The 72,089-nt window shown below is 43.9% G+C and overlaps 1 protein-coding gene and 1 long non-coding RNA gene across 2 annotated transcripts; one reads left to right on the forward strand and one right to left on the reverse strand.

Annotated features, from left to right (window-relative positions):
• Positions 1-25,748: 25,748 nt before the first annotated feature.
• LOC126994683 (uncharacterized) lies at positions 25,749-48,786 on the forward strand. Its single transcript, XM_050853984.1, has 2 exons — positions 25,749-29,202; positions 48,244-48,786. Exon 1 carries the CDS (start codon positions 27,292-27,294, stop codon positions 28,474-28,476), a length of 1,185 nt encoding a protein of 394 aa, XP_050709941.1. The 5' UTR covers positions 25,749-27,291; the 3' UTR covers positions 28,477-29,202; positions 48,244-48,786.
• Positions 39,105-43,170, reverse strand: LOC126994684 (uncharacterized). The gene is made up of 2 exons (XR_007749466.1): positions 42,915-43,170; positions 39,105-39,516 (listed from the first exon to the last, which is right to left on the reverse strand). It is a non-coding gene; the product is annotated as an uncharacterized LOC126994684 (long non-coding RNA).
• Positions 48,787-72,089: the final 23,303 nt, after the last annotated feature.

Raw genomic sequence — 72,089 nt, forward strand, 5'->3', positions numbered from 1 at the left:
ATTTTGGGTTTGATCAATTCACGCAGATCTGAATCTTGAATCCTTCTGATAGGCAGATCATCATCATCTGAAGAATTGTAACTCCTGTCATGCTGTGATTGGGATTCGATCGTTCCGATTACTATGTCTTTATCAAAGACATCATCATCATCATTCAGTACACACAGAATGGGTTTTTCGGGACGTGTGACTACTTTAATCACTGTAGGAACATCCTTGTTTTATCATCATTATCATCACTAGTGTTATCATGAACATCAGCGGCTTTTTTCTTCTTTTTTCTGCGTTCAGATTTGACAACGTTTTTTGGAATGCTGTTGATAGTCATTTGGCTTGCATCGACTCCGTAGAGGTGTTTGTTGACATCTAATTCAAAGATGGGTGGAAGCTCACGAGAAGGCGACAAAATCCGAGACGGTAGAGGCCCCATTCTAAGCACCGTTCTGCGGCATCGTCCTTGTTCAGCAAGAAGAACTCTTGCAGAAACTCACTCCTATCGAGACCGATTTCGCGCACGAACACATACATTTGTTCGTAGCAGATGTAGGAAGTGCAGATTCATGGTGTGATGTCACCATGTTACTGATGCACAGGTGAATGTAAATGAATCGGGAGAGCAAATAGGTGATGTCGATACCCATGAGAACGAAGTCGTCTAGATGTAGTTTATGGTTTCCATTTCTGATCATTTGGTTGAGATGATGCAACTTGATCTTGTAATCGTTGTGGGTGAAGTGACTGTTGAGAAACGTAAAGACGTTGTTCCAAAATATCCTGTCATTTCTTGTAATAAAGAGAAAGCAAGGGGATTTCTTTGTTGAGATCTTTTAACGCTGTTTCGTGCTTGCCCAATATGTTTTTCTTGTTGTTGCTACTCACTACCTCATGTGATGGTTGAGTCGCTTCAGCGCACTTGTTTTCACAGCAATGCGTAGTAAACATGAGGGAACCACTAGTATTATGTTGTTCATGATGGTGTTCAGGACAAACATTTCAAAAGGTGTAGCATTGGTAAACAGGTTGGACTGGGTTTTACCACTGTCATCCAGCGCCTTGGTGATTATACCACCGGTCATGGTTTTCGAGTCGACATCAATGATATCTTTATCAAACTGATGATTGATGAAGAGCTGATCCACTGACATGATGGAACCATACAGGTGATTCGCAAGGGAGTAGATGTTACCGACATCCATGAACGATATTGGGCTATGATCGCGTGCCGTAGCGCGTTCAACTGGGCGTCTGTGTTCTCATACATTTTGGTGAAGTTGGGATAGGTGTTACTCTTTCGGTCACCCTTTTGGTGAATGTGTTTGATCCGTGAGTATCTTCGAATTGCTTGCGAAGTGTTTCACCTAAGGCTGTTGCTCCATCTTTAGATATCAAATTTTGGCAGGTACTGTGATCACCATAGGGAGGACCGAATTTCTGACATCGAAAATTTGGAGCGTTTTCTAGAAGTGGTCTGTACTGGAATTGATATTTCCACTACTTCGATCTTTCTTTGGGGTGGTTTTGAATCATTGACGGGCATGTCCAGATTGTACGAGTGTAACAACGCTTCATGTAACACTTTGGAGAATAATTGTTGTTGTTGGTTTCCTCTTACTGTCTGACATGGCTTTTCAGGAGCATGGAGGAAGACTCGCTTATCATGGACATGTATTTCATGAAATTGATGATGGAACAAAAAACTTCTTGAATGACAACATTGACTCCTTTCTGCATAGCCGCATGGATAGTCTCTTGATTTAGGTTCCAATTTTCAGTAAAGGCATGTTGGATGAAGAGCGATCGTAATTTAGGATTGGGGACGTCCATGTTTCGGGTCAGCCACTCCTTGGCGCGGATAACACTCAATGACATTTGACATTTGCTGCAGGTGTTCGATCTTTCGATGTCTGCCATTTGGCGTTTGTTCTTTACGTTGTCTGGGATGTCGTGCAGTTGACAAAATTGTAAATCGATATTAATAGACTTCAGAGTTTCAAAGGTCATCTCACAAATCGTCTGATTAAACCGGTGAACTGGGATGAAATCTTCGCGTATGAACGTATTCAGGATCAGATTTCGAAAATCACAATTTTGCAAATCAAAACTTTTAAGTAAGTTATTCACATTATGACAGAAGTTCATGATACTATCACCTTGGTTGACAGTTGCGGACTTGCATTTTTGCCATTCTATATTCAGTGCTGATTTCATATATGTTTTAAGACCTTCTTTGGAACCTGCATCGACTGCATGTCTGTGCAATTCAGCAATGTGTAGTAGCATTCTCCCATGGAGTAGAGGCGATCATTGGGTGTATCAGCGTATGCCTTGTTATGGATAGCCTTTGTCAACAATTTCTTCATCTCTGCATTTTTTTTCTCTTTGCAAATCGGTGTGACATTCAACAGATATTTGAACAGGGCTCTGTCACATATGGGTTTTTTTTTGAAAAACATAAATATTTTTGGCACTTGATAATAAGATTTGCTGCTGGTATTCCTCCAGTTGTTTTTCGAGTATGTTTCGCAGAGGTTTCTTCTTCGGTTTTTTAGAAGCAAATGCGGTTCCAAGACTGGAAACAATTTTCGCTGCGTCACACATTTTGAAGTCTGAAAAATTAAAAAGAAAAATAATAATCACAATCACTGATCAACAATAAGTGCATGCACTCTTGCTAATGCATATGCGAGAATGTAATGTAAGCTTAAATATTTGTAATCACGCACGCACAACTTTGGGAGAGACCAACAGACGCTATAATTGGGTCATGTACACACAATAATATCTGGTACGAGTTGGGAGCCTACTAAATTAAACATTAGCTTGCACGCTTCTTTTAAACGGATGGTAAACAAAAGGCGGCATCTGTCAGTTTGTTCATCATCTTCGAGGAGGCGCGCGCCGCGCGCCGCCGAACGCCGCCGAACACCCCACCCCCATGCCCTCTCTTCTCGTACACCACCCCGCACACACACACACACTTACACAACACAAATGTAGGTAAAGTTGGGTCCGGATTTGGACGGGATTATGACAGATGAATAAATTGTGTAAATTTCAACTGGGATCTGAATTTGGATGTGGGTGGTATATATGGGTTGCATATATTTGAAGTTGATTATCAAGACTGATAAGTTAGTTTTGTCAACAAATGGAATCTATTGAGGAGAAGGAGTCTGAATTTGGACGTGGGTCACGACATATACATGTGACGAGTCAGATTTAGAGTGGGGTCCGGATTTGTACGTGCTGATGTATTACGACTCTGAACCGTTATGAAATGAAGATTGATGTGGACGTGGTTCACGACATATACATGTGACGAGTCAGAGTTAGAGTGGGGTCCGGATTTGTACGTGCTGATGTAATACGACTCTGAACCGTTATGAAATGAAGATTGATGTCAACAAACGGAGTTTTGGGAATAGGAGTCTGAATTTGGATGTGGTTTGATTTGATATGATAATTTTTTGTGGGTCACGACATATGCATGTGACGAATCAGAATTAGAGTGGGGTCCGGATCTGTACAGGGTCAAGGATGCACATTAACTATTCTTGATTTTGAGTTCGCGGTCTTGCTGCCGAAATAAATGGAACACATTGTCACTAACTAGGATTACTTAAAGCGATTCTGTATAAGATAAGAAATTAATATTAAGTTTTGAAGAAAGTTTGCGTGATATTGTTTCTATTACCTTCCATACGTCGTCGTACTTAATAATCAGATTGTATACTGAGAATTATAAAAAATAGACTAAATGATAACAGCGAACGATATCGTCATTTGTCATGGGGGGACGGGGGGAAAATCAGGTGCTGCCATGCTATTGTGTCACCACCAGCATGTGCCATGTGTCACCACCAGCATGTGGTAGCAACAAACGGAGCGCACGCTGCCGCGTTAGCGTTGTCAAGAAGCAGCAAGCAAGTCCCTTCCTTCCGCTCTCATTCAGCGTCGTCCCGCTCTCAGAATCGGGTTACTTGCGAGAATAAAGCACATATTCACCCTTCCGCTCTCAACCTTGCATTTACCGCGCGAGATTAAACACATGGTATGGCATTTAGCGTCTCGCTCTTCAACTCGCCTCAGAATCGGGCTACTGGGCAGTAGTGAGGTGAATGTGTCTTTGTCTTCCGAAGCTTCCGATTCTGAATTTAGTTCATACTGAATGTCATCTAACCTTATGTGAGGTGAATGTGTGTCTTTGTCTTCCGAAGCTTCCGATTCTGAATTTAGTTCATACTGAATGTCATCTAACCTTATGTGAGGTGAATGTGTGTCTTTGTCTTCCGAAGCTTCCGATTCTGAATTTAGTTCATACTGAATGAATGTCGTCTACCTTTGATTAAAGTGAATGTGTGTCTTTGTCTTCCAAAGCTTCCGATTCTGAATTTAGTTCGTACTGAATGTCATCTAACCTTATATGAGGTGAATGTGTGTCTTTGTCTTCCGAAGCTTCCGATTCTGAATTTAGTTCGTACTGAATGAATGTCGTCTACCTTTGATTGAAGTGAATGTGTGTCTTTGTCTTCCAAAGCTTCCGATTCTGAATTTAGATCGTACTGAATGTCGTCTAACCTTATATGAGGTGAATGTGTGTCTTTGTCTTCCGAAGCTTCCGATTCTGAATTTAGTTCATACTGAATGAATGTCGTCTACCTTTGATTGAAGTGAATGTGTGTCTTTGTCTTCCAAAGCTTCCGATTCTGAATTTAGTTAGTATAGTGTCAGCGTCCCGCTCTCGGGTTAATGGCCAGTCTAAACACACATTCACTCTTTCGCTCTATAATTACTGTATACCACAACTTTTGTATACTTGTTTGACGCTCACGGCGTAATAGATTAATCAAATCAAATCAAATCAACCCAGAGTTCAGCGTCCCGCTCGCCTCAGAATCGGGCTACTGGCCAGTCTAAAACACACATTCACTCTTTCGCTCTCAACCCAGCATTCAGCGTCCCGCTCGCCTCAGAATCGGGCTACTGGCGAGTCTAAAACACACATTCACCCTTCCGCTCTCAACCCAGCATTCAGCGTCCCGCTCGCCTCAGAATCGGGCTACTGGAGAGTCTAAAACACATATTCTCCCTTCCGCTCTTAACTGAGCATTCAGCGTCCCGCTCGCCTCAGAATCGGGCTACTGGCGAGTCTAAAACACACATTCACCCTTCCGCTCTCAACCCAGCATTCAGCGTCCCGCTCGCCTCAGAATCGGGCTACTGGCCAGTCTAAAACACACATTCACACTTCCGCTCTCAACCCAGTATTCAGCGTCCCGCTCGCCTCAGAATCGGGCTAGTGGCGAGTCTAAAACACATTCACCCTTCCGCTCTCAACCCAGCATTCAGCGTCCCGCTCTCGTACATTCTCAACTATAAGAGAAAAAAATTGCTTAGTGTGAATGTAGTGTTTGTTTTCATGATGTGAATGTATATTTTCAGTCTTAACGGGCACCAATTCTACTCGCTTGTGCCGTCCATCTCTCTTCACTGACGTTGCTCCGCCCCTATCCGTTATCCACGCCCAACCCCGCCCTCTGCCTCGCTTAATTCGTGTTGTTAGTTCTGGTTATTTTTTTCATTTACTCCGCCCACATGACACATGACACATCACTTGTACACCCCCCCCCTCCCTCCTCCTTGTATACACAACACCTGGTATAAATGGGAAGCACGGACGGCGTCAGTCATTGTTCGGTGTAGAAAGCTAGACACAACTTAATTCAGTTAAACTTTCAATCTGAAACACTATCATGTTTTCAACAACTACTGTCGTCGATGACGCAACTACATTAATACCTTTTGTTGACAAGAAACGAAAAAACCTATTGACGAGAAAATAGTTTCAAAATTTAAAAGATCAGATCTTGAACATCAAACAGCGACATCGGCTGCCCCTGTCCAAGAAAAAAAGATTGGTGACATACGTCAAACGGTTAACAACGGTGGTGGTAGCAGATACGACGACAGCAGTGACGTAGGCAGCAGTACTTGCAAAAAAGACATAGCTGGGTCCTCTGAGAACAACCAAATCATCACCACCATCAACAACCACCGCCCTCGTAATCGACCACCACAACATCATCATCAACGACAACACCACCACTTCTCTCCACTTCCTGTCAACCGTCAGCCTTATCACTATGAGGGTGGATACGACTCTGGATCCAGTAATAATCGTTATTCACATTACAGGTCAACAGAAGCTATCCCAAACACTTCTTACCGTGTTGGTGGTCATCATGCCCCTTATGAAGGAGAAGAATTCTACGGTGACGAGGATGTGTACGAATACGAACAACGTCACGAACCCTACATGAGATATCGCCAGCCGCATCACAACCACCCTTCTGCCTATATTCCCTCGTCAACCCCACCACCACCTGGTCCACCCGCTGCTTTCTTCCCACCTCACAGACCTGCACCGTCAATGACACATCACACACTAACGCTTGTTTTAAATAACTGCGGGAGATATACACATGTAGCAAACACGTTTGTTCCCATGCCCCGCCCACTCCTTCGTTTCCTCCAGTGGTGCATGGTATTTAACAGTGGCTACGTCACATCCTGTGTGTGTGCGTGCGTATGTGCGTGTGTGCGTGCGTGCGTGCGTGCGTGCGTTGGTTGGTTTTATACACCTTTACGTGTCTTGGTTTTCGTATTTGATGTAGTTCGCTAAGTTGGTTCTGCGGAACGTCAGATTCTACTTCATAGTTCTACAATATAGTTTATCTTTGACTTTTTCAAACATATTTGAAAAAACCAAGTACGTTTTATTTAACATAAATAGAAATAATTTTACATGAAATGTTTTCTTTTTTTAATTGTAATATGTAAATTAAAAAAAATAGAGAATGGATTAACTTTTATTGGATATCTTGATAATAATTGAAATGGATCCGGAGGATGACGCAGAACTTAAAGTTAACTTTGCTGGCCTCATCGAGGTAGTAGCTAACCTATTAACTGTTGCTACTCCTTCCTACAGAGATGACACGGCTACCGATAGTATGTGTCATGCGGCTTTGAATCATACCGTGGTTGACACTTCTCTCTCTCAACGAGTCGTTTCTGATTTAGAAATTCTTTCCAAACAAAAAGAGGAAATAGATTCGATTTTAAAAACATTTCTTAAACATGTCGGAGATCCCAAAATGATGAAGAAGCGAACGTTGTCAGAAGAAAACGATTCAACGCAAGAGAGAAAACTGTCTTAGCGACAGTAGCCGGAGAAATCGATTTTCATGATCCGTTTGAAAAATTAGATCTTTTTGTCAAGATCATTAATCAAGAAGGTTGTTCTATCGGAGTACAGAGATTATACACCTCAGGTAACAAATCACTGTCAACGATAGCTTTGGTGTGAGTCATAGGAGTAAGGTCATCGAATGCTTGCCATCTTCGTTTATAGTTTTTCCCAAATTTAGGATTGAGATCTTGAGATGATGGTTGTTGTTGGTTTGTAATTGATTCATATTCTTCTACTGATTTGTTAACCACATTGTCAATCATTCTCTGCATGACCTCACAAGTTGCTTGAACACCCAGGTTCCAGTCTGGTATTCCAGTCTTCCAAAGATTCGCCGCTAACAATCCTGCATTTTTCAAATTAGTTATTCCAAACTTGTTAATGTTAACAGAGTCCCCAAAGATGATGAGAGGTGCCGTGTCCAACATGCTGTAAGTGCCCGACCACATACAGCTTAGGATAGTGAAGACTAGAGCGCGGGCGTGCATGTTCAATCCACTAGGGGTTGATGACGGTGATGGTGGAAAACACAAGGGTAGAGCGTCCAGAGTTTTCAACAACATAGTAACTATGACTTGTCCTAAAATGACACTACTTGCATCTTTGATACCATACTCATGGCGTTGTCTTTCAGTGAGTGCATTGAACACATTTCCACGCAGAGTCATCCTCATGACGCCGTCGGCGTAACCACCTTCGCCTTCACTTGGGGACTGTCTGAAATCATAGTTCTTGTAATCCTTAAAACTATTAAAGTCACTGTAAGCGAACATCGGAGGTTGTAAGAGCATGTGAATATCATCGTTGATGAAAGTCCACATGTTAGTGATGTATCTAGGAACTGCAACCCTATCCTCTCCGTCTTCGTTGTTTCGAATTGGAAGTACACTGCTGGTGAACGGTGTCTCTAACATCAAGGTTTCAGCCAGGTCGATACTGACGGTGTCGGTCAGATTGACGTAAGGATCGGGAATGCTGTCAACGTGAGTGGAGACCAGACCATGCCCATCGTAGTACGTTAGTTGCTTATCATCATCACTTTCCTGGACGACGACATTCTTGAAATGTTTGGCTATAGTCAATGGATGGAAACCGATCATAGTTGCATTGATGTCGGTTGTATTGACTGGTATGTTTGTGTTTGATGTAATAGGAGGATTCACATGGGTAGTTGTTTGCATGACTTCCAATACTTGATAGTTCGTCATCTCTTGATTTTTCTTTACAGCTAAAGCCGTTTCGTTAATTCTCTGTTGTCTCTGCAGGTCGAGTTCTAGACAATGGAAGGTGTCTCTGCATCGCAAGGAAGAAGCGAATGCCTTGTAGATGTGTTCGTAGAACTCATTTTTCAACATTTTCATAAGGGATCTGAATACCTGACAGGATCGCATCAAGCTAAGGTTCTTCCGGGATGTCGCAATGAGGTCGTTCAGAGTCATTTGCTGTTCTTCATCCATGAAACATTTTTGCACATCGTTCTTAAATTGCAAGCGGTCATTCAGACTTAAGACTTTGAGATGAGGAAACAAACTCTTCTGTGAATAGTTTTTTTGGACGAGATCATTTTTAGTTTCAGATTCAACTTGAACGATTCGAGCGAGAATGTTCTGTATCTGCTCATTGGTGAGAAACGGAACGATCTGTTCTACTTCAACACATACTTGTTTCTGGTTATCTGTCTGAAAACTATCATAAGCTCTTTTCATTTCTATAATCATGTCATCTATGTTGATCCCCGTCTTCATGTACCACCCTGATGACACATATCTCTTTCAACAAAAGTTCATACTTGTTCTGACCGCGTTGCATACACATTGGGTGGGCTCAGGAGAGCTTGTGATGCACCCGTCGTACGTATACTTGTGGTTCATGAAATTTTGTACGTATACTCAACTGTCCACTTAAATATCTATTTTAAGCACACACGGACCCTTAAGTATGATAAGTCACTACATGAATATTATTAGTATATTTGAAAACTTTAATGTAAGAGAAGAACAGCGTGTATCACAACAAACGAACGTCGTTATGGCTATGTGTTTTGGCGAAAACTTTACCTCTTTTGCTGGCTTAAATGATCTGAAAAGAAAACACGAACCACCTATACCCATACCAAGAAAACTATCTAAACATCCACCACCCGAACCTGATGAACCGTACCCTGATTGTTATGAAAATAGTGATGACGACGACGAAGCCGATACAAATCGCGTTACTTCCAAACATAAGGGTGTTAATCACATACAGGAAATCTCAACACGAGGGTGTAAATACACACAGGAAGCAGGAAGTCCTCCTATCAACTGTGACGTAGTTTGCTATCTGTTAATCACCTTGCACAAACTGTGATGTAGTCTGTCTCCTAATAACACCTGTTCAAATACGAGGGTGTTAATCACAAGGGTGATAATTGCACACATGAATCAATAATATAAGCAATGGTAGTCTCCTAATAACGCCTGATAAAATACGAAGGTATAAATACACACAGGAAGTCCTCCTATCAATCAATACTGTGACGTAGTCTGCTATAACACGAGGGTAATAATCACCTGCTAAGGTGTTATTTGCACACATGAATCAATAGTAGTGAACCTCCTATCAATATATAGACTACGTCACAGTGTTATTACGTCACTACTATATGTGCAATTAACACCCTCGTGTTTTTGCAGGTGATTATCACCCTCGTGTTATTATTAGACTACGTCACAGTATTGTTACATCACTACTATTTTTGCTAGAGACTACGTCACAGTGTTATTATATCACTACTATATGTGTAATTAACACCCTCGTGTTTTTGCAGGTGATTATCACCCTCGTGTTATTATTAGACTACGTCACAATATTATTACGTCACTACTATATGTGTAATTAACACCCTCGTGTTTCTTGCAGGTGATTATCACCCTCGTGTTATTATTAGACTACGTCACAGTGTTATTATGTCACTACTATATGTGCAATTAACACCCTCGTGTTTTTGCAGGTGATTATCACCCTCGTGTTATTACTAGACTATGTCACAGTATTGTTACATCACTACTATTTTTGCAGATAATTTAGAGACTACGTCACAGTATACTTCATTACTATATGTGCAATTAACATCCTCGTGATTTTGCAGGTGATTATCACCTCATGATATTACTACACTCCCTCACCGTATTGTTACATCACTACTATGATGGCAGAATCTAGAGACTACGTCACAATATTGTTACGTCACTATTATATGTGCAATTAACACCCTCGTGATTTTGCAGGTGATTATCACCCTCATGATATTACTAGACTACGTCACAGTATTGTTACATCACTACTATTTTTGCAGAATCTAGAGACTACGTCACAATATTGTTACGTCATTACTATATGTGCAATTAACATCCTCGTGATTTTGCAGGTGATTATCACCCTCATGATATTACTAGACTACGTCACAGTATTGTTACATCACTACTATTTTTGCAGAATCTAGAGACTACGTCACAATATTGTTACGTCACTATTATATGTGCAATTAACACCCTCGTGATTTTGCAGGTGATTATCACCCTCATGATATTACTAGACTACGTCACAGTATTGTTACATCACTACTATTTTTGCAGAATCTAGAGACTACGTCACAATATTGTTACGTCACTATTATATGTGCAATTAACACCCTCGTGATTTTGCAGGGGATTATCACCCTCACGATATTATCGGATCTAGAAAGAGCCGAAGAGGAAGAACGGGGGCAGCGTGTTATCTTACACTCATCTGTTTCTCTCTCCATCCTCATCAGATAGTGAAGAAAAGTACGAACTTTATATTCTCGGTTCGAGGATTAAAATCGATGCAAATAATGGTCCTATAACACGTTCCAGGAATCTAATGTAATTAAAATAAATGTTAAATCAATAATTTACACTGTCATGTGTGTGTGTATATAATAAAAAAAAATTATAAGTAGCATGATTCATGTGTCTGTGTATATATAATAAAAAGTTATAGGTAGCATGATAAAATAAAATAATTGATAGCAGAAGGAGACTACGTCATCTGCACGTTGCTTCCTGTGTGTCTTTAACACCCATCTACTGTGTACCCATCTATGAAGTAATAAAAGACATTGACCTGTATTGAGTAAAAAAAATAAAAATAAAATGATTGATAGGAGAAGGAAAACAATATTTGCCTGTGTGATTTAGCATGTATTATAACATAACTAACTGTGTGTATTGATAAGAGTATTGATTTACCACCCTTGTGATTTGTGATAATAGAAGAGACTGATTGACAGGAGAAGACTACGTCACTAATAATTGCGCGCTGCTCCCTGTGATGTGTTGTTAATAAGAGACTGATTGATAGGAGAAGGAGACAACACCCTATGATTTAGCATTTGTTAAGACTGATTGATAGAAGGAGACTACGTCACCAATAATCGCGTGTAATTGATTCCTGTGTGTCTTAACACCCCTGTGATTGATAGGAGAGACAACACCAATTCGCGCGTTATTTGTTTAACACCCCTGTAATTTAGCATGTGTAGATAAGAGGGAGGAGACGGCACCAATTCGCGTGTTGCTTCCTGTGTCTTTAACTTCCTGTAATTTAGCATGTGTCGATGTAACACCCTTGTAATTTAGCATGTGTCAATAAGAGGGAGGAGAAGGAGACTACTACGTCACCAATTCGCGCGTTACTTCCTGTGTGTCTTTAACACCCCTAACACCCTTGTAATTTAGCATGTGTCAATAAGAGGGAGGAGAAGGAGACTACGTCACCAATTCGCGCGTTACTTCCTGTGTGTCTTTAACACCCCTAACACCCTTGTAATTTAGCATGTGTCAATAAGAGGGAGGAGAAGGAGACTACGTCACCAATTCGCGTTACTTCCTGTGTGTCTTTAACACCCCTGTAATTTAGCATGTGTCAATAAGAGGGAGGAGAAGGAGACTACGTCACCAATTCGCGCGTTGTTTCCTGTATGTCTTTACCACCCTTGTGATTTAGCATGTGTTAATAAGAGATACTGATTGATAGGAGGAGACTAACGTCACCAATTCGCGTTGTGATTTAGCATGTGTTAATAAGAGATGCTGATTGATAGGAGGAGACTAACGTCACGAATTCGCGCGTTGCTTCCTGTATATCTTTACCACCCACAAATTCGCGTGTTGCTTCCTGTGTCTTTAACACCCTTGTAATTTAGCATGTCTCAATAAGAGGGAGGAGAAGGAGACTACGTCACCAATTCGCGCGTTACTTCCTGTGTGTCTTTAACACCCCTGTTATTTAGCATGTGTCAATAAGAGGGAGGAGGAGGAGACTACGTCACCAATTCGCGCGTTGCTTAATGTGTGTCTTTAAAAATCGCGCGTTGCTTCCTCACCAATTCGCGTGTTACTTCCTGTGTGTCTTTAACACCCCTGTAATTTAGCATGTGTCAATAAGAGGGAGGAGAAGGAGACTACGTCACCAATTCGCGCGTTGTTTCCTGTGTGTCTTTACCACCCTTGTGATTTAGCATGTTTTAATAAAAGGAGAGAAGAAGACTACGTCACCAATTCGCGCGTTGGTGCGTTGCTTCCTCTTACCACCCTTGTAATTTAGCACGTGTCAATAAGAGGGAGGAGAAGGAGACTACGTCACCAATTCGCGCGTTACTTCCTGTGTGTCTTTAACACCCCTGTAATTTAGCATGTGTCAAAAAGAGGGAGGAGAAGGAGACTCGTCACCAATTCGCGCGTTACATCCTGTGTGTCTTTAACACCCCTGTAATTTAGCATGTGTCAATAAGAGGGAGGAGAAGGAGACTACGTCACCAATTCGCGCGTTGGCGCGTTGCTTCCTGTTACCACCCTTGTGATTTAGCATGTGTTAATAGGAGAGACTACGTCACCAATTCGCGCGTTACTTCCTGTGTGTCTTTACCACCCTTGTGATTTAGCATGTGTTAATAAGATACTACGTCACCAATTCGCGCGTTGCTTCCTGTGTGTCTTTACCACCCTGATTTAGCATGTGTTGATAAGAGATACTACGTCACCATTAGTAGTACGGTGTGGGTGTGTGCGGTGGGTGTGGGTGTGTGGCCCTGCTAAACTGGGTCCAGATTTACCTGATATATTTGCATTTTATATACATTGTTGAAATTATTGCGGAACTAAACCGGGGTGTGTGTGGGGTGGGGGGGGGGGGGGCGGGGTCGTGGCGGCGGCGGCGGCTTAGTAGTAGTAGTAGTAGGAGGCTTAAGGCGGGTGTGAGTGAGTGAGTCACCACCTAAACCACCACCACCACCTAACCTAACCTAAACCACCACCACCACCTAAACCACCACCTACACAGCTGTCACAACCACTCTCTCCCCATTCTCGTGGCAAAATTAATTTCGGACGGATTACGAATCACAATATGTCATGACCCCCCTGCAGATCTGGACCCCACTTGGAAAACAAGAGGGAGGGGTGGGTGGGTGGTAGGGTGGCTCAAACTAGGAGGAGGAGGAGGGAGGGAGGCTACAGATTAGCAGCAGTGGGGTGGGGTGTTGTGGGTGGGCTCCAGATTATTAGCAGTGGGGTGGGATGGGGTGGGTGGGGTCTTCATGACATCATATAGGGGTAGATTGGCAAAGTGGGGTCCAGATCTGCAGGGGGGTCATGACATATAGGGTAGAATGGCAGAGTGGGGTCCAGATCTACAGGGGGGTCATGACATATGGGGGTAGAATGGCAAAGTGGGGTCCAGATCTAAGACTACACCGGAAACGGAGTGAACTATGACGTACACAGGAAATGAGGTCACATAACCACAGAAAAAGGGGGTGAGGAGGGTGGTGGTCTTCTTCTAAACGACTCTGTTTTTTTCGAGGTATTTTTCAGATTTTAAGCTACTTTTACAAGGGGTAAGCGACTCTGTTTTTTTTCGAGGTGTTTGTGGACTCTGTTTTTTTCGAGGTATTTGTGGACTCTCTTTTAAAACGAATGCAAGTACTCACCCCCACCTGTTTTATTCAACAATGTAACCCTTGAAGAAGAGGATGAGGAGAATAAAGAGGAGGATCATTACATGTCCATGAATAATTACATTAGCAGTTCTGCACCCAATGCTTCATCATCATGCATTACACCACCGCCTCTTCCTCAACGCAATATGACCATGTAAAGAGTGGAGGCGATTCATGTGTAACCACAATTCAAACCCAAACCAAAACATAGTTCAAAATGAAACAAAGCCAAAGCATAGTTTAAATAATATTAAGAGATAGATATAGATTTTTTATTATTATAAATTAAATACACAATTTGTTAATGAATTTTTTTTACCCTTCAATATCAAGACTTGTTATTGTACTTTTTTTCTTTCTTCATAATCCAGGTTTAGACTTTTTTCCTCGTCTTCGTTACATCCCTCACACAAGTCTGCTAACTTATCTATAACTTCAATAATATTTTCCTCAACTGTGGGTGTGATGGTATCAGGATGTGTATGCTTGAACACACCAATGATCATAGGTACTATGCTTAACAAGACATTGGCCACTATACAGAATATTTTTTAAAATTTACTAGAACAACTCAACACTTCATCATCATCATCATCATCGTCATTATTTACCTCTTCTATATTTTTCTTCTGTATTCTCCTGGTCCTCTTCTGTATTTTCCTGGTCCTCTTCTGTCTTCTCCTCCTGTTCGTGGTCGTCGATGACTATGACATTCATCTCTTCTTCATCAGACCAAATTTTACTATCACTTGTTTTGAATGTTAAGCCGATCGCTATTGGTTCACCACCACTGATGCTGACTCTCTCATCATCGTCTTCTGGATCGCTATCGACAGTTGTCCAAGATAAATCATCAGATTTGATAACAGTATTCATTCTGCCTTGTGAACCTTCGGAGACGCATGCCTGTCACGAACCTTAAAACAAATTCATAATGACGTGGTTCTTGGTGGTGAATTTAGATGCTGTTTCCACAGGGCTGGTATGTCAATTCGGTGAAACAGTCTCTCAAATTTGCTATCTGTTCTTTGTCGTATTCTGTTGTGAATTGCACATTATCCAAGACGATATTGCACTCAGTCGCGACTTGGGGTCATGTGCTTAGAACCGAGCACACTCGTGAGGAATCGAATCAGCTCGTCCCCGCATCCGCCGTTTAAATTTGAATGGTGTTTAATGTAATCGTCACTGCCGAGTATTAGAATTGTGTTAAACCTTTTTTCGATGTTACTTAGAAAGTGCTTTGAATGTATTTTTTGCACTAGAAAGACCATTTCCGATTATTGGGATCTTCGAAATCACTTCTTCGAACTTATTAGTCGGATTCGATTTTGGAGATTGGTCAAGACGTTGAGCTTCTTTGGAAATCACGTCAAATTTAGATACAGTGCTCAGAGTCTTTCTTAAAACTTCGTTGACCTTAAATTTATCGGAGTCAGATAACGAAAGTGGACAACCCAACTGTGCCAGTATGTCCAAACCGGTGTTGATTCTAGTATCTAAAAAATTAGAGTGAATCGAAAAAATCGTTCCGGCCATCCAGACCAAGAACAATAGTAACGTTATTGCGAATATAATTGACATCTCGTTCAAACGATACCGTTTGAGTTCGAAGAGGGACTTCTCGCCAAATAGTTTTACGGGGTCGAGGGCAGGGTACGCCTTGGCTTACAACGTTAAATCCGGTACGGTACGATATGGCTTTTCATCTTTCGCAAGGATCTTCGTTGTTGGACAACAACGACCGCCGACAATACATTGATGGCGAGTTCTCAAGCAGCAGCGATGATGACGATGGATCCACATACGCTGAAGTGGATGATGATGATGTTGCGACACGTACCGAGCAATGGAGTAGCGAAGACGAGGCAGAAACGACTCACACCCCTAAAAAGACCCCAAACGTTGTTATCCGAAACGTGGAGATTAAACAATCTCTTGAAAACAACAAATCAAACGAGGGACAAGTTTTGGATAAATTAAAACCGATGGTTGGAGTTTTGTCTGATTTTTTGATCAATAAAATGGAAGATGGAGACAATGCCTTCATCAGTAACTGTAAAAATGATGATATGTCGTTAACGCATCAAGAAAAGGAAAAGGATGAAGAGTCAGCAATCATCGAAGATTCGGAAAAGATGGACGACGACGACAACGACGTTGTTGGAATTGAACAGGTCGGAGTTGAAGAGATGAAAAACGTCGTCGGAGTTGAAAAGATGATCCTCGCTGGACAAGATTACGATTCGGACAGTATCGAAGATGAAGAATTTTTAACGACATTGTTAGAAGCGGAGAGTTTTAACGACGAAGAAGAAAAGACGGCGGAGGAAGAAACATTTTTAGAAGCTGGTGAATTTAGAAGTGATCTCAATTTGGTCGATGAGACGTCGGTACCGATAGATGAACAGTTTCAACAACAACAACAACAATACGACGATGATGATGATTCTTCGGAAGAATCTGAAGATGAAGAGAACACTAACAATGTATTAGGAACCGAAGAGAATGAAAAAGTTTATGTGTCAATGGGTGGTGACGAACTGCTCGCTACCTTGGCTAAAAATTACACAGACTACGATGCAGATTCGATTAACGATGACAACGAACTTACCAATGCCAATGTCAACAAAGTTGATGAACCCATTACATTCCCAACTAGTTCATATAACATGTACATGGAAGAAGAAGACTCTTCAGAGGATGAAAATGGTTTAGAGCAATCTGAAGACGTATCAACTAACGAATGTTCTTTGAAATTAATAGACGAAGTGGAAACGGCAATCACAGACCACGGTAACGGTGAATCGTTAGACATACTGAAGCAATATGCCTACTCTATCCAAGTTAAACTTTTGTTAGAACATACTAAACATCTTCATTGCCAACATCTTGTTAAACTGGCGTTCGGTACAGGTGAGAGCTCTACCTCTGTTGTACAACCACCGATCGCCATTCGCAATCTCGTCAAGAGAGCCATCAGTACTGAATTGACAGTCCGTAAGTTCACAGAATGTGCTAGTGTAACGGACGTGAGCAGCGCGAAGTTAATCGCCGAGGATATTGAGAATCTCGAAAAGAGATACCGCCACCAAATTCTATGTAACCCCATTCTGAATTCGATAGATCCCAATTTTTCGTTATGTCCTAAAGAGGAAGACGAAGAAACAGTAACAACTAAAGAAAATCTTGTCCAATTTCCATTTTCAGATAAACTTCTAAAGCATGTGCAGTCGCTTTCACCTATGGCGTCGGCTAGCAGAGTTGATAGAGTAACTCCACTGTGATCAGACAATTGAACTTCATGGGATTGCTTCTCGTTGTCGTACACCAAACCAGTACACCGGGTGAAGACGTGTAGATTTCCCAGCAAGCATTGGGTTAGCTGAGGAGGTTGATCATCAACCCGATCCAAAAATTTGCTGATGTGAAGCGGAAGCGTGTGGAAAACGTCAACCTTCTCTCCTTCTATCATACCATTGTTGTTGAATACTTCCGTAATGATGGTATCTACTCTCGACATATTGAAAAACATGGGCCAGTGACTTTGAAACAATTTCAGTAAGGAAGCGCGTTCATCATCAGATAACTTAGCGTTAGCGTCTTCTTCGCTTTCATCTTCGCTACTGTCCAATTCATCTTCGCTAGTGTCCAATTCATCTTCGTTATCGTCAACATCATTTTCTTTGTCAACACTTTCTTCATTTTGTTCTTCAGATGTTTTAACAGTAACCTCATTGGTTGTCGTTTCTGAAGAAGCTGCTGCTGTTGAAGATGACGCCGCCGCTGCTGCTGCTGCTGCTGCTACTTGCTCTACTTTCTTATGATAACTTTTAAAATATGCCAATTCTAATACTTTTTCGCATTTACTGCATAAGTTAGATTTCTTATACTTGTTTCTTTTATTGTCTTGATCTAACGTCTCGCAATGTGTGTACAACAAATTTTTTGCCAGTTGTAAATTAACATTTTTAGTCTTGGAACCTTCGCCATGCTGATGACTTGTAAGATTGGCGTCGTCGGTCATGTTGGCTTTGAGATGTTTGGGCGGGTGAGACATCTTATTCTGTTGTACTTCTAAATGATAAGAAACATAAACAGTTGTTGATTGATAACGTCGAACTCGTCACCGATAATTATCTTTACTCCTTTAATAAATTTATGATCGTTGAAGGTGTAGGTATTCACAAAGTTGAGTAAACAACACGTCTTGGAAGTTCATGTTTCTTGAGTCTCGGACCAACATAAACGTTGACCTGAAGCGTGAGGAATGAATCTTGAGTGTTGGTAACGACCGACTTGCTCGAGAGTGCGCTCGTCACAGACAGAGGTCCAACGCTTTGCGTCTGCAATGTTAACTGGAAGATCGCATCCGTACGTCGTAGTAGCGGTTGTAGCTTGAGTGGCGGGACCACAGCGTGTGCAAGCATCTTGTCTAATAGCATCCGCAGCCTGACGACACCTGCCTACTCGCAGTTTGAAAGGAGTGTCCAACACTTCTTTACATGGATCTATTGTTTTGAAGAAACCACCCCATGTATCTTCCTGTTCTATCTTTAGAATAACACTAGCTTGTGTGATGTTGGATCTTATAGCAGAGATAAGGTTTCTGTAGTCGTCGACGACACATTTTGCAGTCTGTATTTCTTTAACACAAGTATTGCGAAATAGCGTGTAATTTATATTTCGAAGAATGGAATAGCAATCTTCCATAACTGTGTTAACTCAGAAATGGAGTGTCGTGAACAACCGTAATTGATTTGTTGTCATCTTGATGTTGCTCGTACGCTGCCTTACGCTGTATGGTGGTCAGTCCTGGCGTGCACGCTTCGAATACACCACTGACGTCATCTACAGCAAAAAAGTGTTTGCTCATAGGTGACAACTCGAACACAAAGTTGACTCCTCTCGCGTTCGATTGTTTCACATCTTCAAAATTGGGCAGTTTACCGGTTGTGTTAGTCAGTATATCCATATTCTTTTGATGCATTAAAATTCTTTCCATGTAAAATGAATTGAAATATTCAAAAGTAGGAACGCGACCATCCCATCGCCATGTCCTGATTATACCGATTTGTACATTGGTTCTCAATTTTAAGCGTTTTTGTTTCCACTTGACAAAGAAGTTAAGAATATACGGCATGATGATTCTTCGGATGTCAACGCTACTCGCCAGTCCGTCTACTAGTATGTTCATTTCTTCTGCATCCGTGTTAATGAGATCTAAAGTCATCAAAGACGGTTCGACCATGATTCGAGCGAGTAATTGATGATGAATAATTTCTGTGAAAACAAAGCTGTCATTTTTTAAGGACTTGGATCCGTATTGTATCGATAGAAAGTCTTCCAAGTTACCTAACGCCTCCTCTTCCTCATTTGGATAGAGAACAATACAATTCATGATCAACTGACGACAGAGCATATAAGCCAAGTTGAGAATACCCTGCAAGTTGTTGAGAACTCGGTACAAGACAGCTAGATATTGTACCGTCTCATGCACATACATCTGGGAGAAAGTAGCTGCACTCATACTATCAGGTGAAAGTTCGAATAAAAAATTTTCAACAGTTTCTGTCCCCGAGAATATTTTGGACAGGGTTTCTAGATTGTTGACTTTGCTATTGTCTCTGTACACGGGGTGTTCTTGTAACACACACAATTCAAAGAGGAAGTCAAAAATTCTTCGAGCGGCGCTGCACACACAGGTGTCGTAGTCGGGAAGAATCAAATCGGTGTAATGTTCGAACATTGACTTATCTATCCTAAATCGACGTCTTTTTCACGACTAGCCAATCCGCAACACTTGAAACGACATTGCAATAAAATCGCCAGTGTAGCAGCGATAATATTACCAGCGCTCGCTCCAACAAAACTTATTTTTCGATGACGGATCATACAGTTGTGTATGCTATCACACAACGTGTCAAACGTCAGAGGACCCAACCATCTACAGTCTAGTAATCTGGCTCCTCCGTAACCAAATTCGACGTGTATAGGTTCACTCTTGTTGCGTAGACTGTTATGATAAATGGATAGGCACATACTGTAAAACGCAGCATCGCGAAGTGTATAATGATCAATCATTTTCTCTATTAAGTGAGGATCTGTACTTTGCCGAAGCGTCCGCTAGTCGAACCCCACCAAGACTCTCTGTTTAAAAATAACTGCTTCAGACATTTCCGATCTGACAAAATAATAAAGGTCCTTCAAGTGTTTCAGGTGGAGGTGTTGTTGCGTCAAATGGCTTACCTCCCTATCTTTGTTTAATAGAATGTGACTAGAGCATTGTAAAAAGTGTTACGTCTAATCAAATAATTAAGTATTCCTATTAATCTGATTAATTTTATCTCTACCGCTTCTTTTTCATTTTAGTTGCAAAACCTATTAAACAAATCTTGACGCGGGAATTGTTTCTTAGGAGGTTTCAATTTCCAGAACAAACGGTGACAAACAATTAGATCATAATTGTCCATGTAAAAGATGTCCGTATTGACCACCACATAGATTAATTGAACCTCTTCGTTCTTCATTTCTCACGACTAGGAGACGTTCACGATTCGCTCTCCTTTGCAAGTCAGGGATGAAATTGGTTTACCTGATGCTAACCATGAATCCGAAACATTTTCGAGACTGAATTCTATAGCGTCTAGAGGATGTGTGTTAAACCACTTCCCAACGTCTCGGTAGAGGATCTCGTTAGGGTTTTAACGACTTCAGAGGCACTATCGCTTCGCGCTCCGACGGGATATACCCCGTCTTGACGATCGGTGCAGATACAATTCAGCGCAAGAGTGAGTGTCTCGTCGGGTAGATTGACGAGTGACTTACCATAAGCAGCCACACTCTGTACGGAATCATGAACCGCTTCAGCTTCGCCAACTCCACCACTGACAACATAGTGTTCGCTGGAATCGGGCACACGTCTCTCTATGTTCACTGGAGACGAGGCGATGGGGCCTGTACCGGGTCCGGGTAACAGGAGTCTCTTCTTCTTGATGGACAAAACAGCTTGTGTTGGATCAGATGAATAACTTTCTGGATTAGGTAGTTTTAAATTAGCCTTGTGATTTGGACACGGACACAGATGAAGTTCGGTATTCTGTTCCCTAAACGCTCTTTCATTCTCCACAGAGTTACCGTAGCCGTACAGATTGATGCGCGATGCAAGAGGAGCCTCGCTACATTCTGGTGTGTATTTCAAAGGTAAGAACGTCGCCCTGTCGGACTCGTTCATTCCTCTAGCTTTGTTAATAACATGTCCGGTGGGTAAAACCAGCGCTGTGCCGGTGCTGTCCTGTGGAAGCGTCACTAAGGAGGGAGGAACTGACAGGCTATTGTTCAGCTGTTGTAGATCCCAAGTTGATTTGGCATGAAGAGGCGAATATAATTTAGCGAATTTTGACACGATCACAGACGTAATGATATAACTGTCATTGGCTAGTTTCTCTTTCAACTGTTGGTTAAGTCCCTGCTCAAACACCGCTGTAGGTCGCTTCGCGACGACGACGGCGGTGGGCTTTGTTTGATTAACGGTGGGGTTTGTTGGATTGGTTTGGATCGAGTCTGGTCGGACGTAATCTTTCCTGAACTGACGGACGTGAACGGGCAGCACACCGACGGCATATTGTACATCCGAGTCGTGGAGACTCTTGGCCAGGCGAACATGAGATTCGTTATTAGCCTTGCGATAAATGTCATAAGTTAGATAAATAGATAAGGTTGCTATTGTAAAAATTTGAATCGTTAAAACTATAACGACGAGTATCAAAGCTACGTCCTCAATCATCTTCTCTTTTAGATCCAACAGCAACAGCAGCAGCCACCAACGCTATGGATCACGTGCATGAAGATTTTAAGAATCTCAATGTCTACAAACCGCTCGACCCTTCGTTCGCTAAGTCATATCAGTCCACAGTCAAGCGCGATCCAACTCCATACGTCAACATTTTGACTTCATATGATTCAGATGATTGTGCTATTGTAATGATGAAAAGTAAATACTGCAAAGAAATACTTTCTCCGACTATCGACGTTCAGCTCAACGGAGAGATATGGAATTTCATCATGTCGGATTAGTGTATAGTGATACACTCTAGACCAGGTTGGAACACGGAATGTAGTTTGTTAGCGAATTCCCACTTGCGATGTTTGACGACGGATGTGTTACTTAAAAAACAGTGAATGGAGAGGTTGATGTTCTCTTCTCCGAAGACGGAACTTGAGGCTATCATTTTGGCACAGGTGTGCAGACATACACCTTGAGAGGCAATGAACAAGTCGAATCGTTTCGAAATACTTTTCGATGAACATCGCGTTGAAGAAGCTTCCCTCAGGGTGCATAGTTCGCGATTGCACTCACCCTTCCGCAACATAAGCTCGTTGTCAACTATACATATCTTTCTCGCTTTTGGTTTTTCATTGGATATATTGACTGGAGAAAACAACATTTTTTGAGAGGTCGTGTTCGTGACGTTCATCTGGCGGGATGCTTCCAGTAAGGCACGTAAAGCTTTGTCAGTCATGTGCTTAGAACCGAGCACACTCGTGAGGAATCGAATCAGCTCGTCCCGCATCCGCCGTTTAAATTTGAATGGTGTTTAAAGTAATCGTCACTGCCGAGTATTAGAATTGTGTTAAACCTTTTTTCGATGTTACTTAGAAAGTGCTTTGAATGTATTTTTTTTGCACTAGAAAGACCATTTCCGATTATTGGGATCTTCGAAATCACTTCTTCGAACTTATTAGTCGGATTCGATTTTGGAGATTGGTCAAGACGTTGAGCTTGTTTGGAAATCACGTCAAATTTAGATACAGTGCTCAGGGTCTTTCTTAAAACTTCGTTGACCTTAAATTTATCGGAGTCAGATAACGAAAGCGGACAACCCAACTGTGCCAGTATGTCCAAACCGGTGTTGATTCTGGTATCTAAAAAATTAGAGTGAATCGAAAAAATCGTTCCGGCCATCCAGACCAAGAACAATAGTAACGTTATTGCGAATATAATTGACATCTCGTTCAAACGACACCGTTTGAGTTCGAAGAGGGACTTCTCGCCAAATAGTTTTACGGGGTCGAGGGCAGGGTACGCCTTGGCTTACAACGTTAAATCCGGTAATTAACTTGAACCAAAAAGACGCCTTCGCCTTGACTGTCTGCTACACTCATAAGCTCATGGATGGCTGGAAAAATGTATGTTGCATCACTGTTGTCACTACGTGTTGAAAACATGGAAACATACACTTTAAAGTTTGCAGTGTTTTTAAAACGAATTTTAAAATTAATTATATTGGCACCAGTAGATATTTTGTCGATCCAAATATACAAAAAGACATTAGGCACTATATCATTTTCTGAAAAAGTATTATCAATTAATTGGATCGGGAAGGCTCCGTGCTGTTGAGGTATGTTTGTGTTAACATAGGTAGTTTGCGTATTATCATCGAAATAAAAATTTAATAGACTTAACCGGTTTTGTTTGTGAAGTCGTTTGTTCTGCAAAGAGGATTCTTGAAGAAGAAGTGTGTTCATATTACTCTCACTGAGCAATTGATGATCATCGATTAATTGTTTAACATCGACTGTTAAATCAAATATAATATCTTCGTTGACATTCGACACGATACGTGCCAGTTGATTCCTCACAGTTTCGGTTAAGTTGACTTTAATGACTTCACTAATCTTAGTTTTTAAAGATTCTGAATTGAACACTTGATCTGAGAAAGCCAACATAGATTTATTCAAAAACAAGTTATAAAACGTATCAAGATTTTTACTAACAATGTATCTTTTCAAATAATCGTATAACAAGTACAAAGTCAATGGTTGATTCGGAATTTCTTTCTGAAGTGTAACCAACCTCTTGTCAACTAAGGCTTCAATTCTTTGCTTCACGGTGTCAGAGAGAGTAGCCATCGCTGCCTGCGGTGCTGCTGCTAAAGCAATCCGTCGTCTATTTCACTAACGTCTGCGTCCTGTTCTGCAATTAAGGGTTCGCGATGTAACAAACGATTCTGATACACAGCCACTAACGTAACGCTTATGGCTACGAAGACCATTAACAATATCAAAATCGACGAATCGTTCATCGTTATTATAATTATTCTTTTAACTAGATTGAAAAATTATTACACCGTCCTTCTGTATCTTGACAGAAGAACTGGCAAGTAATCACACGTCTGTTAAATAGCTAATTATGTTTAACACACCTAAGTCTCAGCGCTCACGACTCGGTCCGCATTCCTTACGTCATAATATCCATAACAAGGCATACGCTGATACACCCAATGATCGCCTCTACTCCATGGGAGAATGCTACTACACATTGCTGAATTGCACAGACATGCGTAAGTTTTTTAACTTTTTTTTTTTTTGTTATTGATATGATTTTTTTTTTATTTAGCTTGTTGATTTTTTTAAAGATTTTAATTTTCTTAACCTTTTTTTTTCTTTCATTTCAGTCGATGCAGGTTCCAAAGAAGGTCTTAAAACATCCATGAAATCAGCACTGAATATAGAATGGCAAAAATGCAAGTCCGCAACTGTCAACCAAGGTGATAGTATCATGAACTTCTGTCATACTGTGAATAACTTACTTAAAAGTTTTGATTTGCAAAATTGTGATTTTCGAAATCTGATCCTGAATACGTTCATACGCGAAGATTTCATCCCAGTTCACCGGTTTAATCAGACGATTTGTGAGATGACCTTTGAAACTTTGAAGTCTATTAATATCGATTTACAATTTTGTCAACTGCACGACATCCCAGACAACGTAAAGAACAAACGCCAAATGGCAGACATCGAAAGATCGAACACCTGCAGCAAATGTCAAATGTCATTGAGTGTTATCCGCGCCAAGGAGTGGCTGACCCGAAACATGGACGTCCCCAATCCTAAATTACGATCGCTCTTCATCCAACATTGTCGCGGTTTAGATTCGCGACAAGTTATTTTTTTATATTATTTGCTATAGGGAAGCTGCTGACGCGTTTTCCTAGTTCGTCACGTGACCTAGGCGCGGGGCGGGTCACGATGACTCAGCCTGTTCGTTGCCTAGGCGACGAGCGTAGTGATGCCAAGGCGTGCATTTTCGTTGCGGGTCGCCCGCTGTGTTTTACCTGCGCTTACGCACTTTCAGGAGTCGCCACTCCACTCTGAAGGTGCGTAGTAGTGTGTGCATTACTGCAGCTAGTTACGCCTCTGTTGATGAGGAAGTCTTGTATTGTCTTTGTGCTTCCCGCCATGGGGGCTGTTGCCGCCCGTGGCCTGTGTTGCTAGCCCGCGATTGTTGCTTTCCTCTACGTGTCTGTACGTAGCTTGCTCCGCTGTTTATATTGCGGTGCCATGCACTTGCAAGTTATAGCTGCGCGTCAGGAAAGTGTAACGATATCTGCCTATGGCAGTATTGCTCAGAGTGCTGTCAGCACCTCTGTTGTATTTTTACGCGCCAGCAGCGTTTTGCATCTCGGCCGGGCGAGTTGGGGACCGTCAGGTCACTCGCCGCGGCTCGGGACTTTTTTTCTCCCCCTGACCGCCGTCTGGTGAGGTCACGGGGCGACGTTCCTCGACGCTCGCCTCCTCTTGGCACCACGCGGTTTTCCTCCTGCTGGAGTGTGGGGATCCTGGGCTTCGCCACTTCGGGATACAGCCCACACCGGGTCTCAGTTTGGGTGTGTCGAGTCCGCGGCGGCCTCTTTCTGAAAGCCGCATCTACCGCCGACATCACGCGCCTGATGAGAGGACCCACGGCAGGAAGGACAAGCTGCAGCCACCTCGAGCAAGGCTGTGCAACGAGCCTCTACTCTTCTCCCTCCGCACCAAGTTAAGTAGCTAGTTGTTAGTGTAGCCAGGGCAGGTTAGTCTTGTGCGAGCACGAGTAACGCTAGGCTCAGCTGATTGTGTATGTGAGATTTGTCTGTGTTTTCTTTGTGTGTAATAAAGTTAGTGCATAGTTGTACACGAGCTTTATTAGTAAACCTTTTGCCTGTGCGTATGTGCCTTCCAGCCCCATAAGGAGAGTAAATAAGAACCCCACGGGAGATTTGAGCAGGTAAGTCGTGTTAGTACCCCTAGTCAGGGTGTGTACACCGTTGTCTCCTGGCGAGCCGTGGGAATCAACCCTTGTCGGCTAGCTACCGCCTTGTGAACACACACCTGTTATTAATCCATTATTTTACCCCGTGACAATTGGCGCCCGAAACAGAGACTCCTTCTGGCTGGTAAGTGTGTGCACTTGGCTAGGTGTGTCTGTGTTTAAGGTCACAGCTTAGTATAACTGTGTTAGTGAGACTTATTAGCTAGCAGAGTGTTAGTTTTTACCTCTGACTAGTTTTGTGTGTTGTCCTTAGGTATAGGTTCTGTTTTAGTGCCAGCTTTTGTTCTGTTCCTATTGCCCCGAGTGCCAGTGAGCATAGGGTTTGATATTAGGACAGATTATCTTCTCCCACTGCTACCGTGACTTTATCCGCAGGTATCGCGCTCCCTGAAGACAGCAGGTACCCTGTGCTTCGCCGGCAGAGTGTGGGCATAAGTCCTGTGTCTGCGAGTCGCGCCTGACGGAGGCTCGGTGGGGTTTGCTGTGCCGTTCCAGTAGCCGTGCCTGGGCTCCACTTTCTTGTCTCCTCGTCGCCGTTCCTTGTGTGGGACGACCACGTGGCTCTTGTGGTCGGCGACGTGAGAAGGGACCAGCTCGACGAGACGCCATCTGCATTTTTACCGGGTGTGTGCGTTCTCTTTTTGTTGAGATTTGTGCATAAGCTAGTTTAGCCAGATTAGTTCACCTCTGCCTGCACCTAGCTACTCAGGTTTGTGTAGGGTTCTAGAAGGCTCTAGTTTTGCCAGTTAGTCACCCCTAGCCTGGGTTTTAGTTAGCTCAGGACTGTGCAGGGTGCAGCGGTCTAGTTAGGGCCAGTTTCTCTCTCCAGCCTGTGTAGTGAGTTCAGGTTATTTAGGGGGAGTGTGTTCTAGATAATTCTAGATTTTTGGGCTGTTCAGTCACCTTATTCTGCCAGAGTTAGTGCAGGGCAAGCCAGGCAGGATGTTTGTTACTCGTGAGCCTTCTACCGAGTATTGGTTTCAGCTGGGTGAGCGCCTTGAGCTGACGGGGCAAGACCTCGTCGCGTGGGTTCGCGAGGAGCTGCTGCGGGAGGCCTACTTCGAGGAGTTGGAGAGGAAAGACCGCGAGGCTGAGCTCTCCCACGAGCGAGAGATGCAAGAGGCTCAGCGCGCCCACGAGAGGGCCATGAAGGAGTCTGGAAGGCTCCAACGCCTCGCCCTCGCACGTCTCGCCTGCCCCTGGTTCGACACCAGCGACCTGGACACGCAGGTAACCGAGCCCCAGCCCTCCCCTGAGGTTGTCAGCACTGTGCCGTGTGACCCTGCTCGGCAGGCAGTAGCTGGGGAGGACCACGACCAAGGAGAGTGCCTGCAGGAGGAGGCTTTGCCTCTCTCCCCGGCGATCCTGACGGTGCAGGAATGCACGGTGGTCCCGGTAGACGACGCAGACGCGCAGCCGCCTTGCGTCTCGAGTACGGTTGCTGGTGCCAGAGCAGAGGAAGAGGGGAATCTCGAGCCCTCTGCGCTGCTGACGGTGTCACAGGAGGAAGCGCTGGAGCTGAAGGTTAGTGACGCGGGGCAGCTGGTCACCGCCTCTCCCTCGCCCGTTTCGGTTCCTACTGCCTCGCGCAAGAAGCCTCCTGACATAGACGTCAAGGCCTCGCTAGGTTGCGCCTCAGCACCTCCTGACGCGGGGCAGCTGCCTCCTGATTCTCCCTCGCTCGCCTCGGAATCCACGGCCACGCGCAAGAAGCCTCCTGACATCAATGTCAAGGCTTCGCTGGGTTGCGCCGCAGCACCTCCCGGAAAACAAGGCCACCGCACAGCCAAGCTGTCTCGCCTTCGCCGTGGTCTAGGTAAGAGTGACTGTTCAGTGTTGTGTGAGGGTTCCGGGCGACGCCGCCGCAGAAGGAGGCGTGTCACCCGAGGGCTTAGAGGTCGCGCCCTTGCCAGGCGCCCTTGGAAAGCCCGCCCTCCGAGTTCCTTCTGGCGTGCAGCCAGACCTGCAAGTGTAGGTAGGCCGTCGTGTGTAGGTCGTCGCCGTGATTCTGTGAAACAAGTAGACACACTTCACTACACAGTGCCACACCACACTAAATATGGACATGTGTCCCTAGTCTTGTCTCGGGCCTCTCTGCAGCTTCAGGAGTTTTCTCCATGCTTGTAGTAAAAGGCTGGAGTTTTTACACTCATCAAGCTGAAGGGAGCCACCCGATGACGTACACCTTGTGCTTGTGTAACTAGGTTTAGCTAGGGGTTAGTTCAAATTGTATATGTACGCTACGAGTAGCGCCCATGATAAAATTTCATTTGCATGGGCGAATGTCGCGGTTTAGATTCGCGACAAGTTATTTTTTTATATTATTTGCTATAGGGAAGCTGCTGACGCGTTTTCCTAGTTCGTCACGTGACCTAGGCGCGGGGCGGGTCACGATGACTCAGCCTGTTCGTTGCCTAGGCGACGAGCGTAGTGATGCCAAGGCGTGCATTTTCGTTGCGGGTCGCCCGCTGTGTTTTACCTGCGCTTACGCACTTTCAGGAGTCGCCACTCCACTCTGCAGGTGCGTAGTAGTGTGTGCATTACTGCAGCTAGTTACGCCTCTGTTGATGAGGAAGTCTTGTATTGTCTTTGTGCTTCCCGCCATGGGGGCTGTTGCCGCCCGTGGCCTGTGTTGCTAGCCCGCGATTGTTGCTTTCCTCTACGTGTCTGTACGTAGCTTGCTCCGCTGTTTATATTGCGGTGCCATGCACTTGCAAGTTATAGCTGCGCGTCAGGAAAGTGTAACGATATCTGCCTATGGCAGTATTGCTCAGAGTGCTGTCAGCACCTCTGTTGTATTTTTCCGCGCCAGCAGCGTTTTGCATCTCGGCCGGGCGAGTTGGGGACCGTCAGGTCACTCGCCGCGGCTCGGGACTTTTTTTCTCCCCCTGACCGCCGTCTGGTGAGGTCACGGGGCGACGTTCCTCGACTCTCGCCTCCTCTTGGCACCACGCGGTTTTCCTCCTGCTGGAGTGTGGGGATCCTGGGCTTCGCCACTTCGGGATACAGCCCACACCGGGTCTCAGTTTGGGTGTGTCGAGCCCGCGGCGGCCTCTTTCTGAAAGCCGCATCTACCGCCGACATCACGCGCCTGATGAGAGGACCCACGGCAGGAAGGACAAGCTGCAGCCACCTCGAGCAAGGCTGTGCAACGAGCCTCTACTCTTCTCCCTCCGCACCAAGTTAAGTAGCTAGTTGTTAGTGTAGCCAGGGCAGGTTAGTCTTGTGCGAGCACGAGTAACGCTAGGCTCAGCTGATTGTGTATGTGAGATTTGTCTGTGTTTTCTTTGTGTGTAATAAAGTTAGTGCATAGTTGTACACGAGCTTTATTAGTAAACCTTTTGCCTGTGCGTATGTGCCTTCCAGCCCCATAAGGAGAGTAAATAAGAACCCCACGGGAGATTTGAGCAGGTAAGTCGTGTTAGTACCCCTAGTCAGGGTGTGTACACCGTTGTCTCCTGGCGTGCCGCGGGAATCAACCCTTGTCGGCTAGCTACCGCCTTGTGAACACACACCTGTTATTAATCCATTATTTTACCCCGTGACAAACATGCCTTTACTGAAAATTGGAACCTAAATCAAGAGACTATCCATGCGGCTATGCAGAAAGGAGTCAATGTTGTCATTCAAGAAGTTTTTTGTTCCATCATCAATTTCATGAAATACATGTCCATGATAAGCGAGTCTTCCTCCATGCTCCTGAAAAAGCCATGTCAGACAGTAAGAGGGAAAAACCAACAACAACAATTATTCTCCAAAGTGTTACATGAAGCGTTGTTACACTCGTACAATCTGGACATGCCCGTCAATGATTCAAAAAGTACGATTCCGTGATAACAATCTTCATGTAGTTCTAAATACTACAAAGACAATAGAAGTAACATAAACCAGTAAACAAATAACAATTAAAAATGCCAAGATAGAATAAACGCTGACTCCAGCCTTTAATTCTTCTTTGACATAGACAGTCCTGTTGATGGTAATAACATTCAGTTCAGATTCAATCCTTTCGGATGAAATAGGTACAATGTTAACATACATATGCCAGTTAAAAAAGAAATTAATAACAGTAGAATGATTGTAGACATTAACACAGATGAGATTGGTGATGCGGTCACGACTCAACACACGTGAAACTTGTTGAAGTGTGTTGTAATTGTGTGTGTCATACAAAGGATAAAACATTAAAGATGAATTCATGAATTTCATGTGACGTTCAGCGTTTGTAATGTACCAGTTAGAATACATCGGTGGAGCGGTCAGATTTTTAATACATCTCCTGTCAAAATTGTCAAATTCTTGAACATCGTACACGATTTTGGAATCGGCTCTTATATTTGCAGAATAATAAAAAAAAATGAAGCGTTTGTATTCAGGTCTAAAAATTGATTTTTGAAATCTTCCGATAAATGGTTCAATTCAATTCTCAAACTAAATTCATGTTCCAATAAGAGACTAAATACTCCTTTGACACAACGACAATCCTTTTCAACTTCTTTATCAACGGTGAACCATGCGAGTGTATAATCACGAACATTGTCCTCATTGGTAAGTCGAACTGTAATAGTCATTGTATTTCTGGAGCCTTTCCAAAATAAGTCATCGGGTTCGGTTAAAATGATTGTGACGAAGAGAGAGCGACCTAAGATTAGCTGTATGGTGGTATTTGGCATTTATTTAGAGTGCTGAAGCTATCTCCAGAGGGCTTTTCAGAATTAAAGACACTGGCGAGATTTGGCAACTTCCGATCACATGCACAGCAACAACAGGGGTATTTCCATTACCAAGCGAGAGAGAAAAAGAAAGCGAACCATGAATAACCCTATAGCGATATTTGGCAGCTAAAAAGAACTCTGAAGCTCTATCTCCGGATGGCTTTTCAGAATTAAAGACATCGGTGAGAATTGGCAACCATAAGGGATTTCCATCGAACCTTCTAGAAGAAGTGAACGAGCTAGAGGTATGAATAATTGTATGGCGACATTCGGCAGTCGTTTTTAACTCTGAAGCTACCTCCGGAGGGCTTTTCAGAATCAAAGTGACCGGTGCAATTCGGCACGAAACTTCTCGAATCCACGTCACATCCGTCACGAACCTCATTATCGAGAGAATAGCGACACGGCGACGTTCGGCAACTCTGAAGTTATCTCCGGAGGGCTTTTCAGAATTAAAGTGCAGATCAATTGTAAATTATGCATTACATGTAGCGTGTCCACACTGAGATCTTTCAAATCAACTGCAAGAACTAAAAGTTAACTCGAACTACAACTACAAGTCACGGACACACTGACATTTAATTTACTTAATTGGAGTGTTAACGAATCGGAAGCTTCGAAAGACAAAGACACACATTCACCTCACTTAAGGTTAGACAACATTCAGTACGAACAAAATTCAGAATTGGAAGCTTCGCAAGACAAAGACACACATTCACCTCACTTAAGGTTAGACAACATTCAGTACGAACTAAATTCAGAATTGGAAGCTTCGCAAGACAAAGACACACATTCACCTCAATCAAGGTTAGACCACATTTAGTAAGAATTAAATTCAGAATCGGAAGCATCGGAAGATAAAAACACACATTCACCTCACACAAGGTTAGATTACATTTAGTACGAACTAAATTCAGAATTGGAAGCTTCGCAAGACAAAGACACATATTCACCTCAATCAAGGTTAGACCACATTTAGTACGAACTAAATAAGATGCATCCAATTCTTAACTTGAGTGTTGACAGAATCGGAAGCTCCGGAAGACTAAAACACACATTCACCTCGGTTAAGGTTAGATGACATTTAAATGTCGTCTAAACTCTATTAAGGTGAATGTGTGTTTTTCTCTTGAGATGCATCCAATTCTTAACTTCAGTGTTAACAGAATCGGAAGCTCCGGAAGACTAAAACACATTCACCTCGGTTAAGGTTAGATGACATTGAAATGTCGTCTAAACTCTATTAAGGTGAATGTGTGTTTTTCTCTTGAGATGCATCCAATTCTTAACTTGAGTGTTAACAGAATCGGAAGCTCCGGAAGACTAAAACACATTTACCTCGGTTAAGGTTAGATGACATTGAAATGTCGAGGTCATCTAAACTCTTTCGAGGTGAATGTGTGTTCTTGTCTTTCGGATCGTCCGATTCTGATAGTACACAATACTGTTTTTGTCTTTCATAGCGTCCGATTCTGATAGTATATATATATATATATATATATATATATATATATATATATATATATATATATATATATATATATATATATATATATATATATATATATATATATATATATATAAAGTAAATGTGTGTTTGAGAACGTCCGATTCCTAAAATTAAGAGATGTGGGGGTTGGAGGGTCAGCGGGGGTGTACAGGCTATGGGGGGTTTTTGACGACGACCTCCCCAGCGTTACCAGCGACGGTTCTAAGTCACCTTAGTAGCGCATCTAGCGTGTAGCGAAGTGCTTTAAGCAATATTGGATGACGAGCGCGATCGATTTTCCCTCCCGAATGGTCCAAATCGTCGACCGTCGTGACCGAAACCCATCCGTAAAAATAGTTCAGTCACCCCTACGCTCGGCCTTTCTTCGATAGTGTTATTCTAGACGTCGGAGATAGTTTCACTTCTTTGGAAGGATTCAACAAGTGTTTGAAATGGGTAGGGAACAACTCTACAAAGAGAAGAAGAAAAACGAACTGACGAAATGAATAAAAAATGAAAAAACGACGATGATGAAGAAAACGAGAGGAAGTTAAGGGAAGTGCAGAAGATAGACAAACCCAAGATCATGATCAATGCCTGTATATTGGACAAGGCGTTAAGTAGTGATTCTTTGAAGAAGCTATTGATAGACTTGTTTTCATCCCCATACTTTGATAAAGATGTGTTAGTGCTTCATTGGTCCATGGATTTAATAAGGAACTCAGTGTTAGTAGATTGTCTGAGAAAATGCGACATATTATGTTGGTGGAACCATCAGATTGCCTCTAACGAGAGACTGAACAAGCAAAACCTACAAAGTCCCCGCTACGCTTTATTACTGCAACCCATGTGTCCTCTGACTGGTAGCTCGTATTTACAATGTGGCGGAAAACCATCTGGAGCCAATTACCTTGACCTGCTTAATCGTAGTCAAGGAGGATTGTACATCATGTCCAACATCAAAGGAATCCCAATCGATCCACTACTTGTCCTGGATGTTGTTGGTAGTAGACATATTCGTCAATATTTATCTTTGAGGAAAAAGGAAGGTCTTTGAATCCATCTAAAGCACTCACGACAGTATTTAAAAAAACAGGAGGTGTTTTTTCAACGATCTTCATGTACCTGTTGACATGATCTACTTTGACATCAACATCTAGCCTTATTAAAAACAAAAGAAACAATATCATCAAACCAAAGAGAAACACCAGACTCAAAGCTCGTCGTTCAGAAAGAACATGTGTCTCTTTAAAATCACCGTAGGTGAAGGGTGTTGTTCCGTCCCGTGTCCTGTCCATTTGATCTCAAAGAGATATTTGATCAAAGATAACGTCGGATCTTCAATACGTACATCCCATCCATCCCGTCGCAGATACTGTATTCTTCCGCCACTGCAACAACTGACTCATCTTGGCTGAACTTTTCATCGCAGTTCAGCATCATCAAACATAACAACAAACAATAAATAATCTAAACATGAAATGAATTAAATAATTTAACCTATCTCACTATAAAACTGTATGTCGTCTAAATTATATCGAGATGAATGTAAAGCAATTGCTCTTCTAATATATTATGTACAACTTCTGAATGTCGTTCATACTCTATTGAGGTGAATGTGTGTTTTTTTCATTCCGAGCGTCCGATTCTGTCTATTCGTATTATGTACAACTTCTGAATGTCGTTCATACTCTATTGAGGTGAGCGTCCGATTCTGTGTATTCGTAATACACAGTTCGAACTAAAATCGGAAGCTTTAGAAGCGACACATTCACATCAATCAAGGTTAGACTACATTTAGTTTGAACTAAATTCAGAATCGGAAGCTTCAAAGACAAAGACACATTCACCTCAATAGAGTTTAGACTACATTCAGTTCGAACTAAATTCAGAATTGGAAGCATCGGAAGACAAAAACACACATTCACCTCACATAAGGTTAGATTATATTCAGTACGAGCTAAATTCAGAATTGGAAGCTATAACTGTTCAGTAAAAAGATTCTGAACATTGCAAGATTTCAGAATTGGAAGATTTCAGAATTGGAAGCAACACACATTCACCTCAATCAAGGTTAGATTACATTTAGTCCGAACTATATTCAGATTCAGAAAGTCTAACTGTCAAAAGTTATGAAAGACACACATTCACCTCACATAAAGTTAGATTACATTCAGTACGAACTAAATTCAGAATTGGAAGCTATAACTGTTCAGTAAAAAGATTCTGAACATTGGAAGATTTCAGAATTGCAAGCAACACACATTCACCTCGATCAAGGTTAGACTACATTTAGTTCGAACTATATTCAGATTCAGAAAGTCTAACTGTTAAAGTTATGAAAGAGCAATTGCTCTTCTGATATATTATGTACAACTTTTGAATGTCGTTCATACTCTATTGAGGTGAATGTGTGTTTTTTTCTTCCCGAGCGTCTGATTCTGTCTAGTCGTAATACACAGTTCGAACTAAATTCAGAATCTAAACCATCGGAAGACAAAAACACACATTCACCTCACATAAGGTTAGACTACATTCAGTACGAACTAAATTCAGAATTGGAAGCTTCGCAAGACAAAAACACACATTCACCTCACATAAGGTTAAACTACATTCAGTACGAACTAAATTCAGAATTGGAAGCTATAACTGTTCAGTAAAAAGATTCTGAACATTGGAAGATTTCTGAATTGCAAGCAACACACATTCACCTCAATCAAGGTTAGACTACATTTAGTTCGAACTATATTCAGATTCAGAAAGTCTGTCAAAGTTATGAGAGAGCAATTGCTCTTCTGATATATTATGTACAACTTCTGATGTCGTTCATACTCTATTGAGGAACTAAATTCAGAATCTAAACCATCGGAAGACAAAAACATACATTCACCTCACATAAGGTTATACTACATTCAGTACGAACTAAATTCAGAATTGGAAGCTTCGCAAGACAAAAACACACATTCACCTCACATAAGGTTAGACTACATTCAGTACGAACAAAATTCAGAATTGGAAGCTATAACTGTTCAGTAAAAAGATTCTGAACATTGGAAGATTTCAGAATTGCAAGCAACACACATTCACCTCAATCAAGGTTAGACTACATTTGGTTCGAACTATATTCAGATTCAAAAAGTCTAACTGTCAAAGTTATGAAAGAGCAATGGCTCTTCTGAGGAAATTAGCAAAACTATGCAATATTTTCAAGATAGTGTTAATGACATTATCAATGTCATGTATAGTGGAATTGATGTTCGACAATTAATAAATAACGTATTAAGTTTAGTTGGTAATTCTGACCTTAATACAAATGAAATAATACAAACTTTGAATTCACTACTAAATGATGAATCACTACAATCTCGAATTCAAATTATCAGATTATACAACTTGCTCAAGATAAAATACGAATCTTTATTAGATAAAGATAGGTTGAGTCGATATTACAATCTGAAGATAAAATATAATACTATCCTGATTAAACAATTTCTCAACATCATTAATCCTCATCTCAATAATCCAAAAATTAAGAATCAATTGTTTGAAAAATACAAAATTTCTAATCAAAATTGGTTGCTTTATTTCTTGAATCATTTAAATATAAACCAAGAGATGTCAGATGAGAATGATAGTTCTTCTGACAGCATTAATAAATTGATTAAATTATTCGATATTGATATTTCAAAATTTAACTTGAACAAAGAACAACCCATAACCGATCAAGTGTTAAATCTGCAAGTAGTCGCGTCCGATTTGAGTTCAGTCGTTAAAATGTTTAAATTGGGTGCCGAGGTTGATTCCTTTGAAAAAGTATCAATGCAATTATTGAAGATTCTGGTGAACAAAATTTGAAGTATAAGATTGTTAGATGAGGAGTGTTTGGCGTTTTTTACTATGTTTAAAAACGATATGAATGAGCAAATATTCACTACCTACGAACAAAACGCAATTGCACCGTATTTAAAACAATTAGAGGAATACCAAACGGATTTTGACGTTCCATTAGATGTGGCATTGCAGACACTCATTGATGTTGGAGAAAAATATTTTCGATTATGCATTATGGAAAAGGAAAAAAATCATTATGAAAAATTACGGAATGAAAGTTTAGATAGAAAAAAAATAATTTTTGATCAAATGAGTGCCAATTTTGAAGATTTGAAAAATCAACTTGATCAAATAAAAAAGAATCAAGAAGATGTACAAAAAATAAATATAACATCATTAGGTACTAATGTTCAACCACAACTTGTAGGAACTGATAGTCAACCACAAGCACAATCACAATCGCTAGGATCTGATATCAATCTTACAGATCTTAAATCTGGAGATCTTTTCCGGTCGACCGGGACTATTCTTTTCCTGTAGGGGTCGATGAGACTTTCGTTGAATCGTTGCGCCGCATAAATCGGATCAAAGATAGAACCATCTGCCATTCTAAGACAAAATGAAAATCCATAAGGCCGATCGGTGAAACCGAACACCCTATCGACTAAGACGTTTTCTCTAAGTTGCTGTTGTTGTTGCGCGAAAGTAGAGAAGAAGTCTCATCAAAATCATCAAGCTTTTGTTTCTTTTTGTTAACCTGAATTTGCGTCGTAGTAGATTTTCTCTTGTAGAAGTTAGGAGTGTTGTGTTGACTGCTACCAACGCTGCCGCCACCGCTCCCGTTTGCTTCGGCAGGTACGGTGAGTGCATTGTGAAAAACATGAATTTCGTTTTCAAAATTAGCATTGAAACTTTTGGGAAACTCTCGGCTAACTGGCCGGGAGTGACCCGATGAGGTGTTCCCCCCCCTAAAAAGTCCACTTACGGCTCAAACCGGGCGACCGGACCGCCCGATTCTGCATCTGTTAGGGATGAAATGCGTGACGCGAGCGCGCCGATATCGTGAGTTACCACTGAAAGTCAGAATGCGACGCTACCTCCTCCCGATTTGGAGCGTAGGGATAACTGAACTATTTTAACGGATGGGTTTCGGTCACGACGGTCGACGATTTGGACCATTCGGGAGGCAGAATCGGTCGCGCTCGTCACCCTATATGTTCACAGGTGTGCTCAAGGCACTTCGCTACACGCTAGATGCGCTACTAAGGTGACTTAGGACCGTCACTGGTAACGCTGGGGAGGTCGTCGTCAAAAAAACCCCATAGCCCTTACACCCCCGCTTACCCTCCACCCCCCGCATCTCTTAATTTTAAGAATCGGGCATTTTCAAACACATGTTCACCTCACACAAGGTTAGGCGACATTCAGTACGAACTAGATTCAGAATCGGAAGCTTCGAAAGACAAAGACACGCATTCACCTCACACAAGGTTAGAAGACATTCAGTACGAACTAGATTCAGAATCGGAAGCTTCGAAAGACAAAGACACGCATTCACCTCACACAAGGTTAGACGACATTCAGTACGAACTAGATTCAGAATCGAAAGCTTCGGAAGACAAAGACACGCATTCACCTCACACAAGGTTAGAAGACATTCAGTACGAACTAGATTCAGAATTGGAAGCTTCGGAAGACAAAGACACACATTCACCTCACATAAGGTTAGACGACATTCAGTACGAACTAGATTCAGAATTGGAAGCTTCGGAAGACAAAGACACACATTCAACTCTCACAAGGTTAGACGACATTCAGTACGAACGAACTAAATTCAGAATCGGAAGCTTCAGAAGATAAAGACACACATTCAACTCACACAAGGTTAGATGACATTCAGTACGAACTAGATTCAGAATCGGAAGCTTCAGAAGACAAACACACATTCACCTCACACAAGGTTAGACGACATTCAGTACGAACTAGATTCAGAATCGGAAGTTTCGGAAGACAAAGACACACATTCACCTCGATAGAGTTTAGACGACAACACTGATTTGACCAGAGATGCTTGAAATAGTGACGGGTGTTGACTAGAAGATACTGATTGACTTTCTTTGGAGTTGACACTTTCATTGTCGTTGTGTGTATACAAGCCATCGATCAACGCGATATCAGAATGAAGACGGAATATCAAACGCTTTCGCTTCGAGTTCATGACATTCCTTGGGCAATGCACAATGTCTAAAATTTTTAAATGAAAGTAAAACACACCCACGTAATTCTCATCACATACATATACGGCGTTCAGCCTGTTCTTGGCCCATTCCGTGTTGTTAATGTGAGTGTAATTCATAAACTGACGTAATCCGTTTATATTGGTATCGGTTCCACCATCAATTCGAATGTTATAAAGTTGTCTTCCATTTTCCATTTTGTAATGGAGATGATCTCGGGTAAGTGCTCGGATATGTCCAAAAGGTTCTGCTCTGTCACGGGGTAAAATAATGATTTAATAACAAGAGTGTGCTCACAATGCGGTAGCTAGCCGACAAGGGTTGATTCCCGCGGCACGCCAGGAGACAACGGTGTACACACCCTGACTTGGGAGTACTAACACGACTTACCTGCTCAAATCTCCCGTGGGGTTCTTAATTACTCTCCTTATGGGGCTGGAGGGCACATACGCACAGGCAAAAGGGTTACTAATAAAGCTCGTGTACAACTATGCACTAACTTTATTACACACAAAGAAAACACAGACAAATCTCACATACACACTCAGCTGAGCCTAGCGTTACTCGTGCTCGCACAAGACTAACCTGCCCTGGCTACACTAACAACTAGCTACTTAACTTGGTGCGGAGGGAGAAGAGTAGAGGCTCGTTGCACAGCCTTGCTCGAGGTGGCTGCAGCTTGTCCTTCCTGCCGTGGGTCCTCTCATCAGGCGCGTGATGTCGGCGGTAGATGCGGCTTTCAGAAAGAGGCCGCCGCGGACTCGACACACCCAAACTGAGACCCGGTGTGGGCTGTATCCCGAAGTGGCGAAGCCCAGGATCCCCACACTCCAGCAGGAGGAAAACCGCGTGGTGCCAAGAGATAGGCGAGAGTAGAGGAACGTCGCCCCGTGACCTCACCAGACGGCGGTCAGGGGGAGAAGGAAGTCCCGAGCCGCGGCGAGTGACCTGACGGTCCCCAACTCGCCCGGCCGAGATGCAAAACGCTGCTGGCGCGGAAAAATACAAGAGGTGCTGACAGCACTCTGAGCAATACTGCCATAGGCAGATATCGTTACACCTTCCTGACGCGCAGCTATAACTTGCAAGTGCATGGCACCGCAATACAAACAGCGGAGCAAGCTACGTACAGACACGTTGAGGAAAGCAACAATCGCGGGCTAGCAACACAGGCCGCGGGCGGCAACAGCCCCCATGGCTGGAAGCACAAAGACAATAGCCCAACATCCTCACAGCAGAGGCGTACAAGCTGCAGTAATGCACACACTACTAGGCACCTGCAGAGAGTGGAGTGGTGACTCCTGAAAGTGCGTAGGCGCAGGTAAAACACAGCGGGCGACCAGCAACGAAAATGCACGCCATGGCATCACTACGCTCGTCGCCTAGGCAACGAACAGGCTGAGTCATCGTGACCCGCCCCGCGCCTAGGTCACGTGACGAACTAGGAAAACGCGTCAACAGATTCCCTATAGCAAATAATATAAAAATAACTTGTCGCGAATCTAAACCGCGACATTCGCCCATGCAAATGAAATTTTACCATGGGCGCTACTCGTAGCGTACATATACAATTTGAACTAACCCCTAGCTAAACCTAGTTACACAAGCACAAGGTGTACGTAATCGGTGGCTCCTTCAGCTTGATGAGTGTAAAACTCCAGCCTTTACTAACAAGCATGGAGAAAACTCCTGAAGCTGCAGAGACGCCCGAGACAAGGCTAGGGACACATGTCCATATTTAGTGTGGTAGTGTGGAGTGTGGTGTGGCACTGTGTAGTGAAGTGTGTCTACTTGTTTCACAGAATCACGGCGACGACCTACACACGACGGCCTACCTACACTTGCAGGTCTGGCTGCACGCCAGAAGGAACTCGGAGGGCGGGCTTTCCAAGGGCGCTGGCAAGGGCGCGACCTCTAAGCCCTCGGGTGACACGCCTCCTTCTGCGGCGGCGTCGCCCGGAATCCTCACACAACACTGAACAGTCACGCTTACCTAATCCAAGGCGAAGGCGAGACAGCTTGACGGTGAGGTGACCTTGTCTTCCGGGAGGGGCTGCGGCACAACCCAGCGAAGCCTTGACATCGATGTCAGGAGGCGTCTTGCGCGAGGGTGCCGAGGCGGGCGAGGGAGAGGTGGTGGCCAGCTGCCCCGCGTCAGGTGCTGAGGCGGAACCCAGCGAAGCCCTGACGTCAGGAGTCTTCTTGCGCCAGGCAGTGGGAACCGAGGTGGGCGAGGGAGACGCTGTGGCCAGCTGCCCCACGTCACTAACCTTCAGCTCCAGCGCCTCCTCCTGCGGCACCGTCAGCAGCGCCGAGGGCTCGAGCTCCCTCTTTTCCCCTGCTCCAGTGCCGGCAGCAGTACTCGGGACGCAAGGCGGCTGCGCGTCTGCGTCGTCCAGTAAGACCGCCGTGCACTCTTGCACCGTCAGGAGCGCCGGGGAGAGAGGTAAAGCCTTCTCCTTCATGCACTCTCCTTGGTCGTGGTCCTCCCCAGCTACTGCCTGCCGAGCAGGGTCACACGGCACAGTGCTGACAACCTCAGGGGAGGGCTGAGGCTCGGTTACCTGCGTGTCCAGGTCGCTGGTGTCGAACCAGGGGCAGGCGAGACGTGCGAGGGCGAGGCGTTGGAGCCTTCCAGACTCCTTCATGGCCCTCTCGTGGGCGCGCTGAGCCTCTTGCATCTCTCGCTCGTGGGAGAGCTCAGCCTCGCGGTCTTTCCTCTCCAACTCCTCGAAGTAGGGCTCCCGCAGCAGTTCCTCGCGAACCCACGCGACGAGGTCTTGCCCCGTCAGCTCAAGGCGCTCACCCAGCTGAAACCAATACTCGGTAGAAGGCTCACGAGTAACAAACATCCTGCCTGGCTTGCCCTGCACTAACTCTGGCAGAATAAGGTGACTGAACAGCCCAAAAATCTAGAATTATCTAGAACACACTCCCCCTAAATAACCTGAACTCACTACGCAGGCTGGAGAGAGAAAACTGGCCCTAACTAGACCGCTGCACCCTGCACAGTCCTGAGCTAACTAAAACCCAGGCTAGGGGTGACTAACTGGCAAAACTAGAGCCTTCTAGAACCCTACACAAACCTGAGTAGCTAGCTGCAGGCAGAGGTGAACTAATCTGGCTAAACTCGAGCTTATGCCCAAAATCTCAACAAAAAGAGAACGCACACACCCGGTAAAAATGCAGATGGCGTCTCGTCGAGCTGGTCCCTCCTCACGTCGCCGACCACAGGAGCCACGTGGTCGTCCCGCACAAGGAACGGCGACGAGGAGACAAGAAAGTGGAGCCCAGGCACGGCTACTGGAACGGCACAGCAAACCCCACCGAGCCTCCGTCAGGCGCGACTCGCAGACACAGGACTTATGCCCACACTCTGCCGGCGAAGCACAGGGCACCTGCTGTCTTCAGGGAGCGCGATACCTGCGGATAAAGTCACGGTAGCACTGGGAGAAGATAATCTGTCCTAATATCAAACCCTATGCTCACTGGCACTCGGGGCAATAGGAACAGAACAAAAGCTGGCACTAAAACAGAACCTATACCTAAGGACAACACACATAACTAGTCAGAGGTAAAAACTAACACTCTGCTAGCTAATAAGTCTCACTAACAGAGTTCTACTAAGCTGTGACCCTAAACACAGACACACCTAGCCACGTGCACACACTTACCAGCCAGAAGGAGCCCCTGTTCGGGCGCCAATTGTCACGGGGTAAAATAATGATTTAATAACAGGAGTGTGCTCACAAGGCGGTAGCTAGCCGACAAGGGTTGATTCCCGCGGCTCGCCAGGAGACAACGGTGTACACACCCTGACTTGGGAGTACTAACACGACTTACCTGCTCAAATCTCCCGTGGGGTTCTTAATTACTCTCCTTATGGGGCTGGAAGGCACATACGCACAGGCAAAAGGGTTACTAATAAAGCTCGTGTACAACTATGCACTAACTTTATTACACACAAAGAAAAAACAGACAAATCTCACATACACACTCAGCTGAGCCTAGCGTTACTCGTGCTCGCACAAGACTAACCTGCCCTGGCTACACTAACAACTAGCTACTTAACTTGGTGCGGAGGGAGAAGAGTAGAGGCTCGTTGCACAGCCTTGCTCGAGGTGGCTGCAGCTTGTCCTTCCTGCCGTGGGTCCTCTCATCAGGCACACCCAAACTGAGACCCGGTGTGGGCTGTATCCCGAAGTGGCGAAGCCCAGGATCCCCACACTCCAGCAGGAGGAAAACCGCGTGGTGCCAAGAGGAGGCGAGAGTAGAGGAACGTCGCCCCGTGACCTCACCAGACGGCGGTCAGGGGGAGAAGGAAGTCCCGAGCCGCGGCGAGTGACCTGACGGGCCCCAACTCGCCCGGCCGAGATGCAAAACGCTGCTGGCGCGGAAAAATACAACAGAGGGTGCTGACAGCACTCTGAGCAATACTGCCATAGGCAGATATCGTTACACTTTCCTGACGCGCAGCTATAACTTGCAAGTGCATGGCACCGCAATATAAACAGCGGAGCAAGCTACGTACAGACACGTAGAGGGAAGCAACAATCGCGGGCTAGCAAAACAGGTCGCGGGCGGCAACAGCCCCCATGGCGATAAGCACAAAGACAATACAAGACTTCCTCATCAACAGAGGCGTAACTAGCTGCAGTAATGCACACACTACTATGCACCTGCAGAGAGTGGAGTGGTGACTCCTGAAAGTGCGTAAGCGCAGGTAAAACACAGCGGGCGACCCGCAACGAAAATGCACGCCTTGGCATCACTACGCTCGTCGCCTAGGCAACGAACAGGCTGAGTCATCGTGACCCGCCCCGCGCCTAGGTCACGTGACGAACTAGGAAAACGCGTCAACAGTTTCCCTATAGCAAATAATATAAAAATAACTTGTCGCGAATCTAAACCGCGACAAATATCGAGGTGCTTTCATCTGCTCCTCAATATCGAGGTGCTTTCATCTGCTTCTCAATATCGAGGTGCTTTCATCTGCTCCTCAATATCGAGGTGCTTTCATCTGCTCCTGAATATCGATGTGCTTTCATCTGCTCCTCAATATCGAGGTGCTTTCATCTGTTCCTCAATATCGAGGTCCTATTATCTGCTCCTCAATATCGAGGTGCTTTCATCTGCTCCTCAATATCGATGTGTTTTCACCTGCTCCTCAATATCGAGTGGCTTTCATCTGCTCCTCAATATCGATATGCTTTCACCTGCTTCTTAATATCGATTTGCTTCACCTGCTTCTCAATATCGAGGTACTTTCACCTGCTTCTTAATTTAGAGATACTTTCACCTGCCCCTCAATATCGATTTGCTTTCACTTGCTCCTCAATATCGATTTGCTTTCACCTGCTCCTCAACATCGATTTGCTTTCACCTGCTCCTCAACATCGATTTGCTTTCACCTGCTCCTCAATATCGATTTGCTTTCACCTGCCCCTCAACATCGATTTGCTTTCACCTGCTCCTCAACATCGATTTGCTTTCACCTGCTCCTCAACATCGATTTGCTTTCACCTGCTCCTCAACATCGATTTGCTTTCACCTGCTCCTCAATATCGATTTGCTTTCACCTGCTCCTCAATATCGATTTGCTTTCACCTGCTTCTCAATATCGATTTGCTTTCACCTGCTTCTCAATATCGAGGTACTTTCACCTGCTCAATATCGAGGTACTTTCACCTGCTCCTAAATATCGATCTGCTTTCACCTGCTTCTCAATATCGATGTGCTTTCACCTCCTCCTCAATATCGATGTGCTTTCACCTGCTTCTCAATATCGAGGTACTTTCACCTGCTCCTCAATATGAAGGTGCTTTCGTCTGCTGCTCAATAACCAGGTGCTTTCATCTGCTCCTCAATACCGATCTGCTTTCACCTGCTTCTCAATATCGATGTGCTTTCACCTCCTCCTCAATATCGATGTGCTTTCACTTGGTATTCAATATCAAGGTGCTTTTATCTACTCCTCAATATCGAGGTGATTTCGTCTGCTGCTCAATAACCAGGTGCTTTCATCTGCTCCTCAGTATCGAGGTGCTTTCATCTGCTCCTCAATATCAAGGTGCTTTCATCTGCTCATCAATATCGAGGTGCTTTCATCTACTCCACAATATTGAGGTGCTTTCGTCTGCTGCTCAATAACCAGGTGCTTTCATCTGCTAATCAATATCGAGGTACTATTATCTGCTCCTCAATATCGAGGTGCTTTCATCTACTCCACAATATTAAGGTCCTTTCGTCTGCTGCTCAATAACCAGGTGCTTTCATCTGCTCCTCAGTATCGAGGTGCGTTCATCTGCTCCTCAATATCAAGGTGCTTTCATCTTTTCCTCAATATCGAGGTACTTTTATCTGCTCCTCAATATCGAGGTGCTTTCATCTGTTTCTCAATATCGAGGTGCTTTCATTTGCTCCTCAATATCGAGGTGCTTTCATCTGCTCCTCAATATCGAGGTGCTTTCATCTGCTCTTCAATATCAAGGTGCTCTCACCTGCTCCTGAATATCGAGGTGCTATCATCTGCTCCTCAATATCGAGTTGCTTTCATCTGCTCCTCAATATGGAGCGGTTTACATTTGCTTCTCAATATCAAGGTGCTTTCTTCTGTTTCTGAATATCAAGGTGCTTATATCTGTTCATTAATATCGAGGTGTTTTCATCTGCTCCTCAATATCGAGGTGCTTCCATCTATTCCTCAATATCGAGTTGCTTTCTACTGCTCCTCAGTATCGAATTGCTTTGATCTGCTCATCAATATCGAGGTGCTCTCATCTGCTCCTCTATATCAAGGTGCTTTCATCTGCTCCTCAGTATCAAGGTGCTTTCATCTGCTCCTCAATATCGAGGTCCTTTCATCTGCTCCTCAATATCAACGAGCTTTCATCTGCTCCTCAATATCGATGTGCTTTCACCTGCTCCTCAATATCGAAGTGCTTTCATCTGCTCCTCAGTATCAAGGTGCTTTCATCTGCTCCTCAATATCGATGTGCTTTCATCTGCTCCTCAATATCGATGTGCTTTCATCTGCTCCTCAATATCGATGTGCTTTCATCTGCTCCTCAATATCGAGTCTCTTTCATCTGCTCCTTAATATCAAGGTGCTTTCATTTGCTCCTCAATATCGAGTTTCTTTCTTCTGCTCCTCAATATCAAGGTGCTTTCATCTGCTCCTCAATATCGAGTTTCTTTCATCTGCTCCTTAATATCAAGGTGCTTTCATTTGCTAACAATAATAATTATTTTTATTTTTATTTTAACTATTATTATTATTATTATTATTATTATTATTATTATTATTATTATTATTATTATTATTATTATTATTATTATTATTATTATTATTATTATCATTATTTTTATTATTTATATTATTATCAATATTTTTATTATTATTATTATTATTATTATTATTATTATTATTATTATTATTATTATTATTATTATTATTATTATTATTATTATTATTATTATTATTATTATTATTATTATTATTATTATTATTATTATTATTATTATTATTATTATTATTATTATTATTATTATTATTATTATTATTATTATTATTATTATTATTATTATTGCTATTATTATTATTATTATTATTATTATTATTATTATTATTATTATTATTATTATTATTATTATTATTATTATTATTACTATTATTATTATTATTATTATTATTATTATTATTATTATTATTATTATTATTATTATTATTATTATTATTATTATTATTATTATTATTATTATTATTATTATTATTATTATTATTATTATTATTATTATTATTACTATTATTATTATTATTATTATTATTATTATTATTATTATTATTATTATTATTATTATTATTATTATTATTATTATTATTATTATTATTATTATTATTATTATTATTATTATTATTATTATTATTATTATTATTATTATTATTATTATTATTATTATTATTATTATTATTATTGATTAGCAGATGAAAGCACCTGGTTATTGAGCAGCAGACGAAAGCACCTCAATATTGTGGAGTAGATGAAAGCACCTCGATATTGATGAGCAGATGAAAGCACCTTGATATTGAGGAGCAGATGAAAGCACCTCGATACTGAGGAGCAGATGAAAGCACCTGGTTATTGAGCAGCAGACGAAAGCACCTCGATATTGAGGAGTAGATAAAAGCACCCCGATATTGAATACCAAGTGAAAGCACATCGATATTGAGGAGGAGGTGAAAGCACATCGATATTGAGAAGCAGGTGAAAGCAGATCGATATTGAGGAGCAGATGAAAGCACCTGGTTATCGAGCAGCAGACGAAAGCACCTTCATATTGAGGAGCAGGTGAAAGTACCTCGATATTGAGAAGCAGGTGAAAGCACATCGATATTGAGGAGGAGGTGAAAGCACATCGATATTGAGAAGCAGGTGAAAGCAGATCGATATTTAGGAGCAGGTGAAAGTACCTCGATATTGAGCAGGTGAAAGTACCTCGATATTGAGAAGCAGGTGAAAGCAAATCGATATTGAGAAGCAGGTGAAAGCAAATCGATATTGAGGAGCAGGTGAAAGCAAATCGATATTGAGGAGCAGGTGAAAGCAAATCGATGTTGAGGAGCAGGTGAAAGCAAATCGATGTTGAGGAGCAGGTGAAAGCAAATCGATATTGAGGAGCAAGTGAAAGCAAATCGATATTGAGGGGCAGGTGAAAGTATCTCTAAATTAAGAAGCAGGTGAAAGTACCTCGATATTGAGAAGCAGGTGAAGCAAATCGATATTAAGAAGCAGGTGAAAGCATATCGATATTGAGGAGCAGATGAAAGCCACTCGATATTGAGGAGCAGGTGAAAGCACATCGATATTGAGGAGCAGATGAAAGCACCTCGATATTGAGGAGCAGATAATAGGACCTCGATATTGAGGAACAGATGAAAGCACCTCGATATTGAGGAGCAGATGAAAGCACATCGATATTCAGGAGCAGATGAAAGCACCTCGATATTGAGGAGCAGATGAAAGCACCTCGATAGTGAGAAGTAGATGAAAGCACCTCGATATTGAGGAGCAGATGAAAGCACCTCGATATTTGTCGCGGTTTAGATTCGCGACAAGTTATTTTTATATTATTTGCAATAGGGAAACTGTTGACGCGTTTTCCTAGTTCGGCACGTGATGCCTAGGCGACGAGCGTAGTGATGCCAAGGCGTGCATTTTCGTTGCCGGTCGCCCGCTGTGTTTTACCTGCGCTTACGCACTTTCAGGAGTCACCACTCCACTATCTGCAGGTGCATAGTAGTGTGTGCATTACTGCAGCTAGTTACGCCTCTGTTGATGAGGAAGTCTTGTATTGTCTTTGTGCTTCCCGCCATGGGGGCTGTTGCTTCTCGCGGCCTGTTTTGCTAGCCCGCGATTGTTGCTTCCCTCTACGTGTCTGTACGTAGCTTGCTCCGCTGTTTATATTGCGGTGCCATGCACTTGCAAGTTATAGCTGCGCGTCAGGAAAGTGTAACGATATCTGCCTATGGCAGTATTGCTCAGAGTGCTGTCAGCACCCTCTGTTGTATTTTTCCGCGCCAGCAGCGTTTTGCATCTCGGCCGGGCGAGTTGGGGCCCGTCAGGTCACTCGCCGCGGCTCGGGACTTCCTTCTCCCCCTGACCGCCGTCTGGTGAGGTCACGTGGCGACGTTCCTCTACTCTCGCCTCCTCTTGGCACCACGCGGTTTTCCTCCTGCTGGAGTGTGGGGATCCTGGGCTTCGCCACTTCGGGATACAGCCCACACCGGGTCTCAGTTTGGGTGTGTCGAGTCCGCGGCGGCCTCTTCCTGAAAGCCGCATCTACCGCCGACATCACGCGCCTGATGAGAGGACCCACGGCAGGAAGGACAAGCTGCAGCCACCTCGAGCAAGGCTTTGCAACGAGCCTCTACCTTCTCCCTCCGCACCAAGTTAAGTAGCTAGTTGTTAGTGTAGCCAGGGCAGGTTAGTCTTGTGCGAGCACGAGTAACGCTAGGCTCAGCTGAGTGTGTATGTGAGATTTGTCTGTTTTTTCTTTGTGTGTAATAAAGTTAGTGCATAGTTGTACACGAGCTTTATTAGTAACCCTTTTGCCTGTGCGTATGTGCCTTCCAGCCCCATAAGGAGAGTAATTAAGAACCCCACGGGAGATTTGAGCAGGTAAGTCGTGTTAGTACTCCCAAGTCAGGGTGTGTACACCGTTGTCTCCTGGCGAGCTGCGGAATCAACCCTTGTCGGCTAGCTACCGCCTTGTGAGCACACTCCTGTTATTCAATCATTATTTTACCCCGTGACAATTGGCGCCCGAACAGGGGCTCCTTCTGGCTGGTAAGTGTGTGCACGTGGCTAGGTGTGTCTGTGTTTAAGGTCACAGCTTAGTATAACTGTGTTAGTGAGACTTATTAGCTAGCAGAGTGTTAGTTTTTACCTCTGACTAGTTATGTGTGTTGTCCTTAGGTATAGGTTCTGTTTTAGTGCCAGCTTTTGTTCTGTTCCTATTGCCCCGAGTGCCAGTGAGCATAGGGTTTGATATTAGGACAGATTATCTTTCCCCAGTGCTACCGTGACCTTATCCGCAGGTATCGCGCTCCCTGAAGACAGCAGGTGCCCTGTGCTTCGCCGGCAGAGTGTAGGCATAAGTCCTGTGTCTGCGAGTCGCGCCTGACGGAGGCTCGGGTTTGCTGTTTCCAGTAGCCGTGCCTGGGCTCCACTTTCTTGTCTCCTCGTCGCCGTTCCTTGTGCTGGACGACAACGTGGCTCCTGTGGTCGGCAACGTGAGGAGGGACCAGCTCGACGAGACGCCATCTGCATTTTACCGGGTGTGTGCGTTCTCTTTTTGTTGAGAGTTTGGGCATAAGCTCTAGTTTGCCAGATTAGTTCACCTCTAACTGCAGCTAGCTACTCAGGTTTGTGTAGGGTTCTAGAAGGCTCTAGTTTTGCCAGTTAGTCACCCCTAGCCTGGGTTTTAGTTAACTCAGGACTGTGCAGGGTGCAGCGGACTAGTTAGGGCCAGTTTTCTCTCTCCAGCCTGTGTAGTGAGTTCAGGTTATTTAGGGGGGAGTGTGTTCTAGATAATTCTAGATTTTTGGGCTGTTCAGTCACCTTATTCTGCCAGAGTTAGTGCAGGGCAAGCCAGGCAGGATATTTGTTACTCGTGAGCCTTCTACCGAGTATTGGTTTCAGCTGGGTGAGCGCCTTGAGCTGACGGGGCAAGACCTCGTCGCGTGGGTTCGCGAGGAGCTGCTGCGGGAGGCCTACTTCGAGGAGTTGGAGAGGAAAGACCGCGAGGCTGAGCTCTCCCACGAGCGAGAGATGCAAGAGGCTCAGCGCGCCCACGAGAGGGCCATGAAGGAGTCTGGAAGGCTCCAACGCCTCGCCCTCGCACGTCTCGCCTGCCCCTGGTTCGATACCAGCGACCTGGACACGCAGGTAGCCGAGCCCCAGCCCTCCCCTGAGGCTGTCAGCACTGTGCCGTGTGACCCTGCTCGGCAGGCAGTAGCTGGAGAGGACCACGACCAAGGAGAGTGCCTGAAGGAGAAGGCTTTACCTCTCTCCCCGGCGCTCCTGACGGTGCAAGAGTGCACGGCGGTCTTACTGGACGACGCAGACGCGCAGCCGCCTTGCGTCCCGAGTACTGCTGCCGGCACTGGAGCAGGGGAAAAGAGGGAGCTCGAGCCCTCGGCGCTGCTGACGGTGCCACAGGAGGAGGCGCTGGAGCTGAAGGTTAGTGACGTGGGGCAGCTGGCCACAGCGTCTCCCTCGCCCACCTCGGTTCCCACTGCCTGGCGCAAGAAGCCTCCTGACGTCAAGGCTTCGCTGGGTTCCGCCTCAGCACCTGACGCGGGGCAGCTGGCCACCACCTCTCCCTCGCCCGCCTCGGCACCCTCGCGCAAGAAGCCTCCTGACATCGATGTCAAGGCTTCGCTGATTTGCGCCGCAGCCCCTCCTGAAGACAAGGTCACCTCACCGTCAAGCTGTCTCGCCTTCGCCTTGGATCAGGTAAGCGTGACTGTTCAGTGTTGTGTGTTGTTATTATTATTATTATTATTATTATTATTATTATTATTATTATTATTATTATTATTATTATTATTATTATTATTATTATTATTATTATTATTATTATTATTATTATTATTATTATTATCATTATTATTATTATTATTATTATTATTATTATTATTATTATTATTATTATTATTATTATTATTATTAAGATTACCTTACCGGTGTGCCATATCCTGCAGGACGTCGGCAACCATGACACGCCACATCTCTCTATCTCGCGTTCTCTGCAGGACTTGCGCGATGTTCATTCCTGCCTGTAGATGTTTTCTCATCCAATCCAGGTATTTCTCTCTTTGTCGTCCTCTGTCTCTAGTGCCTTCCACCATGCCGGTCAGAACAGTGTTCTCAAGTTCGTCTCTTCTCATTACATGCCCTACAAATTGCAGCTGTCTTCCCCTTATTTCACTCATCAACCTTCGCTGTTCTCCTGCCATACGTAAGATTTCGACATTTGTCTTCCTTTCCGTCCACGAAACCTTCAACATTCTTCTCCACAACCACATCTCCATAGCCTAAAATCTCTTTTCCATGCTCCTACTGATCGTCCATGTCTCACCTCCATATAACAATGTTGACCAGACATAACATTTTATAGCACGTTTCCTGGTTGGTATACTCAATTTCCTGTTTGTTAAAATATTCTTCATGTTCCAGAAACTTGTTTTTGCTATAGCAATTCTTCTCTTGATTTCCTTCTCCGATCTGCCATCTGCACTCAAAGTACTTCCCAGACAATTAAATGAATCAACTTGTTTAATAACGTCTCCATTAATCCTGATGTTTATTCTCGTTCTGCTTTCTTTGAAAAGACCATGGTTTCCGTTTTCTTGATGTTAATAAGCAGTCCTTTTTCTCTACTTGCCGGTACCAATATATTTAACAGATATTGTAATCTTTCTTCTGAATCGGCCAAAAGCACTGTGTCGTCAGCGTATCGTATATTTGTGATGTTTCTTCCTCCTATACTTATTCCTTCACATTTGTCTATTTCTCTCATTATAATTTCGCTGTAGATGGAAAAGAGATCAGGCGACATCACGCATCCCTGTCGTACACCTCTCTTGATCTTAATGCTGTCAGTTTCGTCGGTTCCTACCTTTATTACTGCTTTTTGGTTCCAGTATAGCTTCTTGATGATGTTAATATCCTTTTTGTCAATGCCACTTATGCTTAAAATGTTGATCAATTCCTCATGTTTTATCTTGTCGAATGCTTTTCATAATCTATAAAACATGCAAATACGTCCTTCTTTTCTCAATTGCTCTTTCCACTAAGTTTCGCAGTACAAATATCGCATTTCTTGTGCCTTTACCGGCCACAAATCCGTATTGTTCTTCTGCTACCTCTCCTCTTATTTTACCTCTTATCCTTGCCAGTACTACTCGTAGAACAATTTTGCATATCTGGTTCATGATGCTAATTGTTCTGAACTTGCTACACTCTGATGTTCCAGGTACTTTTGGGATTGTAATAAAGGTAGATTTCGTCATTTGATCCACAATCTCTTCCCTGTCATAAATTTTATTTGCTAAGCTGGTCAATACGTCCACCCAGAATTCCCCCAAGGCCTCCAGCATCTCCACCGCCACTCCATCGTCCCCCACGGCTTTGCCACGCTTCATTTGTCTTATAGCATTTTCTACTTCCGGTCGGATTATCGGAATGCTGGGTTCTATTGCGTCATCCTCCTCTAAATCAGGTCTCTCATCTTCAAACAGATCCTCCACATATTGTTTCCATCTCTCTTTAATAGACTCTATATCCATTAATACAGTTCCATCTTCTGCTTTTATTGCTGTACCTCTCTTACTTTTTCGTTTGCCTGTCATTTCCTTGATCTTCTCATACATTCTTTGTTGGTCACGCCTTCCGAGGTCTTCCAACTCCTCACACTGGGTATTAGTCCATTCTTCCTTGGCTTTGTTGCAGAGTTTCTTGACTTCCCTATTCAATCTGTTGTATTCAATATCATTATTCTTATTCATCCTCCTTTCTTCCATTTTATCCAGAATTGTCTGGGTCATCCACGGCTTTTTCTTGACATTTCTGACATTTGGGACATGTTTGCTGTTTCCTTCCGCAATAGCCTCCTGGATGTTTTGCCACAATCTCTCCGGTCCATTGTCCATGTCATCCTGTAATGCTTCATACTTATTTATAACTTCAATTCTATACATTTCTTTAACTTGTGGATCTTTCAGTATCTTCAAATCTCGTCTCTGTTTCACATTAGCTTTTCCTGGAATTTTAAGTTTAACTTTGATGGTGGCTATTACTGGGTTGTGATCGCTATCACAATCAGCACCAGGGTATGTTCTTATTTGCGTGACTGCTCTTTTAAACCTTGAGTTTATTGTGATGTAGTCAATTTGGTTGCGCGTTCTATCTCCTGGTGATCTCCAAGTCCACAAATGTCTTGGGTGATGTCTGTACCAAGTATTTGCAATTATCTGATTGTGTTGCTCACACCACTCTATGAATCTGTCTCCTCGCTCATTTCTGTCTCCCAATCCGTATGGTCCAAGCACGGCTCCCTCACGTCCTCTTCCCACCTTGGCATTTAAGTCACCCATTACAATGTTGACTTCATGCTGTTTGCATTGCGTCATCACTCTGTCCAAGTCTTCGTAGAACCCCTCCAGCTCTTCCTCATCACTATCCGCTGTTGGGGCATAAATTTGTATCAGTTTCACATTGAAAGGCTTGCTCTCCAGCTCAACCACGATTATTCTGCCTGAGACTGCCCAGTATCCTCTTAATGACCTTGATGTTCTCGTATTCATAGCTATTCCCACACCCCTTTCAGCTCTCTGTCCTCCTGAGTATACAAGTACTCCGTCATCCCTTTTAAATTCTCCGGCCCCAGGCCAACGAACCTCACCGACACCCATCACATCCGTCTGCAATCTCTTCATTTCCTTCATCAAATTATCGAGTTTTCCAGCTTGGTGCAATGTTCGCACATTCCACGTTCCAATTTTGAATTCTTTGGTTTGCAGACGGACTGATGACGGACGGATCCGCCTGCTGACCACGAGAGTTACGACCTGGCGAGACGAATTACTCATTTAACTGAGAAGAGTCCTCATTTACGCCGTTGGTGATCATTTCATTTTGGCGACTTATCATGGTTATTCTTGGATGATACGTAGTAAGGGTCTCCAGTCCTCTTCTACGGTAGCTGGCCGTTACCTTCTTAGTGCCGGGTACGCCCTATGATGTGCTACACACCTTGCTGTCACCTCCAACTCGCCAGTGGCTCAAAAATGTGCTCCTTTGCCGAGTCAGCTGCTCCAGACTTCGCTCAGTGAAGGTGGCATCCTTCTTACCCTGAGCTGGTTTGGGGTTGCCGAGCTTTCAGTATATCGAAAGTCGCCTGTCGCTTTTGCCTATGAAGGGCATAACCTGCAAGGTAGCAGGTGGTTTGGACTCAGAGTTTTCCTTCTCCTAGCCTTTGCCTAAAGAAGCAGACCCTACAAGGCAGCAGGGACCCTAGGCAGGTGCTACCACTCCGGGTCAGAGTGGACCTGGGAGCAATGGCAGATTAAAGGGTAACTCCACCTTCCCTACAACTCTGAAAGTCCCCAATCAGAGCCTCGCCACCGGATGCAGTTTATAGTCATGCCCATGACATACGACGGATTACGAAGCTATTATTAGACCCCTCAATAATTTTTTTTTTTTTTTTTTTTTTTTTTTTTTTTTTTTTTTACGTTGTTGCCTATTGCGCCGGTAGGCATCTTCCCGGTGGGGCTTGATGGTCGGCCCAAGGCTTCTTCCAGGTGGGGCCTGATGGTCGGCCCAGCCCGTTCTGGCGCAGGCGAGTGTTTATAGTGGCGCCATCTTGCATTGGCTCATGCTGCCCCCCGGAACTCGTTCTTGATTCGCTTGGACGGCTTCCTCTAGAGTCCGGGTTGATGGGTGGTCTTCAGGACAGCATGTGGGTAGTTTTAAGCCACTCGGCGGTGACTGAAAAATCCGAGTGGTAGCGTGAGGATTCGAACCCGCGTCGTCCATCACGCGGCGAATGTGGGTCCAGTACGCTATCACTTCGGCCACCGCCTACCCACAGTATTATAAGTTTGACGTTGTGTCATAGGATAAGGTGACATTTGGTGTATTTGATGTGGCTGCATTAATTGCATTGTGTTGATTGACACGTGCTGATGAGTTGTACTCTTTTACCTCACTCAGGTTTGCACGCATATTAAAAGCGAGTAAAACAAGACGGGTCTTCTCATTTATCCTGCCTGCTGCCAGTGGCGGCTACAGTAAATATACAGTGGTGCCGCGAACAGGTGCTGTGACGGAAAACGTATAAGAGAAGCGGATCTCCCAGAATGCAGGCCACAGCACCAGACTTACCTTCGACCATTAAGTGCTATTATGTAAAAGAAGCAGTGGCGAAGATAGGTCATTCGTCCGGGTGTCTTCTAAAAGTCAGACGTGATTGGGCTGGTGGGGCTCCTCCTCGTAAAGCTGCACTCTTACCAGTATGTTTACAGTGCCCATAAAGAAATGGTTTGTCATTATCGGTATTTTTTTTGCTACGATGCGAGTCAGACTTTTCCTTCGTAACGGTGCTGAAGAAAAGGAACATCACTACATCCTAATCTTTTCTTTTTTGTTTGTTTGTTTGTTTACAGCACAGGAAGCAACTCAAGGGCAACAAAAAGAAAGTGTGAAAAAAAGCCTGTTTTCATGAGGGACTTTTATTCCCTAACATTTTTTTTTACAGCTAAGGAGACAGTTCATGGGCGTAAAAAAGAGCCCGGTACTTACTGCTTCTGAATAGAAGTCAAAGGAGTGTCCAAAAAGAACCAACAGAAAAATGTACACAAACAGGCGAACATGACCACACATCTTTCATGTCCCGGAGGCAAAAGGCGAGATGCGAGACAGGACGTACAGCCACCAGCAAAAGCTCTGTCAGATAATGAACCCAACTCTAAAAGGCTGAAAGACTCGCTGATCAGATAGCTGAGTGGAACCGAAAGTCGAGGAATGCCAAGAGTCAGGTGCTTTTGGGCTTTATCGAAATCGGCGTGGTGAATGTGTGTTCGGGGACCTTGATTTATAGAGATGTATCATTGTACTTGGAGAGAGAGAGAGAGAGAGAGAGAGAGAGAGAGAGAGAGAGAGAGAGAGAGAGAGAGAGAGAGAGAGAGAGAGAGAGAGAGAGAGAGAGAGAGAGAGAGAGAGAGAGAGAGAGAGAGAGAGAGAGAGAGAGAGAGAGAGATGGTAATCTACTAGTACAGTGCGACGCCCCTGAACTCGGGGGTCGATACTTACTGATTATTACGATCAAACATGTGTTAAGATCTCCGTAATAAAGGAGCGGCTTCTCGGCTATCGCTGGCGGCATCAGTTACGAATATGACAGTGAAAGCTCACAAATAATCCTTTCTCTTTCGTAAATGCAAGATGGCGCCACTATAAACACTTGCCTGCGCCACAACGGGCTGGGCCGACCATCAGGCCCCACCTGGAAGAATCCTTGGGCCGACCATCAGGCCCCACCTGGAAGAATCCTTGGGCCGACCATCAGGCCCCACTGGGAAGATGCCTACCGTCGCAATAGGCAATAACTTAAACTAAAAAAAAAAATTCAATACAGCATTTATAACAGTAATTCACATATGGAAGAGGGACTACGGAGCTGCATTTTGTTTATTGTGCTTCTAATGGAAGGTTTCATTTTCTTGATAAGTCTAACGCACACACTCAACAATCTGCTACACATACGATGCAATAATATGATACTCAGAATACCTCACTACGAATGATGCAAACCTTGGCTCTGTCATGTCATAGTAATAGGTCCATCATCATAGTGACAGTAATAAGACAGATATTGATAATCTTCGAAATATTTGCATTACCAAAGAGAACATGCCCAGCCCTCCTTTACCCTCCCATTCACAGGCAAACCCCCAGTGCTCGTCCTGTTCCCCTCGGGCCGACGATCCCCTTCAACCCCTATATCGGCCTTGTAGCAATGATCTGCTGATTGCCTATAGAAAAAAAATAAAAGACTTCCTCTACAGTCTACACCAACTACCAGACGTCAACGGGAACTCTGTGTCTGGTGCTTCAGTTCATATATCGGTGAGTCCCAAGGTTCATTAATTGGCAGGTCAGGCGACGAAGCTTTTTTGGCGTCTGCACACATTGATTACGAAGTCAGATGCTGTCTATGTGTACCCTACACTTCATCACCCAGTTGTCCTCGGCGTGGGGTTTCGCGGCGCCCTTGGGCTATGAACGTTTCCTTATGGTCGCGGCACGACTTGGAAGACTGACCCAACTAGTTTATCGCGTTTATGTTGGCCAACTGTTCCATTCTTGTACATTCATAATTTTTCTTATCTGTGAAGTATCACCAACAGTTGATTACTTATACGATAAGTTATCGAACTGCCATGTTGGGGTGACTGAGATTCAGGAAAGTCTGATTAGTGGTAGTCTGCTTGGATGTGTTGATGGTGTCTTAGCTTTAGTTGTTTTGTACGGAATGGACTGTGGGTGTACTTCAGACTCAGGAAGTGTGAGGGACGTCATCGTCTGTAGGAAGTCGCTTCAGAATGCACTGTTCTCCTCCCTTAAGGCTATGCTCTCTCAAAACGCTTAAGCAAGAACAATAACTTGTATCATATATATTTATGTTGCAACTTGGGGGCAGACAATGAAAGCGACCGACAATGAGGAAAGAAACATTCGTCGTTGTCCGTCTGTTTACCTGTCTGTTTTTTCTTACCAAAATACCTAAAAACCTGATGAATATATTTACCAGTTCCACATGGGTGGACATCCCAAACATTTACACAGCTCCTCCACACACACGTGACGGCCAAAGTGCGTGCGCCAAGTGCCGGAGGCGGTGACAGTGAAAACGTGTAAGAAAGTATTAAGGGTTATGAATATTTTCCAGTTATCACTCCTCCATTTTTCGCACTTCTTAAAAAAATATACGTTAATCAGAAATAGAAAAAAAGAGTCTGGATTGAAACTGTAAAACTTAATCTGTTGTTTGCTCAGCACGTAAAGGAAAATTGAGCTGCTTCTCCGTCACATATTTACGTAGAAAGTTAATTAGTACGTACCACGCACACAAACACACTCACACACACAATAAAACTTTCTTTATGTGTGTGTGTGTGTGTGTGTGTGTGTGTGTGTGTGTGTGTGTGTGCTTTCCTCATCACATCTGATAATGAAGACGTTGAGGATTGTTTCGACACAGCCACTCAGCGCGGCCGGTCGGCTTAGAGAGAAAGGCGGCGACTCTCTCCTCACTCTACATAAATAAAAGCGGATCAACAAAGTAGCTTCTCCCGCGACGCCACCGATGAACAACTCTGCGGGGGGTCCTACCTGCCCGCCGCACCCTGCCAAGCTCCCACCTTGCCCCCCCCTGCCCCCCACACCCCGCTCCATCCGTCCCATCGCGGTGGTGAGAAGGGCAAAGGGACTGAAAGGAGTGTTATGTAAACCTTTCCCATTTTTTTTCATAAAGACAGGTGTGCTAGGATAATGTGTGCTGGAAAAAAGGTATATCAAAGATAAATCCGTGGAACTCAGTATTCAAGTATTATTCACTGGTGAAAGTTGTTAGTGACAGACTGGTAGGCATCTGGGCATACAGACAGACGAACAACGGACAGACACACACAACTAGAGACAAGGGCATGAAAGAACACACACATACACTCACACACACACACACACACACACACACACACACACACACACACACGCTCTCTCTCTCTCTCTCTCTCTCAAAAGAAGCTGTCAATTTTAAACCCCCGGTTGACCAGGCGTTTCAAATTAAGTATTTACGGAGAAACTACTCACTGCCCGTAACTCTTGGTAGGTGTCTTCCTGCAGGTAGGAAGACACCTACCGAACGGGCGCAAGCCACTACCGGTGAGGTATATATGGGAGGAGAGAAGGGAGCTGAAGCCCTCCAAAGACCCTTCCCATGTCCTCACTAACCGGTTCCCTATTGTCTCACCAACACCGGAGAGTAGTTCAGCATGTTCTCTCAAGACAGATCCTCTCTATCCACACCACACTGCATTCACACAACATATACACCTTTTCCCAAAATTAAAATTTCAAAATGGCGCACATACACTAAGCCTCGAGTCCCCGCCTGGGGACCACAAATCCCCAGGAGGACTCCCTTCTGGCTACCGACTTGAGAGGTGTCTTGATAAATCCTCGAACCTCTTTCTTACCAATTTCTGCAACATTGACGGTCTTCGTTCGAATTTTCATTCTGTAACACACCATCTTTCCTCCTCTAAACCTCACCTCTTCCTCACTGAAACACAGGTTTCTGAGGCTACTGACAGCAATCTCTACTCTGTTTCCTCCTACTATCTCTACCCTAAATTTCAATCCAAATCTGGATTTGCGCCTCCGTGCGCAACGACATCACTTGCTCTCGTGCCCATGACCTTGACTCTTTAGAATTTTCCACCATCTGGCTATGACTTCATTGTCATTCTATTACTAAATACATCTGTACTGTTTATCTCTCACCTAACTCTACCAACTATGTAAAATTCTTTGACTATTTGAGTTCTAAAGTGGAGCACATCTTGACCCACTCTCCCTTCACTGAAATCTCCATCCTAGGAGATTTCAATGTTCACCACCAGCTTTGGCTTTCATCCTCTTTCACTGACCATCCTGGTGAACAAGCCTACAACTTTGCTATCCTCAACGACCTAGAGCAGTTGGTCCAGCACCCTACACGTATTCCCGACCGTCTTGGAGACCGGCCCAACATTCTAGACCTCTTCCTTACCTCAAACCCTTCTGCTTATTCTGTCAAACTGTTCTCTCCGTTGGGCTCCTCCGATCACAATCTTATTTCTGCATCCTGTCCTATCGCTCCTGTACACCCTCTGGACCCACCGAGGAGGCGATGCTTCTGGCATTTTACTTCAGCTCGGTGGGACGACCTGAGGATGTACTTTTCCGATTTCCCGTGGAATGATTATTGCTTCCAGGATAGAGACCCCTCTGTGTGTGCTCAGCGCATCACAGAGGTGATTGTCTCTGGAATGGAGGCATACATTCCTCGTTCTTTCTACTCCTCACGCTAAAAGCCTTGGTTTACTCACGCTATGTCTCTTGCTGTCAATGATATAGAGGTATCTCACAAAAGGTACCAGAGCCTTCAAACTAATGCTAATTATGAACTTTACATTTCTGCCCGAAATCGTGCCAAATCTATTCTCCGACTAACCAAAAATTATTTCATTAATAGAAAATGCCAAAACCTTGCTTTCTCTAACTCTTCCCGTGACTTCTGGCATCTAGCCAAAAACATCTCCTCCAACTTCACTTCTTCATCTTTCCTCCACTCCTCAGTCCTGACGGCAACACAGCCGTCACATATATCTCTAAGGCTTAACTCTTCTCTCAAACTTTTCTAAAACTCCACTCTGGACGATTCTGGGCATATTCCTCCTACTCATCCCCTCTGACTCCTTTATGCCTGTTATAAAGATTCTTCAAAATGATGTTTTCTATGCCCTCTGGCCTCAATCCTCAGAAGGCTTATAGACCTGATGGAGTGCCTCCTATTGTCCTTAAAAAATGTGCCTGCGTGCTGTCACCCTGCCTGGTCAAACTCTTTCGCCTCTGCCTGTCAACATGTACCTTTCCTTCTTGCTTGAAGTATGCCTTCATACAGCCTGTGCCTAAGAAGGGTGACCGCTCCAATCCCTCAAACTACCGTCCTATAGCTTTACTTTCTTGTCTATCTAAAGCTTTTGAATCAATCCTTAACCGGAAGATTCAAAAGCACCTTTCCACTTCTGACCTTCTATCTGATCGCCAGTGTGGGTTCCGCAAGGGGCGTTCTACTGGTGATCTCCTAGCCTTCTTAACTGACTCTTGGTCATCCTCTTAGCCGTTTCTTTGAAACTTTTGCTATTGCGCTGTTCATATCAAAAGCTTTTGATAGGGTCTAGCACAAATCTTTGCTTTCCAAACTACCCTCCTACGGTTTCTATCCTTCTCTCTGTACCTTTATCTCCAGTTTCCTTTCTGACCGTTCTATTTCTGCCGTGGTAGACGGTCACTGTTCTTCCCCTAAATCTATTAACAGTGGTGTCCCACAGAGTTCTGTCCTATCTCCCACTCTTTTTCTGTTGTTCATTGATGATCTTCTTTCCAAAACGTCGATGATTCCACTCTGCATTACTCAACTTCTTTTAATAGAAGACCCACCCTACAGGAACTTAACGACTCAAGGCTGGAGGCTGCAGAACGCTTAGCCTCAGACCTTGCTATTATTTCCGATTGGGGCAAGAAGAACCTGGTGTCCTTCAACGCCTCAAAAACACAGTTTCTCCACCTATCCACTCGACACAATCTTCTAAACAACTATCCCCTGTTCTTTGACAACACCCAGCTATCACCTTCCTCAACACTAAACATCCTCGGTCTATCATAAGAACATAAGAACATAAGAACGCAGGAGTCTACAAGAGGCCGGTAGGCCTGTACGAGGCAGCTCCTTTGACCCTAAGCTCCCGTGTATCTAACCCCACCTAATATCGCTGTCCATGAATTTATCTAGTCTATTTTTGAATGTGACAATTGTATTGGCACTCACCACATGACTGCTAAGCCTATTCCACTCATCCACCACCCTGTTAGTAAACCAATTTTTGCCTATGTCCCTGTTGAATCTGAATTTATCCAGTTTAAACCCATTACTTCGTGTCCTACCCGGTTCTCTTACCAACAAAACCTTATGAATGTCTCCCTTATTAAAGCCCTTCATCCATTTATAAACCTCGATCATGTCTCCACGCACCCTTCGCCTTTCTAGAGAATGCAAGTTTAACTGTTTGAGTCTTCCATCGTATGGCAAGTTTCTCAACCCCTGAATCATCTTAGTCATTCTCCTCTGCACCGATTCTAACATTTTGATATCCATTCTATAGTAAGGTGACCAGAACTGAACCGCATAGTCAAGATGAGGTCTAACTAATGCTAAATATAGTTTGAGTAAGACTTCGGGGCTTCTGTTGCTTACGCTCCTTCAAATAAATTCCAGTACCCTATTAGCTCGATTTCTAGCTTGAATGCATTGTGCCCTTGGACGGAGATCAGAGCTCACTAAGACTCCTAAATCCCTCTCGCACCCAGACCTGCTTATGAGAGTGTCATTTAAGCAATAGTTATGTGAGGGTATGTTCCTACCTACACTCAGAATACTGCACTTCCCTACATTGAACTCCATCTGCCATTTATCCGCCCAGGCATATAATCTGTTGAGTTCACCTTGGAGAATACTAGCGTCCTGATCCGACTCAATTACTCTACCGATCTTGGTATCATCTGCAAATTTACCATCACTACTAATTCCTGTATCTAAGTCATTGATATAAATAATAAACAAAAGTGGACCTAATACCGAGCCTTGTGGGACCCCACTCGTAACACATCCCCAGTCAGATCTTTTACCATTGATTTGCACTCTTTGCTTCCTAGCAACTTAACTCAAAATCTCAACTGGAAACTTCATATCTCATCTCTTACTAAATCAGCTTCCTCGAGGCTGGGCGTACTGTACCGTCTCCGCCAGTTCTTCTCCCCTGCACAGTTGCTGTCCATATACAGGGGCCTTGTCCACCCTCGTATGGAGTATGCATCTCATGTGTGGGGGGGCTCCACTCACACAGCTCTTCTGGACAGAGTGGAGGCTAAGGCTCTTCGTCTCATCAGCTCTCCTCCTCATACTGATAGTCTTCTACCTCTTAAATTCCGCCGCAATGCTGCCTCTCTTTCTATCTTCTATCGATATTTCCACGCTGACTGCTCTTCTGAACTTGCTAACTGCATGCCTCCCCCCCTCCCGCGGCCCCGCTGCACTCGACTTTCTACTCATGCTCATCCCTATACTGTCCAAACCCCTTATGCAAAAGTTAACCAGCATCTTCACTCTTTCATCCCTCACACTGGTAAACTCTGGAACAATCTTCCTTCATCTGTATTCCCTCCTGCCTACGACTTGAACTCTTTCAAGAGGAGGGTATCAGGACATCTCTCCTCCCGTATTTGACCTTGCTTTCGGCCACCTCTTTTGTTTCTTTTTTAGGAGCAGCGAATAGCGGGCTTTTTTTTATTATTGTTTTCTTTTTTGTGTGTGCCCTAAAGCTGCCTCCTTTGTTGTAAAAAAAAAAAAAAAAAAAAGCCTTTTCCAAGGTATGCGATAAATGCATTACTGCGAGAAATGTTTTCACCGTAACTCGTGTGGCTTTCCTTCATTCCTTGATTGCGGGGGAAAGTTCAGGAAAGAATAGAATTATGTAACCATCACCGTCACAGCTCGCCGCCCTTTCCTCTCCCCGCTGAAAGCTTGAGAAATGTGTGGTCGCCTCATCCCAAACGCCAAATAAAATAAAGCCAACTTTTTGAAGCCTTCCTTTAGTAGGCGCCAGACGTAAAGAATTCGACGGGAAGTGTCGACTGGATTCGGCGGTCAGTAAGGAATTCTAATTATTATTTATATTTTTTCTTACCGGTGAAGAGGTATGGATTAAGTCGGGAGGTTGTAAATCCCGGGGATCTGATTAATAAAATCATCTTTTCATTGAGGGAAGTCGACCTCGGTAGGTAGATAAGGTTGCTGACAGTAAGATTGTGGCTTAATGTCAGACTTCGCTGTGTGCCGAGGATTATCGGCGAGATCAGTGGAGGAATCACCCACGGCCGCCTCCTGCCTCCTTACTCGTCGAATGATCAAGGGGCTGGAACCTCTAAGGCGATGGCAGATGTATTGTTAGACTTAGAAAAGAGTCAGAGTTAAGTGCGAACCTTGTGTAACCTGTTAGTGAGAGGGGAAAGGGGTCTGAGGGAAGTAACGAAGATTTGATAAAACTAAAGAGTGGAATTTAAATGGAATAAACTTACATGACTCAGCACTGGAAACTTCATTGGTTAAATATGATGAAGTTTTCGTAGGTGCTGGTGAGACCCCGTTAATTATAGCTTGGTGGAATTTCACGGTCGGGAGGTGAGGTTGGCTCACCCTACAAGTAACGCTGAAATAATGAGTTTCTTTAATTGAAGTCGGCCGCACACCGGTGCATTTTTTTAACGTACTGCATAATAATATGTAAACTTTTCCCCAGTAAAAATTTTGTTTTACCTTTTGTTTTTTAATATTAAATTAAACGCACATGGGTGGTTTTCATCCCCCCCCCCCCCCCCCTAAGCATTCTTCTCTGTTTTCCCGGTATTTTATCTCTATAGACCTACTTGGTACTTTGGGAGACCACTAATAAATAAACACTTATAAGCATCTAACAGATAATTCTTTCCGTTGCAGGAGCCAAGATGGCGGCGAGCCCTTGCCGTGGTGCAGGGCGTGGCGTCCAAGGGGTACTGGCTGCTCCTGCTGCTTCTCTTGCTGCTGCTGCCGCCACCACAGGCCGCCGCCGCCGGGCCCCCGCGGAGAGCCAGGAGTCTCCGCCCGTCACGCCAGAGGAGGTGCCGGCCGTGGAAGTCTTGGGGCAGGAGGAGAAGTTACAATCCCAGCAGCGTCCAGGGCGACTCTCCGCTCCTGCCTGACGACGCCGACGATTTCCTTCCGCCCATCATATCAACGGAGGCGCCCTTGGAGAACCCGAGTCCGCCAGGTGAGGTGCGGCTGCCTGGCCCGCCCGCTGCTGCCTGCTGTCTCGCCGCACGGCCTCCACTAACACCTGACTCGGGCGGCGCTGGGGATGCGGGTGGTGGTTGTATTAATGGTTGTTGTTGTTGGTGGTGGTGGTGTAGGTGGTACTATATAGTGCTGGTAATGGTATTGTTGCTGGTACTAATATTGGTAATGGTATTCCTGCTGATACTAATGGTGGTGTTGATGGTGGTAAGATTAATATTGTCATTGGTATTGGAATTTTACGGTTTATGGAGGTAGTGATGATAGTGATGGTGGAAGTATTTTGTGTGATAGTTGTTGGTGGTGGTCATGTTGCCGCTACTGCTTGTGGTGTGGGCGGGTGACAGGGCTGTTGCTAAACTATAAAGGAATAGATAAAATATTCTTAATTCTTTTGAATGGCAACTATTCGCAAATAAATCTTGATAAGTAAGAAAAAATAACCGTGCTTAACTTTTATTTCATGCACAATGCGTGGATAACATGCCTTGGGTTCTTCATACATTAGTTATTTCCCAGTGTGTCGCGTAGGTACTCTTTCCCTCCATATCTGTTCCCTTTATCCCGTGTCCGTCCATTGCGATTTCTTAATTTTAGTTGCCTTTCTGCCTACTACACCCCTGGATTGTTTCTAATGAGACCAGAAGACATCCAATTCCTACTTGCTCTATTATTATTATTATTACTACTATTATCATCATCATCGTATATAGTAGTAGTATTTCAACTAGTATTAGCCTATGCCTCCCCATGTTGTACTCAGTCTTTCATCGGTAAATACAAAGTTTTCATTTACTACTCAACGGCAGGTTTTATAGTTTTTCACCTTCTTTGAATTCCACATATAGTACTTTACACCTAATTACTTTTTTTGCTTTGCACATTTGCGTCATATTATTACTAACAGTGGACATCAGATTGTTGGATCATTATTACAGTAAATATGAGATACATGGATAATTTTTAGAGGTGTTCATCATCTAGTAAAGTGGTTCGTGGAAACTTGATATCATAGGAATAAGGTCTGGAAACACGTAGTTGGAACTTGGAGTATGCGCGTTGTGCTGAGTTTTTCCGTGGCTATGGTCTAAGAGTCTTGAGGAACTGTCAAAGGGAAATCAAGAATGAGCTCGGGAGGCAGCATGAGCCACGAATAGATGGCGTCGCTATAAACACTTGCCTGCGCCACGGTGGGCTCGAGCCGACTACCAGGCCCCCAAAGAAAGCCTACCGGCACCATAGGCCAAGATGTAAAAAAATATGTAAATAAAGGTAGTAGCAGTAGTAGAAGTAGTAGTAGTAGTGGTAGTAGTAGTAGTAGTAGTAGTAGTAGTAGTAGTAGTAGTAGTTTTCTTGTACTGTTTTCCAATATATTAAAAAAGGTGTAATGTACAATATGACCGTAACTGGTGAGTAAAGGAACGCGTACCGTAAAAAGGGTTGCCCTTAACGTCTAAATTTGCATTCCCTGGAAAGTCGGACGTTGCGAGTAGACTTCATTAAAGTTTATAGATGGGTGACGGCCTTTGATGAGGGTCTGCTCGTAAAAGGGCATGCACTCTTAGCCATGGGTCGTTAGATCAATATTGATTTGTTAAACATGCAGGCAGGAATTGGTTTGCTAATAGAATGGTAGTCGAATGGAAGAGGCTTGGCAGTCGTGCATGTGGTGAATTTCACTGTGATAGGCACACTATTATTAATAGGTAAGGTAAATTCATTAATAGGATAACAATTTTATTGTAAAGGTTTTCATTGATAAGAAAAGAAATACAGCTGGAGCTCCTCCCCTGAAGGTGTAATAAGAGCGACGGTCACTGAAGGGTGTCTCGCTCCCCGGGAGTGTGGCTCACGATGTGGCTCGCGCCTGCGCCGGGGGTCACTGGTGAGTGTGTTACCAGGCTGCTTAGTGAAGCATGACAATTTACACAACGACAGCACAGATGGCCGTGACGTCCAGGAAGGCATCAGTCTCTACGGACCAGTCATCACTGGTCATCATCTCGAAGGCTGCCCATGCATCATCAGCCTCTTCGGTGATGGCGGCCACCAATTCGGCGGATGGGCATGGATCATCAGCCTCTTCGGTGATGGCGGCCACCAATTCGGCGGATGGGCATGGATCATCAGCCTCTTCGGTGATGGCGGCCACCAATTCGGCGGATGGGCATGGATCATCAGCCTCTTCGGTGATGGCGGCCACCAATTCGGCGGATGGGCATGGATCATCAGCCTCTTCGGTGATGGCGGCCACCAATTCGGCGGATGGGCATGGATCATCAGCCTCTTCGGTGATGGCGGCCACCAATTCGGCGGATGGGCATGGATCATCAGCCTCTTCGGTGATGGCGGCCACCAATTCGGCGGATGGGCATGGATCATTAGCCTCTTCGGTGATGGCGGCCACCAATTCGGCGGATGGGCATGGATCATTAGCCTCCACGGACCAGTCATCACGGGTCGCCATGGCAAAGGCTTCCCATGAATCATCAGCCTCATCAGACCAGTCATCACTGGTTATCAATTCGAGGCCTTCCCATGGATCATCATCCTCATCAGACCAGTCATTACTGGTTATCAATTCGAGGGCTTCCCATGGATCCTCATCCTCATCAGACCAGTCATTACTGGTTATCAATTCGAGGGCTTCCCATGAATCATCAGCCTAGTCAGACCAGTCATCACTGGTTATCAATTCGAGGGCATCCCATGGATCATCATCCTCATCAGACCAGTCATTACTGGTTATCAATTCGAGGGCTTCCCATGAATCATCAGCCTAGTCAGACCAGTCATCACTGGTTATCAATTCGAGGGCATCCCATGGATCATCATCCTCATCAGACCAGTCATCACTGGTTATCAATTCGAGGGCATCCCATGGATCATCATCCTCATCAGACCAGTCATCACTGGTTATCAATTCGAGGGCATCCCATGGATCCTCATCCTCATCAGACCAGTCATCACTGGTTATCAATTCGAGGGCATCCCATGGATCCTCATCCTCATCAGACCAGTCATTACTGGTTATCAATTCGAGGGCATCCCATGGATCATCATTCTCATCAGACCAGTCATCACTGGTTATCAATTCGAGGGCTTCCCATGGATCCTCATCTTCATCAGACCAGTCATCACTGGTTATTAATTCGAGCAATAGGGAAGGATTGGAGGGGAATAGGAAACGAGTCCCGAGAAGCTACATATATAAAGTCTTCGATAAAATTAGCGTCCCAAAAGTAACATGAGGCAACGAAGAGCAATATGGAAAAGAAAGAGATGAAGAAGAGGGTTAGGAAGGATATGAACAATGGCGAAGAGAGGTAGGTAGATAACAGAAAAAAAAACTTGTGAGAGGGGGTAGAGGGTAGGCAGGCAGGTATGGAGATGAGGATGATACTGAGAAACCTGGAAGAATGGGGAAGGGGAAGAGGGTCAGGAAAGGCATGGAATGGAGCAGTGAAGGTAGGGTAAAGGTGAAGAGGGTTGAGAGGAGATAGATATGGAGACGAGGTTTGAAAAGGGATATGGAGTGGAAAGATTGACGTATCGATGAAACAAAAAGGAGAGTTGAGATGGCATAAGAGGGTTGAGAAGGTATGTAAAATGAAAGGAACGAAGAGGGTTGAGAGGAGATGGATATGGAGACGAGATTTGAGAAGGGATATTAAGTAGGAAAGATTGACGTATCGATGAAATAAAAAGAGAGTTGAGAAGGTATGTAAAATGAAAGGGAACGAAGAGGGCTGAGAGGAGATGGATATAGAGACGAGGTGTGGGAAGGGATATGGAGTAGGAAAGATTGACATATCGATGAAACAAAAAGGAGAGTTGAGATGGCATATAGAGAGGGTTGAGAAGATATAAAAGGAAAGTAAACGAAGGTGGAATGGCAATAGGGGATGATTAATACTGAAAGGAGATGTGGAATACGAAAATAGAGGGTAAGAAAAGGAAAAGAAGGTTAACTTGTGATACGAACAGAAGAAGAGAAGAGAGGAGATAATTAATCCATGCATTTGAAAGACCTGTCGACCTAACCTAACCTAACCTAACCTAACCTAACCTACAAAATGGATATGAGGGGTGTATTGACAGAGGCTTTACGCGTGTCATGATGTATAATGGTTAATACGCCTCTCTCACTCCACGCCTCATGTACACAAGTGGGTTAAGAAGTACGGGAAAGGGAAGACACGGGGACAGAAAAAAAAAATATTAACATAGATCTACATAGATATTCAGACCACACAGACCCCATGGACGAGACTACGTAGGTGGGTTGATAATAGCCAGATAGGTGTGGGGAAGATTGATGACGCTGAGGGGCTGAGGACGTGGAATAGTGAAAGAAATATTAAGGCAGAGTGAGTAGATTGAGATGGAAGGGAGGGCGTGCGTGAAAAGATAAGACGGAAAGATAAAAGTAAGTAGAGATTGAGAAAAGGATGTCAGGAGGAGAAAAAGAAGCACTGGGGAAAATTTGAGCTAAGACTGAAGAGAAGAGAAAAGAGGAATAAAAAGCCTGGCAAAGGAGAAGATGAAAGAAACGGATGCAAAGAGATGGATATTCGAAGAGAGATGAACCGATCAACCAACCAATCAACCAACCAACCAACCAACCAGTCAACCAATCTAACAAAACATAAACGTGAAAATGGAAAACGAAAGGATTGAAGCGGAGCAACAAAACTACTGCGTGTGTGTCTAAAGAAAAGAAGTAGAGGATGGATGGGTGGATAGATGGATGGATGGATCAGCAGTGGATCGTTATTCACCTCCCTTTTTAAATCCCTTCATTCATTTATCAATTTTAATCAGGTCTCATCGCATCCTTCCCATTTATAGAGAAAGCAATTTTAAACGTTTAATATCCTTATATGGCAAGTTTCTCTTCCCGTGGAGAATTTTCGCCATCCTCATCTGCACATTTTCTAACGTGCTAAGCTTATTACCTTTGTTAGCCTTTCTTACATGACTTTATATTGCGTTCTAAGTGGACCACAGGAGCAAGGAAAGAAGGAAAATGCACATAAAGGGTTAGGTGAGCAGGTAAAGAGTCCTGAACAGTTGATTTTATAATTCCGAGAAATTAGAGAAAATCAGCTCGGAAAGGCTGTTAGTTATACACATACATATTCAATCCTAGAGAAACTGAGATTGATCAAACTCTCAACAGGAAATATTGAAATGGAGTTAGTGGATATAAATCCTTAATGGAGCCTCTCCGGGAGGAAGTCTGTTGAGGTCTGCTGTTTGAGGTGTCACGTGATCCTGCTGCTGCCGCCATTTTTATGTTAGCATTATTGCACTATATTACCGTTCGGGCACTATTTCATGTCAAGGCATTTTACTTAGCAGGTGTTCACACACACACACACACACACACACACACACACACACACACACACACACACACACACCGCTCCGATTGCTCAGTCGGCAAAGCAGCCAGGCTTCGCGGCGCTGCAGGCAGCGGTTTGAGCTCCTCTCAGGCCGGTGTGGTGTCGTCAGACATCCTTTGTCGTGAGACATCCCATCCTGAACCTCGCATCGCGGAACCCAATCTTTATTATGACAGAGTAACTAAGTGAAGCATCTAAGTGCAAAAAAGTACCAAGGAGGACCTAAAAAGCGATGCAGAGCGAAACGGGCCACAAGAAGAAGAGTGATTGTTGATATCCTAGTTTTATATATATATATATATATATATATATATATATATATATATATATATATATATATATATATATATATATATATATATATATATATATATATATATTTTTTTTTTTTACATTGCAGCCTATTGCGCCGGTAGGGTTGTTCGCGGTGGATCGTGATGGTCGGTCCAAGGGTTCTTTGCGGTGGGTCCTGATGATCGGCCCAGCCGTTCTGGCGCAGGCGAGTGTTTATAGTGGCTCCATCTTGCATTGGCCATGTCATCATTTGCTTTTACAATAATATAAATAAACTTGAGGACAGATCTCGACAAGCAGTCGATAAAAGACACGGTACCATGTCGAAATTCATGTATGTATTCAGGATGGATGTCTCACGATACGGGATGGTCTGACGACACCACGCCAGGTTTTTCCATCTGAGTAGGGCGTTATCTGTCCCCCCTTGAGCAAGGGGGATGGAGTGTGGTGTGTGAGGTCTTGGCAATACCAGAGATCGACTCAATACTCAATCGTGTGGAACCTCACTATTTTCACTTCTCCAGTCAGATTTCTTATCGTTCATTTGCTCCTATAACTGAGACACGCCCTATGCCAGTTTTAACACTTTCACCTTGTTCAACTCATTCCGGGAGCTTATATGTTTTCTGTTGTATCTTATGTATTTCTTTTTGCGCTTGATGAAGTCACGTAAGGGAAATTGGGGGAAGGGGTCAAGGATGAATAGGAAAGAAGTATTAGAAAGAGGAGTTAGAGGAGGTGAAGAAGGAGAAGGAAAATGAGAATGATGACGAGAAGGAAACATGGAAACATGGATGAGCAGTTAGCAAAAAGCTTGTTGGCTCATGACGAGGCTGTCTGTTGTGATCATTTAATCCGTTCATCATCCACTTGAGTGACCTGCGGGAAAGGTTTAAGCACTTTGGTAGTTACGCAGCGTTACGTTTAGTTCAACTCTGACGCAGCAAAGTTATGAAGAGGAAGAAGAGGAGGAGAATATGTAGTAGCAGCAGCAGTAGAAGCAGTAGCAGTAGTAGTAATAATAGTAGTAGTAGTAGTAGTAGTAGTAGTAGGAGGAGGAGGAGGAGGAGGAAGAAGAGGAGGAGGAGAAGGGGCAGGAAAAGGAGGAGGAGAACAAGCAGAAGAAAAATAGAAGAAATACGAGTGAGAGTAGTGAGTTAAAAGAGAAGAGGAGGAAGAGGAGGAGGAGGAGGAGGAGAAGAAGAAGGGGAGGAAAAGGAGGAGAACAAGCAGAAGAAATATAGAAGAAATACGAGTGGGAGTAGTGAGTTAAAGAGGAGGAGGAGTAAGAGGGAGGAGGAGGAGGAGGAAGAAAGTGCGGAGGTCATTCAGGAGGCTCAAGAGGGCATCAGCGGCTGAGTCTTAGTGATCAGCGCCAATCATCGCCTTGAGCCTCCGCCTCCCCTGCCTCCGCCGCCACGGACCAAGGAAGAGAGAGAGAGAGAGAGAGAGAGAGAGAGAGAGAGAGAGAGAGAGAGAGAGAGAGAGAGAGAGAGAGAGAGAGAGAGAGAGAGAGAGAGAGAGAGAGAGAGAGAGAGAGAGAGAGAGAGAGAGAGAGAATTGGAGAAGATGAAAATGAAGATAAAGATGAGAGGTAGTGAGATGAGATGGGGTGATATGAGATGAGTTGATGAAAAGTGAATTGAAGAAAAAGAAAAAAATGTGTTACCCTTAACGCCGGTAGACTTTCTTGAGGGCCCTTAAGGACGACTCCAGCCCGTTGTGATACAGGCTAATTTTTATTTATAGTGACTGCCGTGATGTATGAGTCTTGCTTGGCCCATGCTGACCCCCGGTGCTCCTCTTGACCGAAGTCGCTGAAGTTAAGGCTGATTGAAGATCCGGACAGCATGTGGCTAATCTTCCGCCACTCGGTGATGACTTGAAAAATCGGCGTGTTTCGGTGAGACTCGAACCTAGGCCCCGCTAGGTCTCGGCTCACCACGCGAGCAGGCGACGCACTCGGCCACCACCCAGCGTTACT

Source organism: Eriocheir sinensis, unplaced genomic scaffold (genome assembly GCF_024679095.1).
Source record: "Eriocheir sinensis breed Jianghai 21 unplaced genomic scaffold, ASM2467909v1 Scaffold849, whole genome shotgun sequence".
Classification (NCBI taxonomy): domain Eukaryota; kingdom Metazoa; phylum Arthropoda; class Malacostraca; order Decapoda; family Varunidae; genus Eriocheir; species Eriocheir sinensis.

Excerpts from the sequence above, each read along its gene's own strand:
- LOC126994683 (XM_050853984.1), top strand. The coding sequence starts at position 27,292 with ATGTTTGTTACTCGTGAGCCTTCTACCGAGTATTGGTTTCAGCTGGGT.